The sequence below is a fragment of the Pristiophorus japonicus genome, chromosome 19 (genome assembly GCF_044704955.1).
Source record: "Pristiophorus japonicus isolate sPriJap1 chromosome 19, sPriJap1.hap1, whole genome shotgun sequence".
In the NCBI taxonomy this organism is placed as follows: Eukaryota; Metazoa; Chordata; class Chondrichthyes; family Pristiophoridae; genus Pristiophorus; species Pristiophorus japonicus.
In genome coordinates this window covers 39566569-39635937 of record NC_091995.1, presented here as the reverse complement: position 1 = coordinate 39635937, position 69369 = coordinate 39566569, and positions in this window count along the sequence as shown.

Genomic DNA, 69369 nt, shown 5'->3' with positions numbered 1-69369 from the left:
TTCCCCCGTCTCGCCCTCTCCTTCCCCCGTCTCGCCCTCTCCTTCCCCCGTCTCGCCCTCTCCTTCCCCCGTCTCGCCCTCTCCTTCCCCCGTCTCGCCCTCTCCTTCCCCCGTCTCGCCCTCTCCTTCCCCCGTCTCGCCCTCTCCTTCCCCCGTCTCGCCCTCTCCTTCCCCCGTCTCGCCCTCTCCTTCCCCCGTCTCGCCCTCTCCTTCCCCCGTCTCGCCCTCTCCTTCCCCCGTCTCGCCCTCTCCTTCCCCCGTCTCGCCCTCTCCTTCCCCCGTCTCGCCCTCTCCTTCCCCCGTCTCGCCCTCTCCTTCCCCCGTCTCGCCCTCTCCTTCCCCCGTCTCGCCCTCTCCTTCCCCCGTCTCGCCCTCTCCTTCCCCCGTCTCGCCCTCTCCTTCCCCCGTCTCGCCCTCTCCTTCCCCCGTCTCGCCCTCTCCTTCCCCCGTCTCGCCCTCTCCTTCCCCCGTCTCGCCCTCTCCTTCCCCCGTCTCGCCCTCTCCTTCCCCCGTCTCGCCCTCTCCTTCCCCCGTCTCGCCCTCTCCTTCCCCCGTCTCGCCCTCTCCTTCCCCCGTCTCGCCCTCTCCTTCCCCCGTCTCGCCCTCTCCTTCCCCCGTCTCGCCCTCTCCTTCCCCCGTCTCGCCCTCTCCTTCCCCCGTCTCGCCCTCTCCTTCCCCCGTCTCGCCCTCTCCTTCCCCCGTCTCGCCCTCTCCTTCCCCCGTCTCGCCCTCTCCTTCCCCCGTCTCGCCCTCTCCTTCCCCCGTCTCGCCCTCTCCTTCCCCCGTCTCGCCCTCTCCTTCCCCCGTCTCGCCCTCTCCTTCCCCCGTCTCGCCCTCTCCTTCCCCCGTCTCGCCCTCTCCTTCCCCCGTCTCGCCCTCTCCTTCCCCCGTCTCGCCCTCTCCTTCCCCCGTCTCGCCCTCTCCTTCCCCCGTCTCGCCCTCTCCTTCCCCCGTCTCGCCCTCTCCTTCCCCCGTCTCGCCCTCTCCTTCCCCCGTCTCGCCCTCTCCTTCCCCCGTCTCGCCCTCTCCTTCCCCCGTCTCGCCCTCTCCTTCCCCCGTCTCGCCCTCTCCTTCCCCCGTCTCGCCCTCTCCTTCCCCCGTCTCGCCCTCTCCTTCCCCCGTCTCGCCCTCTCCTTCCCCCGTCTCGCCCTCTCCTTCCCCCGTCTCGCCCTCTCCTTCCCCCGTCTCGCCCTCTCCTTCCCCCGTCTCGCCCTCTCCTTCCCCCGTCTCGCCCTCTCCTTCCCCCGTCTCGCCCTCTCCTTCCCCCGTCTCGCCCTCTCCTTCCCCCGTCTCGCCCTCTCCTTCCCCCGTCTCGCCCTCTCCTTCCCCCGTCTCGCCCTCTCCTTCCCCCGTCTCGCCCTCTCCTTCCCCCGTCTCGCCCTCTCCTTCCCCCGTCTCGCCCTCTCCTTCCCCCGTCTCGCCCTCTCCTTCCCCCGTCTCGCCCTCTCCTTCCCCCGTCTCGCCCTCTCCTTCCCCCGTCTCGCCCTCTCCTTCCCCCGTCTCGCCCTCTCCTTCCCCCGTCTCGCCCTCTCCTTCCCCCGTCTCGCCCTCTCCTTCCCCCGTCTCGCCCTCTCCTTCCCCCGTCTCGCCCTCTCCTTCCCCCGTCTCGCCCTCTCCTTCCCCCGTCTCGCCCTCTCCTTCCCCCGTCTCGCCCTCTCCTTCCCCCGTCTCGCCCTCTCCTTCCCCCGTCTCGCCCTCTCCTTCCCCCGTCTCGCCCTCTCCTTCCCCCGTCTCGCCCTCTCCTTCCCCCGTCTCGCCCTCTCCTTCCCCCGTCTCGCCCTCTCCTTCCCCCGTCTCGCCCTCTCCTTCCCCCGTCTCGCCCTCTCCTTCCCCCGTCTCGCCCTCTCCTTCCCCCGTCTCGCCCTCTCCTTCCCCCGTCTCGCCCTCTCCTTCCCCCGTCTCGCCCTCTCCTTCCCCCGTCTCGCCCTCTCCTTCCCCCGTCTCGCCCTCTCCTTCCCCCGTCTCGCCCTCTCCTTCCCCCGTCTCGCCCTCTCCTTCCCCCCGTCTCGCCCTCTCCTTCCCCCCCGTCTCTCCCTCTCCTTCCCCCCCGTCTCGCCCTCTCCTTCCCCCCCGCCTCTCGCTCTCCTTCCCCCATCTCGCGCTCTCCTTCCCCCATCTCGCCCTCTCCTTCCCCTCCGTCTCGCCCTCTCCTTCCCCTCCGTCTCGCCCTCTCCCTTCCCCACCTCGTCTCGCCCTCTCCCTTCGCCCGCCCCGTCTCGCCCTCTTCCTTCCCCCGCCCCGTCTCGCCCTCTTCCTTCCCCCGCCCCATCTCGCCCTCTCCCTTCCCCCACCACATGCACTCCTACTGACGATTTGCGCCCTCCTTCCTCCGTCTCACGCTCTCCTTCCCCCCAATCTCGCGCTCTTCATTCCCCCGGCTCGTGCTCTCCTTCCCCCCCATCTCGCGCTCTCCTGAACGCCACCCCGTCTGGCGCTGGCCATCCCCCCCATCTCGCGCTCTCCAGAATTACCCCATCTCACACTCTCCTTTCCCCATGTCTCTTGCTCTCCTTCACCCCGTCTCTCGCTCTCCTTCAACCCGTCTCTTGCTCTCCTTCCGGCCCCGTCTCGTGCTCTCCTCCCCCGTCACGTGCTCTCCATCCCTCCGTCCCTCGCTCTCCTTCCCCCCCATCTCGCGCTCTCCTTCCCCCATGTCTCACGCTCTCCTTCCCCCTGTCTCTCGCTCTCCATCCCCCACGTCTCTCGCTCTCCTTCGCCCTGTCTCTCGCTCTCCTTCCACCACGTCCCTCGCTCTTCTTCCCCGACATCTCGCGCTCTCCTTCCCCCCGTCTCATGCTCTCCTTTACCCCCATCTCGAGCTCTCCTTCCCCGACTCGCACACACCTTCCCCGTCTCGTGTTCTCCTTCCCCCTGTCTCTCGCTCTCCTTCCCCCTGTCTCTCGCTCTCCTTCCCCCACGTCTCTCGCTCTCCTTCCCCCTGTCTCTCGCTCTCCTTCCCCCTGTCTCTCGCTCTCCGTCCCCCACGTCTCTCGCTCTCCTTCCCCCTGTCTCTCGCTCTCTGTCCCCCACGTCCCTCGCTCTCCTTCCCCCTGTTTCTCGCTCTCCTTCCCCCACGTCTCTCGCTCTCCTTCCCCCTGTCTCTCACTTTCCCTCCCCCAAGTCTCTCGCTCTCTTTCCCCCTGTCTCTCGCTCTCCTTCCCCGTCTCACGCTCTCCTTCCCCCACGTCTCTCGCTCTCCTTCCGCCCTCCCGTGCTCTCCTTCGCCCCTCATCTTACGCTCTCTATTTCCCCCACGTCTCTTGCTCTCCTTCCCCGTCTCGTGCTCTCCATCCCCCCGTCTCACGCCCTCCTTCCCCCCTCTCGTGCTCTCCATCCCCCCGTCTCGCACTTTCCTTCCCCGTCTCGTGCTCTCCATCCCCCTGTCTCGCGCTCTCCTTCCCCCACGTCTCGCGCTCTCCTTCCCCGGCGTCTCTCACTCTCCTTCCTCCCGTCTCTCGCTCTCCTTCCCCCGTCTCTCGCTCTCCTTCCCCCGTCTCTCGCTCTCCTTCCCCCGTCTCTCGCTCTCCTTCCCCCGTCTCTCGCTCTCCTTCCCCCGTCTCTCGCTCTCCTTCCCCCGTCTCTCGCTCTCCTTCCCCCGTCTCTCGCTCTCCTTCCCCCGTCTCTCGCTCTCCTTCCCCCGTCTCTCGCTCTCCTTGCCCCGTCTCACGCTCTCCTTCCCCGTCTCACGCTCTCCTTCCCCCCCGTCTCACGCTCTCCTTCCCCATCTCGCGCTCTCCTTCCCCCACGTCTCACGCTCTCCTTCCCCGTCTCGTGCTCTCCATCCCCCCGTCTCGCACTCTCCTTCCCCCGTCTCGTGCTATCCATCCCCCTGTCTCTCGCTCTCCTTCCTCCACGTCTCTCGCTCGCCTTCCCCCTGTCTCGCGCTCTCCTTCCCCCACGTCTCGCGCTCTCCTTCCCCCACGTCTCGCGCTCTCCTTCCCCCACGTCTCGCGCTCTCCTTCCCCCACGTCTCGCGCTCTCCTTCCCCGCCGTCTCTCACTCTCCTTCCCCCCGTCTCTCGCTCTCCTTCCCCCCCGTCTCTCGCTCACCTTCCCCCGTCTCTCGCTCTCCTTCCCCCTCATCTCACGCTCTCTTTCCCCCGTCTCACGCTCTCATTCTCCCGCGTCTCATGCTCTCCTTCCCCCCCGTCTCACGCTCTCCTTCCCCCCCGTCTAATGCTCTCCTTCCCCCCCGTCTCACACTCTCCTTCCCCTCCCATCTCACGCTCTCCTTCCCCATCTCACGCTCTTCTTCCCCCCCGTCTCGCCCTCTCCCTTCCCCCGCACCGTCTCGTCCTCTCCCTTCACCCACCCCATCTCGTCCTCTCCCTTTCCCCGCCCCGTCTCGCCCTCTCCCTTCCCCCACCTCGTGCACTCCTACTGACAATTTGCGCCCTCCTTCGTCCGTCTCGCGCTCTCCTTCCGCCGTCTCGTGCTCTCCTTCCCCGTCTCGCGTTCTCCCTCCCCGTCTCGCGCTCTCGTTCCTCTCATCTCGCGCTCTCCTTCCCCCTTCTCGCTATCACATTCCCTATCTTGAGCTCTCCCTCCCCTGTCTCGTGCTTTCCTTCCTCCCATCTCGTGATTCCCTTCCCCCTTCTCGCTGTCACATTCCCCCTTGCCTTGCGCACTCCTTCCCCCGTCTTGCGCTCTGCTTCCCCCGTCTCGCGCTCTCCTTCCCCCGATCGCGCTCTCATTTCCTGTCTCGCGCTCTGCTTCCCTGTCTCATGCTCTCCTTTCACCTCCCTTCTCGTGCTCTCCATTTTGCCCCCCATCTCGCACTCTCCTTCCCCACGTCTCGCGCTCTCCTCACCCCATCTCGCGCTCTCCTGAACCCCCCCGTCTCGTGCGCTCCTCAAACCCCTGACTCGTGCTCTCCTCCCCACCCCCACGTCTCACGCTCTCCTTCCCCCCCATCTCGCGCTCTTCATTCCCCCGGCTCGTGCTCTCCTTCCCTTGCAACTCTCGCTCTCCTTCGCCCGTCTCGCGCTCTCCTTCCCCCCGTCTCGCGCTCTCCTGAACGCCACCCCGTCTGGCGCTGGCCTTCCACCCGATCTCGCGCTCTCCAGAATTCCCCCGTCTCACGCTCTCCTTTCCCCATGTCTCTTGCTCTCCTTCACCCTGTCTCTCGCTCTCCTTCACCCTGTCTCTTGCTCTCCTTCCGCCCCCGTCTCGTGCTCTCCTTCCCCCGTCTCGTGCTCTCCATCCCCCCATCTCTCGCTCTCCTTCCCCCCCATCTCGCGCTCTCCTTCCCCCACGTCCCTTGCTCTCTTTCCCCGACATCTCGCGCTCTCTTTCCCCGACATCTCGCGCTCTCCTTCCCCCCGTCTCATGCTCTCCTTTGCCCCCATCTCGAGCTCTCCTTCCCCGACTCGCACTCTCCTTCCCCATCTCGTGTTCTCCTTCCCCCTGTCTCTTGCTCTACTTCCCCCACGTCTCTCGCTCTCCTTCCCCCTGTCTCTCGCTCTCCTTCCCCCTGTCTCTCACTCTCCGTTCCCCACGTCTCTCGCTCTCCTTCCCCCTGTCTCTCGCTCTCTGTCCCCCACGTCCCTCGCTCTCCTCCCCCCTGTCTCTCGCTCTCCTTCCCCCACGTCTCTCGCTCTCCTTCCCCCTGTCTCTTGCTTTCCCTCCCCCAAGTCTCTCGCTCTCCTTCCCCCCTCCCGTGCTCTCCTTCGCCCCCTCATCTTACGCCCTCATTCCCCCACGTCTCTTGCTCTCCTTCCCCGTCTCGTGCTCTCCATCCCCCCGTCTCACGCCCTCCTTCCCCCCTCTCGTGCTCTCCATCCCCCCGTCTCGCACTTTCCTTCCCCGTCTCGTGCTCTCCATCCCCCACGTCTCTCGTTCTACTTCCCACCGTCTCTCACTCTCCTTCCCCCTGTCTCTCGCTCTCCTTCCCCCGTCTCTCGCTCTCCTTTCCCCGTCTCTCGCTCTCCTTCCCCCTCATCTCACGCTCTCCTTTCCCCGTCTCACGCTCTCCTTCCCCCGCGTCACATGCTCTCCCTCCCCCCCGTCTTTCGCTCTCCCTCCCCCCCCGTTTAATGCTCTCCTTCCCCGCCGTCTCACGCTCTCCTTCCCCCCGTCTCATGCTCTCCTTCCCCATCTCGCGCTCTCCTTCCCCCACGTCTCTTGCTCTCCTTCCCCGTCTCGTGCTCTCCATCCCCCCCGTCTCACGCTCTCCTTCCCCCGTCTCGTGCACTCCACCCCCCCGCCTCGCACTCTCCTTCCCCCGTCTCGTGCTCTCCATCCCCCTGTCTCTCGCTCTCCTTCCTCCACGTCTCTCGCTCGCCTTCCCCCTGTCTCGCGCTCTCCTTACCCCCGTCTCTCGCTCTCCTTCCCCCATCTCTCGCTCTCCTTCCCCCTCATCTCACGCTCTCTTTCCCCCGTCTCACGCTCTCCTTCCCCCGCATCTCACGCTCTCCTTCCCCCCCCCGTCTCACGCTCTCCTTCCCCCCCGTCTCACGCTCTCCTTCCCCCCCGTCTCACGCTCTCCTTCCCCCCGTCTCACGCTCTCCTTCCCCATCTCACGCTCTTCTTCCCCCCCGTCTCGCCCTCTCCCTTCCCCCGCCCCGTCTCGCCCTCTCCCTTCGCCCACTCCATCTCGTCCTCTCCCTTTCCCCGCCCCGTCTCGCCCTCTCCCTTCCCCCACCTCGTGCACTCCTACTGACGATTTGCGCCCTCCTTCGTCCGTCTCGCGCTCTCCTTCCGCCGTCTCGTGCTCTCCTTCCCCGTCTCGCGTTCTCGTTCCCCCGTCTCGCGCTCTCCTTCCCCCGTCTCGTGCACTCCACCCCCCCGCCTCGCACTCTCCTTCCCCCGTCTCGTGCTCTCCATCCCCCTGTCTCTCGCTCTCCTTCCTCCACGTCTCTCGCTCGCCTTCCCCCTGTCTCGCGCTCTCCTTACCCCCGTCTCTCGCTCTCCTTCCCCCTCATCTCACGCTCTCCTTCCCCCCGTCTCACGCTCTCCTTCCCCCCGTCTCACGCTCTCCTTCCCCATCTCACGCTCTTCTTCCCCCCCGTCTCGCCCTCTCCCTTCCCCGCCCCGTCTCGCCCTCTCCCTTCGCCCACTCCATCTCGTCCTCTCCCTTTCCCCGCCCCGTCTCGCCCTCTCCCTTCCCCCACCTCGTGCACTCCTACTGACGATTTGCGCCCTCCTTCGTCCGTCTCGCGCTCTCCTTCCGCCGTCTCGTGCTCTCCTTCCCCGTCTCGCGTTCTCGTTCCCCCGTCTCGCGCTCTCCCTCCCCGTCTCGCGCTCTCATTCCTCCCATCTCGCGCTTTCCTTCCCCCTTCTCGCTATCACATTCCCTATCTCAAGCTCTCCCTCCCCTGTCTCGTGCTTTCCTTCCTCCCATCTCATGATCCCCTTCCCCCTTCTCGCTATCACATTCCCCCTTGCCTCGCGCTCTCTTTCTCCCGTCTTGCGCTCTCCTTCTCCCGTCTCGCGCTCTCCTTCCCCCGATCGCGCTCTCCTTTCCTGTCTCGCGCTCTGCTTCCCTGTCTCATGCTCTCCTTTCACCTCCCTTCTCGTGCTCTCTATTCTGCCCCCCATCTCGCACTCTCCTTCCCCGTCTCGCGCTCTCCTTTCCCCATCTTGCGCTCTCCTCCCCCCTTCTCATGCTCTCCTTCCCCAGTCTGGCGCTCTCCTTCCCCGTCTCGCGCTCTCCTTCCCCCTTCTCGCTATCACATCCCCCGCTCTTCTCGCGCTCTCCTTCCCACCCGTCTCGTCCTCTACTTCCCCCCCCCCATCTCGTGCACTCCATTGCCTCCGTCTCGCGCTGCTTTTACACCTGTCTCACGCTATTCTTCCCCCATCTCGCGCTCTCCTTCCCCCGTCTCGTGCTCTCCTTCCTCCATCTCGCGCTCTCCTTCCACCGCCTCACGCTCACCTTCCCCCGTCTCGCACTCTCCTTCCCCGTCTCGCGCTTTGCTTTCAGCCCCCATCTCGCGTGTTTCTTCCCCCCGCCCCGTCTCGTACTCTCCATTCTGCCCCCCTGTCTCGCGCTCCCCTTCCCCGTCTCGCACTCTCCTTAACCCGCCTCGTGCACTCCGACTGACGATTTGCGCTCTTCTTCGCACCCCCCGTCTCGTGCTCTCCTTCGCCCCCTCATCTCGCGCTCTCCTTCCCCGACTCACGCTCTCCTTCCCTCGTCTCATGCTCTCCTTCCCCCGTCTCACGCTCTTCTTCCCCCGTCTCATGCTCTTCTTCCCCCGTCTCACACTTTCCTTCCCCCCAATCTCGCGCTCTCCTTCCCCACGTCTCGCGCTCTACTCACCCCGTCTCGCGCTTTCCTGAACCCCCCCGTCTCGCGCTCTCCTCAAACCCCCGTCTCGTGCTCTCCTCCCCACCCCCACATCTCACGCTCTCCTTCTCCCCCATCTTGCGCTCTTCATTCTCCCGGCTCGTGCTCTCCTTCCCCCGCAACTCTCGCTCGCCTTCCCCCGTCTCGCGCTCTCCTGAACACCCCCGTCTCGCGCACTCCTGAACACCCCCATCTCGCGCTCTCCTGAACCCACCCGTCCCACGCTCTCCTGAACACCCCCGTCTCGCGCTCTCCAGAACCCCCCGTCTCGCGCTCTCCTTCCCCCCGTCTCACGCTCTCCACCCCCCCCGTTACTCGCTCCCCTTCACCGCTGTCTCTCACTCCCCTTCACCCCGTCCTCTTGCTCTCCTTCACCCCGTGTCTCACTCTCCTTCCGCCCCCCATCTCGCGCTATCCTTCCCCCCGTCTCGCGCTCTCCTGAACGCCACCCTGTCTGGCGCTGGCCTTCCCCCCCGATCTCGCGCTCTCCAGAATTCCCCCGTCTCACGCTCTCCTTTCCCCATGTCTCTTGCTCTCCTTCACCCCGTCTCTTCCTCTCCTTCGCCCCCTCATCTCGCGCTCTCCTTCCCCGACTCGCGCTCTCCTTCCCCCGTCTCGTGCGATCCATCCCCCCATCTCTCGCTCTCCTTTCCCCCCGTCCCGCGCTCTCCTTCGCCCCCATCTCGCGCTCTCCCTTCCCCCACCACATGCACTCCTACTGCCGATTTGCGTCCTTCTTCCTCCGTCTCCAGCTCCCCTATCCCTGTCCCTCGCTCTCCTCCCCCCCCCACGTCTCACGCTCTCCTTCCCCCGCATCTCGCCCACCTCATTCCCCCGGCTCGTGCTCTTCTACCCCCCCAACTCTCGCTCTCCTTCCCCCGTCTCGCGCTCTCCTGAACACCCCCGTCTCGTGCTCTCCTGAACACCCCCATCTCGCGCTCTCCTGAACCCCCTCGTCCCACACTCTCCTGAACCCCCCGTCTCGCGCTCTCCTTCCCCCCGTCTCACGCTCTCCATCCCCCCCCATCACACGCTCCCCTTCACCCCGGCCTCTTGCTCTCCTTCACCCCGTCTCTCGCTCTCCTTCCGCCCCCCGTCTCGCACTCTCCTTCCCCCCGTCTCGCGCTCGCCAGAATTCCCCCATCTCACGCTCTTCTTTCCCCATGTCTCTTGCTCTCCTTCACCCAGTCTCTTGCTATCCTTCCGCCCCCCCATCTCGTGCTCTCCTACGCCCCCTCATCTCGCGCTCTCCTTCCCCGACTCGCGCTCTCCTTCCCCCGTCACGTGCTCTCCATCCCTCAGTCTCTCGCTCTCCTTCCCCCCCATCTCGCGATCTCCTTCCCCGACGTCTCACGCTCCCCTTCCCCCTGTTTCTCGCTCTCCTTCCCCGACGTCTCTCGCTCTCCTTCCCCCCTGTCTCATGCTCTCCTTTGCCCCCATCTCGCGCTCTCCTTCCCCAACTCGCACTCTCCTTCCCCTGTCTCGTGCTCTCCTTCCCCCGTCTCTCGCTCTCCTTCGCCCACGTCTCTCGCTCTCCTTCCACCTGTCTCTCGCTCTGCTTCCCCCACGTCTCTCGCTCTCCTTCCCCCTGTCTCTCGCTCTCCGTCCCCCACGTCTCTCGCTCTCCTTCCCCCTGTCTCTCGCTCTCCTTCCCCCACGTCTCTCGTTCTACTTCCCACTGTCTCTCGCTCTCTGTCCCCCACGTCCCTCGCTCTCCTTCCCCCTGTCTCTCGCTCTCCTTCCCCCACGTCTCTTGCTCTCCTTCCCCCTGTCTCTCGCTCTCCCTCTCCCAAGTCTCTCGCTCTCTTTACCCCTGTCTCTCGCTCTCCTTCCCCGACTCGTGCTCTCCTTCCCCGTTTCGCGCTCTCCTTCCCCCACGTCTCTCGCTCTCCTTCTCCCCTCCAGTGCTCTCCTTCGCCCCCTCATCTCGCGCTCTACTTCCCCCACGTCTCTTGCTCTCCTTCCCCGTCTCGTGCTCTCCATCCCCCCGTCTGACACTCTCCTTCCCCCGTCTCGTGCTCTCCATCCCCCTGTCTCTCGCTCTCCTACCCCCACGTCTCTCGCTCGCCTTCCCCCTGTCTCTCGCTCTCCTTCCCCCAGGTCTCGCACTCTCCTTCCCCCATGTCTCGCGCTCTCCTTCCCCGCCGTCACTCACTCTCCTTCCCCCCCGTCTCTCGCTCTCCTTCCCCCCCGTCTCTCGCTCTCCTTCCCCGTCTCTCGCTCTCCTTCCCCGTCTCTCGCTCTCCTTCCCCCCGTCTCTCGCTCTCCTTTCCTTGTCTCACGCTCTCCTTCCCCCCGTCTCGTGCTATCCTTCCACCCCCCCATCTCACGCTCTCCTTTAGCCTGTCTTGCACTCTCCTTCCCCCCGTCTCACGCTCTCCTTCCCCCCGTCTCGTTCTATTCTTGCACCCCCGCGTCTCGCGCTCTCCTTCCCCACGTCTCGCGCTCTCCTTCCACCCCACCCCCATCTCACGCTCTCCTTCCCCCATCTCACGCTCTCCTTCCCCCATCTCACGCTCTCCTTCCCCCATCTCACGCTCTCCTTCCCCCGTCTCACGCTCTCCTTCCCCCGTCTCACCCTCTCCTTCCCCCCCGTCTCACGCTCTCCTTCCCTCATCTCACGCTCTTCTTCCCCCTGTCTCACGCTCTCCTTCTCCCGCCCCGTCTCGCACTCTCCTTCCCCCTGTCTCGCCCTCTCCCTTCCCCCCCGTATCGCCCTCTCCCTTCCCCCGCTCCGTCTCGCCCTCTGCCTTCGCCCACCCCATCTCGTCCTCTCCCTTCCCCCGCCCCGTCTCGCCCTCTCCCTTCCCCCACCTCGTGCACTCCTACTGACGATTTGCGCCCTCCTACCTCCGTCTCGCGCTCTCCTTCCCCCGTCTCGTGCTCTCCTTCCCCGTCTCGCATTCTCGTTCCCCCGTCTCGCGCTCTCCCTCCCCGTCTCGCGCTCTCATTCCTCCCATCTCGCGCTTTCCTTCCCCCTTCTCGCTATCACATTCCCTATCTCGAGCTCTCCCTCCCCTGTCTCGTGCTTTCCTTCCTCCCATCTCATGATCCCCTTCCACCTTCTCGCTATCACATTCCCCCTTGCCTCGCGCTCTCTTTCTCCCGTCTTGCGCTCTCCTTCTCCCGTCTCGCGCTCTCCTTCCCCCGATCGCGCTCTCCTTTCCTGTCTCGCGCTCTGCTTCCCTGTCTCATGCTCTCCTTTCACCTCCCTTCTCGTGCTCTCCATTCTGCCCCCCATCTCGCACTCTCCTTCCCCCGCCTCGCGCTCTCCTTTCCCCATCTTGCGCTCTCCTCCCCCCATCTCATGCTCTCCTTCCACAGTCTGGCGCTCTCCTTCCCCGTCTCGCGCTCTCCTTCCCCCTTCTCGCTATCACATCCCCCGCTCTTTTCGCGCTCTCCTTCCCACCCGTCTCGTCCTCAACTTCCCCCCCCGATCTCGTGCACTCCATTGCCTCCGTCTCGCGCTGCTTTTACACCTGTCTCACGCTATTCTTCCCCCATCTCGCGCTCTCCCCCCCCCCCCGTCTCGTGCTCTCCTTCCTCCATCTCGCGCTCTCCTTCCACCGCCTCACGCTCACCTTCCCCCGTCTCGCACTCTCCTTCCCCGTCTCGCGCTTTGCTTTCAGCCCCCATCTCGCGCGTTTCTTCCCCCCGCCCCGTCTCGTACTCTCCATTCTGCCCCCCTGTCTCGCGCTCCGCTTCCCCGTCTCGCACTCTCCTTAACCCGCCTCGTGCACTCCTACTGACGATTTGCGTTCTTCTTTGCACCCCCCGTCTCGTGCTCTCCTTCGCCCCCTCATCTCGTGCTCTCCTTCCCCGACTCACGCTCTCCTTCCCTCGTCTCACGCTCTTCTTCCCCCGTCTCATGCTCTTCTTCCCCCGTCTCACACTTTCCTTCCCCCCATGTCTCGCGCTCTCCTTCCCCATGTCTCGCGCTCTCCTCACCCCGTCTCGCGCTTTCCTGAATCCCCCCGTCTCGCGCTCTCCTCAAACCCCCGTCTCGTGCTCTCCTCCCCACCCCCACGTCTCACGCTCTCCTTCTCCCCCATCTCGCGCTCTTCATTCCCCCGGCTCGTGCTCTCCTTCCCCCGCAACTCTCGCTCTCCTTCCCCCGTCTCGCGCTCTCCTGAACACCCCCGTCTCGCGCACTCCACCCCCCCCCGTTACTCGCTCCCCTTCACCGCTGTCTCTCGCTCCCCTTCACCCCGTCCTCTTGCTCTCCTTCACCCCGTGTATCACTCTCCTTCCGCCCCCCATCTCGCGCTATCCTTCCCCCCGTCTCGCGCTCTCCTGAACGCCACCCTGTCTGGCGCTGGCCTTCCCCCCGATCTCGCGCTCTCCAGAATTCCCCCGTCTCACGTTCTCCTTTCCCCATGTATCTTGCTCTCCTTCACCCCGTCTCTCGCTCTCCTTCACCCCGTCTCTTCCTCTCCTTCACCCCCTCATCTTGCGCTCTCCTTCCCCGACTCGCGCTCTCATTCGCCCGTCTCGTGCGATCCATCCCCCCATCTTTCGCTCTCCTTCCCCCCCCGTCCCGTGCTCTCCTTCGCCCCCATCTCGCGCTCTCCCTTCCCCTACCACATGCACTCCTACTGCCGATTTGCGTCCTTCTTCCTCCGTCTCGAGCTCCCCTATCCCCGTCCCTCGCTCTCCTCCCCCCCCCCACGTCTCACGCTCTCCTTCCCCCTCTTCATCTCGCCCTCTTCATTCCCCCGGCTCGTGCTCTCCTACCCCCCCAACTCTCGCTCTCCATGCCCCGTCTCATGCTCTCCGAAACACCCCCGTCTCGTGCTCTCCTGAACACCCCCATCTCGCGCTCTCCTGAACCCCCTCGTCCCACACTCTCCTGAACCCCCCGTCTCGCGCTCTCCTTTACCCCGTCTCACGCTCTCCATCCCCCCCCGTCACACGCTCCCCTTCACCCCGGCCTCTTGCTCTCCTTCACCCCGTCTCTCGCTCTCCTTCCGCCCCCCGTCTCGTGCTCTCCTTCCCCCCCGTCTCGCGCTCACCAGAATTCCCCCATCTCACGCTCTCCTTTCCCCATGTCTCTTGCTCTCCTTCACCCTGTCTCTCGCTCTCCTTCACCCCGTCTCTTGCTCTTCTTCCGCCCCCCATCTCGTGCTCTCCTTCGCCCCCTCATCTCGCGCTCTCCTTCCCCGACTCGCGCTCTCCTTCCCCCGTCACGTGCTCTCCATCCCTCCGTCTGTCGCTCTCCTTCCCCCCCATCTCGCGATCTCCTTCCCCGACGTCTCACGCTCTCCTTCCCCCTGTTTCTCGCTCTCCTTCCCCGACGTCTCTCGCTCTCCTTCCCCCCTTCTCATGCTCTCCTTTGCCCCCATCTCGCGCTCTCCTTCCCCGACTCGCACTCTCCTTCCCCTGTCTCGTGCTCTCCTTCCCCCGTCTCTCGCTCTCCTTCGCCCACGACTCTCGCTCTCCTTCCACCTGTCTCTCGCTCTGCTTCCCCCACGTCTCTCGCTCTCCTTCCCCCTGTCTCTCGCTCTCCGTCCCCCACGTCTCTCGCTCTCCTTCCCCCTGTCTCTCGCTCTCCTTCCCCCACGTCTCTCGTTCTACTTCCCACTGTCTCTCGCTCTCTGTCCCCCATGTCCCTCGCTCTCCTTCCCCCTGGCTCTCGCTCTCCTTCCCCCACGTCTCTTGCTCTCCTGCCCCCTGTCTCTCGCTCTCCCTCTCCCAAGTCTCTCGCTCTCTTTACCCCTGTCTCTCGCTCTCCTTCCCCGTCTCGCGCTCTCCTTCCCCCACGTCTCTCGCTCTCCTTCTCCCCTCCAGTGCTCTCCTTCCACCCCCCCATCTCACGCTCTCCTTTAGCCTGTCTTGCGCTCTCCAACCCCCGTCTCACGCTCTCCTTCCCCCGTCTCGTTCTATCCTTGCACCCCCGCGTCTCGCGCTCTCCTTCCCCACGTCTCGCGCTCTCCTTCCCCCGTCTCACGCTCTCCTTCCCCCATCTCACGCTCTCCTTCCCCCATCTCACGCTCTCCTTCCCCCGTCTCGCCCTCTCCCTTCCCTCCGTATCGCCCTCTCCCTTCCCCCGCTCCGTCTCGCCCTCTCTCTTCGCCCACCCCATCTCGTCCTCTCCCTTCCCCCGCCCCGTCTCGCCCTCTCCCTTCCCCCACCTCGTGCACTCCTACTGACGATTTGCGCCCTCTTACCTCCGTCTCGCGCTCTCCTTCCCCCGTCTCGTGCTCTCCTTCCCCGTCTCGCGTTCTCGTTCCCCCGTCTCGCGCTCTCCCTCCCCGTCTCGCGCTCTCGTTCCTCCCATCTCGCGCTCTCCTTCCCCCTTCTCGCTATCACATTCCCTATCTCGAGCTCTCCCTCCCCTGTCTCGTGCTTTCCTTCCTCCCATCTCATGATCCCCTTCCCCCTTCTCGCTATCACATTCCCCCTTGCCTCGCGCACTCCTTCCCCCGTCTCGCGCTCAACATCCCCCGATCGCGCTCTCCTTTCCTGTCTCGCGCTCTGATTCCCTGTCTCATGCTCTCCTTTCACCTCCCTTCTCGTTCTCTCCATTCTGCCCCCCATCTCGCACTCTCCTTCCCCCGCCCTGCGCTCCCCTTTCCCCATTTTGCGCTCTCGTTCCCCCATCTCGCGCTCTCCTTCCCCAGCCTGGCGCTCTCCTTCCCCGTCTCGCGCTCTCCTTCCCCCTTCTCGCTATCACATCCCCCGCTCTTCTCACGCTCTCCTTCCCACCCGTCTCGTCCTCTACTTCCCCCCCCCATCTCGCGCACTCCATTGCCTCCGTCTCACGCTGCTTTTACACCTGTCTCATGCTATTCTTCCCCCGTCACGTGCTCTTCTTTCCCCCCTTCTTGTGCATTCCTTCCTCCATCTCGCGCTCGCCTTCCTCCATCTCGCGCTCTCCTTCCTTCATCTCGCGCTCTCCTTCCCCCGCCTCTCGCACTCTCCTTCCTCCATCTCGCGCTCTCCTTCCCCCGCCTCACGCTCACCTTCCCCGTCTCGCACTCTCCTTCCCCGTCTCGCCCTTTCCTTTCAGCCCCCAACTCGCGCGTTTCTTCTCCCCGCCCCATCTCGTACTCTCCATTCTGCCCCCCCTCTCTCGCGCTCCCCTTCCCCGTCTCGCACTCTCCTTAACCCGCCTCGTGCACTCGGACTGACGATTTGCGCTCTTATTCGCACCCCCCGTCTCGTGCTCTCCTTCGCCCCCTCATCTCGCGCTCTCCTTCACCGACTCACGCTCTCCTTCCCCCGTCTCATGCTCTCCTTCCCCCATCTCACACGCTCCTTCCCCCCAATCTCGCGCTCTCCTCACCCCGTCTCACGCTCTCCTGAACCCCCCCCCGTCTCGTGCGCTCCTCAAACCCCTGTCTCATGCTCTCCTCCCCACCCCCACGTCTCACGCTCTCCTTCTCCCCCATCTCGCGCTCTTCATTCCCCCGGCTCGTGCTCTCCTTCCCCCGCAACTCTCGCTCTCCTTCCCCCATCTCGCGCTCTCCTGAACACCCCTGTCTCGCGCTCTCCTGAACACCCCCATCTCGCGCTCTCCTGAACCCACCCATCCCACGCTCTCCTGAACACCCCCGTCTTGCGCTCTCCTGAACCCCCCGTCTCGCGCTCTCCTTCCCCCCCATCTCACGCTCTCCATCCCCCCCCGTCACTCGCTCCCCTTCACCGCCGTCTCTCGCTCCCCTTCACCCCGTCCTCTCGCTCTCCTTCACCCCGTCTCTCACTCTTCTTCCGCCCTCCGTCTCGCGCTCTCCTTCCCCCCGTCTCGCGCTCTCCTGAACGCCATCTCGTCTGGCGCTGGCCTTCCACCCGATCTCGCGCTCTCAAGAATTCCCCCGTCTCACGCTCTCCTTTCCCCATGTCTCTTGCTCTCCTTCACCCTGTCTCTCGCTCTCGTTCACCCTGTCTCTTGCTCTCCTTCCGCCCCCGCCTTGTGCTCTCCTTCGCCCCCTCATCTCGCGCTCTCCTTCCCCAACTCGCGCTCTCCTTCCCCCGTGTCGTGCTTTCCTTCCCCCCATCTCTCGCACTCCTTCCCCCCCATGTCGCGCTCTCCTTCCCCCACGTCTCTCGCTCTCCTTCCCCCTGTCTCTCGCTCTCCTTCCCCCATGACTCTCTCTCTCTCCTTCCCCCTGTTTCTCGCTTTCCTTCCCCGACTCGCGCTCTCCTTCCCCCGTCTCACGCTCTCCCTCCCCCCGTCTCACGCTCTCCCTCCCCCCGTCTCACGCTCTCCCTCCCCCCGTCTCACGCTCTCCCTCCCCCCGTCTCACGCTCTCCTTCCCCCCCGTCTCACGCTCTCCTTCCCCCCCGTCTCATGCTCTCCATCCCCCTATCTCACGGTCTCCTTCCCCCGCCTCACCCTCTCCTTCCCCCCGTCTCACGCTCTCCTTCCCCCGTCTCACGCTCTCCTTCCCCCGTCTCGCGCTCTCCATCCCCCCCGTTACTCGCTCCCCTTCACCGCCGTCTCTCGCTCCCCTTCACCCCGTCCTCTTGCTCTCCTTCACCCCGTCTCTCACTCTCCTTCCGCCCTCCGTCTCGCGCTCTCCTTCCCCCTGTCTCTTGCTTTCCTTCCCCGACCCGCGCTCTCCTTCCCCCGTCTCACGCTCTCCCTCCCCCCGTCTCACGCTCTCCCTCCCACCGTCTCACGCTCTCCCTCCCACCGTCTCACGCTCTCCTTCCCCCACCGTCTCAAGCTCTCCTTCCCCCCCGTCTCACGCTCTCCTTCCCCCTATCTCACGGTCTCCTTCCCCCGCCTCACCCTCTCCTACCCCCCCCGTCTCACGCCCTCCTTCCCCCCGTCTCACGCTCTCCTTCTCCCATCTCACGTTCTTCTTCTCCCCCGTCTCACACTCTCCTTCCCCCGCCCCGTCTCGCCCTCTCTCTTCCCCCACCACATGCATTCCTCCTGACGACTTGCGCCCTCCTTCCTCCGTCTCGAGCTCCCCTACCCCCGTCCCACGCTGTCCCCCCCCCGCCACGTCTCACGCTCTCCTTCCCCCGCATCTCGCCCTCTTCATTCCCCCGGCTCGTGCTCTCCTTCCCCCCCAACTCTCGCTCTCCTTCCCCCGTCTCGTGATCTCCTGAACACCCCCGTCTCGCGCTCTCCTGAACACCCCCATCTCGCGCTCTCCTGAACCCCCTCGTCCCACGCTCTCCTGAACACCCCCGTCTTGCGCTCTCCTGAACCCCCCGTCTCGCGATCTCCTTCCCCCCGTCTCACGCTCTCCTTCCCCCTGTCTCTCGCTCTCCTTCCCCCGTCAAGTGCGCTCCATCCCTCCGTCTCTCGCTCTCCTTCCCCCCCCATCTCGCGATCTCCTTCCCCCACGTCTCACGCTCTCCATCCCCCACGTCTCTCGCTCTCCATCCCCCTCATCTCTCGCTCTCCTTCCCCCTGTCTCTCGCTCTCCTTCCCCGACGTCTCTCGCTCTCCTTACCCCCCGCCTCGTGCTCTCCTTTGCCCCCATCTCGCGCTCTCCTTCCCCGACTCGCACTCTCCTTCCCCTGTCTCGTGCTCTCCTTCCCCCTGTCCCTCGCTCTCATTCCCCCACGTCTCTCGCTCTCCTTCCACCTGTCTCTCGCTCTTCTTCCCCCACGTCTCTCGCTCTCCTTCCACCTGTCTCTCGCTCTTCTTCCCCCGCGTCTCTCGCTCTCCTTCCCCCTGTCTCTCTCTCTCTCTCTGTCCCCCACGTCCCTCGCTCTCCTTCCCCCTGTCTCTTGCTCTCCTACCCCCACGTCTCTTGCTCTCCTTCCCCCTGTCTCTTGCTCTCCCTCCCCCAAGTCTCTCGCTCTCTTTCCCCCTGTCTCTCGCTCTCCTTCCCCGACTCGCGCTCTCCTTCCCCGTCTTGCGCTCTCCTTCCCCCACGTCTCTCGCTCTCCTTCCCCCCTCCCGTGCTCTCCTTCGCCCCCTCATCTCGCGCTCTACTTCCCCCATGTCTCTTGCTCTCCTTCCCCGTCTCGTGCTCTCCATCCCCCCGTCTCACGCTCTCCTTCCCCCGTCTCGTGCTCTCCATCCCCCCGTCTCACAATCTCCTTCCCCCGTCTCGTGCTCTCCATCCCCCTGTCTCTCACTCTCCTTCCCCCACGTCTCTCGCTCGCCTTCCCCCTGTCTCTTGCTCTCCTTCCCCCAGGTCTCACACTCTCCTTCCCCCACGTCTCACGCTCTCCTTCCCCGTCGTCACTCACTCTCCTTCCCCCGTCTCTCGCTCTCCTTCCCCCCGTCTCTCGCTCTCCTTCCCCCCGTCTCTCGCTCTCCTTCCCCCCGTCTCTCGCTCTCCTTCCCCCCGTCTCTCGCTCTCCTTCCCCCCCGTCTCTCGCTCTCCTTCCCCCCGTCTCTCGCTCTCCTTCCCCCCGTCTCTCGCTCTCCTTCCCCCCGTCTCTCGCTCTCCTTCCCCCCGTCTCTCGCTCTCCTTCCCCCCGTCTCTCGCTCTCCTTCCCCCCGTCTCTCGCTCTCCTTCCCCCCGTCTCTCGCTCTCCTTCCCCCCGTCTCTCGCTCTCCTTCCCCCCGTCTCTCGCTCTCCTTCCCCCCGTCTCTCGCTCTCCTTCCCCCCGTCTCTCGCTCTCCTTCCCCCCGTCTCGTGCTATCCTTCCACTCCCGCGTCTCGCGCTCTCCTACCAACCCCGTTTCACGCACTCCTACCCCCCCCCATCTCACGCTCTCCTTCAACCCGTCTTGCGCTCTCCTTCCCCCCATCTCACGCTCTCCTTCCCCCGTCTCACGCTCTCCTTCCCCCGTCTCACGCTCTCCTTCCCCCGTCTCACCCTCTCCTTCCCCCCGTCTCACCCTCTCCTTCCCCCCGTCTCACGCTCGCCTTTCCCCGCCCCATTTCGTCCTCTCCCTTCCCCCACCCCATCTCGCCCTCTCCCTTCCCCCACCTCGTGCACTCTTACTGACTATTTGCGCCCTCCTTCCTCCATCTCGCGCTCTCCTTCCTCCGTCTCGTGCTCTCCTTCCCCCATCTCGTGCTCTCCTTCCCCGTCTCGCGCTCTCCTTCCCCCATCTCATGCTCTCCTTCCCCATCTCGCGTTCTCGTTCCCCCGTCTCGCGCTCTCCCTCCCCGTCTCGTGCTTTCCTTCCTCCCATCTCATGATCCCCTTCCCCCTTCTCGCTATCACATTCCCCCTTGCCTCGCGCTCTCCTTCCCCCCGTCTCGCGCTCTCCTGAACGCCACACCGTCTGGCGCTGGACATCCCCCCCATCTCGCGCTCTCCAGAATTACCCCATCTCACAATCTCCTTTCCCTATGTCTCTTGCTCTCCTTCACCCGATCTCTCGCTCTCCTTCAACCCGTCTCTTGCTCTACTTCCGCCCCCCGTCACGTGCTCTCCATCCCTCCGTCTCTCGCTCTCCTTCCCCCCATCTCGCGCTCTCCTTCCCCCGCGTCTCACGCTCTCCTTCCCCCTGTCTCTCGCTCTCCATCCCCCACATCTCTCGCTCTCCTTCCCCCTGTCTCTCGCTCTCCTTCCTCCACGTCTCTCACTCTCCTTCCCCGACGTCTCTCGCTCTCCTTCCCCCCGTCTCATGCTCTCCTTTGCCCCTATCTCGCGCTCTCCTTCCCCGACTCGCACGCTCCTTCCCCCTGTCTCGTGCTCTCCTTCCCCCTGTCTCTCGCTCTCCTTCCCCCACGTCTCTCGCTCTCCTTCCCCCCTGTCTCTCGCTCTCCTTCCCCCTGTCTCTCGCTCTCCTTCCCACTGTCTCTCGCTCTCTGTCCCCCACGTCCCTCGCTCTCCTTCCCCCCGTCTCTCGCTCTCCTTCCCCCGTCTCTCGCTCTCCTTCCCCCGTCTCTCGCTCTCCTTCCCCCGTCTCTCGCTCTCCTTCCCCGTCTCTCGCTCTCCTTCCACCCCCGCGTCTCGCGCTCTCCTTCCCCATGTCTCGCGCTCTCCTTCCACCCCACCCCCATCTCACGCTCTCCTTCCCCCGTCTCACGCTCTCCTTCCCCCGTCTCTCGCTCTCCTTCCCCCGTCTCACGCTCTCCTTCCCCCGTCTCACGCTCTCCTTCCCCCGTCTCACGCTCTCCTTCCCCCGTCTCACGCTCTCCTTCCCCCGTCTCACGCTCTCCTTCCCCCGTCTCACGCTCTCCTTCCCCCGTCTCACGCTCTCCTTCCCCCGTCTCACGCTCTCCTTCCCCCGTCTCACGCTCTCCTTCCCCCGTCTCACGCTCTCCTTCCCCCGTCTCACGCTCTCCTTCCCCCGTCTCACGCTCTCCTTCCCCCGTCTCACGCTCTCCTTCCCCCGTCTCACGCTCTCCTTCCCCCGTCTCACGCTCTCCTTCCCCCGTCTCACGCTCTCCTTCCCCCGTCTCACGCTCTCCTTCCCCCGTCTCACGCTCTCCTTCCCCCGTCTCACGCTCTCCTTCCCCCGTCTCACCCTCTCCTTCCCCCGTCTCACCCTCTCCTTCCCCCGTCTCACGCTCTTCTTCCCCCTGTCTCACGCTCTCCTTCCCCCGCCCCGTCTCGCACTCTCCTTCCCCCTGTCTCGCCCTCTCCCTTCCCCCCGTATCGCCCTCTCCCTTCGCCCACCCCATCTCGTCCTCTCCCTTCCCCCGCCCCGTCTCGCCCTCTCCCTTCCCCCACCTCGTGCACTGCTACTGACGATTTGCGCCCTCCTACCTCCGTCTCGCGCTCTCCTTCCCCCGTCTCATGCTCTCCTTCCCCGTCTCGCGTTCTCGTTCCCCCGTCTCGCGCTCTCCCTCCCCGTCTCGCGCTCTCGTTCCTCCCATCTCGCGCTCTCCTTCCCCCTTCTCGCTATCACATTCCCTATCTCGAGCTCTCCCTCCCCTGTCTCGTGCTTTCCTTCCTCCCATCTCATGATCCCCTTCCCCCTTCTCGCTATCACATTCCCCCTTGCCTCGCGCACTCCTTCCCCCGTCTTGCGCTCTCCTTCCCCCGTCTCGCGCTCTCCATCCCCCGATCGCGCTCTCCTTTCCTGTCTCGCGCTCTGCTTCCCTGTCTCATGCTCTCCTTTCACCTCCCTTCTCGTTCTCTCCATTCTGCCCCCCATCTCGCACTCTCCTTCCCCCGCCTCGCGCTCTCCTTTCCCCATTTTGCGCTCTCCTTCCCCCATCTCGCGCTCTCCTTCCCCAGCCTGGCGCTCTCCTTCCCCGTCTCGCGCTCTCCTTCCCCCTTCTCGCAATCACATCCCCCGCTCTTCTCACGCTCTCCTTCCCACCCGTCTCGTCCTCTACTTCCACCCCCATCTCGCGCACTCCATTGCCTCCGTCTCGCGCTGCTTTTACACCTGTCTCATGCTATTCTTCCCCCGTCACGTGCTCTTCTTTCCCCCCTTCTTGTGCATTCTTTCCCCCCTTCTTGTGCATTCCTTCCCCCATCTCGCGCTCTCCTTCCTCCATCTCGCGCTCTCCTTCCCCCGCCTCGCGCTCACCTTCCCCCGCCTCGCGCTCACCTTCCCCCGTCTCGCACTCTCCTTCCTCCATCTCGCGCTCTCCTTCCTCCATCTCGCGCTCTCCTTCCCCCACCTCACGCTCACCTTCCCCGTCTCGCACTCTCCTTCCCCGTCTCGCGCTTTCCTTTCAGCCCCCAACTCGCGCGTTTCTTCTCCCCGCCCCGTCTCGTACTCTCCTTAACCCGCCTCGTACACTCGGACTGACGATTTGCGCTCTTCTTCGCACCCCCCGTCTCGTGCTCTCCTTCGCCCCCTCATCTCGCGCTCTCCTTCACCGACTCATGCTCTCCTTCCCCCGTCTCATGCTCTCCTTCCCCGTCTCATGCTCTTCTTCCCCCGTCTCATGCTCAGCTTCCCCCATCTCACACTCTCCTTCCCCCCAATCTCGCGCTCTCCTCACCCCGTCTCACGCTCTCCTGAACCCCCCCGTCTCGTGCGCTCCTCAAACCCCCGTCTCGTGCTCTCCTCCCCACCCCCCACGTCTCACGCTCTCCTTCTCCCCCATCTCGCGCTCTTCGTTCCCCCGGCTCGTGCTCTCCTTCCCCCGCAACTCTCGTTCTCCTTCCCCCATCTCGCGCTCTCCTGAACACGCCCGTCTTGCGCTCTCCTGAACCCCCCGTTTCGCGCTCTCCTTCCCCCCATCTCACGCTCTCCATCACCCCCCCGTCACTCGCTCCCCTTCACCGCCGTCTCTCGCTCCCCTTCACCCCGTCCTCTCGCTCTCCTTCACCCCGTCTCTCACTCTCCTTCCGCCCTCCGTCTCGCGCTCTCCTTCCCCCCGTCTCGCGCTCTCCTGAACGCCACCTCGTCTGGCGCTGGCCTTCCACCCGATCTCGCGCTCTCAAGAATTCCCCCGTCTCACGCTCTCCTTTCCCCATGTCTCTTGCTCTCCTTCACCCTGTCTCTCGCTCTCGTTCACCCTGTCTCTTGCTCTCCTTCCGCCCCCCGCCTCGTGCTCTCCTTCGCCCCCTCATCTCGCGCTCTCCTTTCCCAACTCGCGCTCTCCTTCCCCCGTGTCGTGCTCTCCTTCCCCCCATCTCTCGCACTCCTTCCCCCCCATGTCGCGCTCTCCTTCCCCCACGTCTCGCGCTCTCCTTCCCCCTGTCTCTCGCTCTCCATCCCCCCCGTCCCGTGCTCTCCTTCGCACCCATCTCTCGCTTTCCTTCCCCGACCCACGCTCTCCCTCCCCCGTCTCACGCTCTCCCTCTCCCCGTCTCACGCTCTCCTTCCCCCCCTGTCTCACGCTCTCCCTCCCCCTATCTCACGCTCTCCTTCCCCCGTCTCACGCTCTCCTTCCCCCCGTCTCACGCTCTCCATCCCCCCCCGTCACTCGCTCCCCTTCACCGCCGTCTCTCGCTCTCCATCCCCCCGTCTCACGCTCTCCTTCCCCCCCTATCTCACGCTCTCCTTCCCCCTATCTCACGGTCTCCTTCCCCCTATCTCACGGTCTCCTTCCCCCGTCTCACGCTCTCCCTTCCCCCCGTCTCACGCTCTCCTTCCCCCCCGTCTCACGCTCTCCTTCCCCCTATCTCACGGTCTCCTTCCCCCCGTCTCACGCTCTCCATCCCCCCCGTCACTCGCTCCCCTTCACCGCCGTCTCTCGCTCCCCTTCACCCCGTCCTCTTGCTCTCCTTCCCCCCGTCTCACGCTCTCCTTCCCCCATCTCACGCTCTTCTTCTCCCCCATCTCACACTCTCCTTCCCCCGCCCCGTCTCGCCCTCTCCCTTCCCCCACCACATGCATTCCTCCTGACGACTTGCGCCCTCCTTCCTCCGTCTCGAGCTCCCCTACCCCCGTCCCGCGCTGTCCCCCCCCCGCCACGTTTCACGCTCTCCTTCCCCCGCATCTCGCCCTCTTCATTCCCCCGGCTCGTGCTCTCCTTCCCCCCCAACTCTCGCTCTCCTTCCCCCGTCTCGTGATCTCCTGAACACCCCCGTCTCGTGCTCTCCTGAACACCCCCATCTCGCGCTCTCCTGAACCCCCTCGTCCCACGCTCTCCTGAACACCCCCGTCTTGCGCTCTCCTGAACCCCCCGTCTCGCGCTCTCCATCCCCCCCGTCACACGCTCTCCTTCCTCCTGTCTCTCGCTCTCCTTCCCCCGTCACCTGCGCTCCATCCCTCCGTCTCTCGCTCTCCTTCCCCCCCATCTTGCGATCTCCTTCCCCCACGTCTCATGCTCTCCTTCCCCCTGTCTCTCGCTCTCCTTCCCCCTGTCTCTCGCTCTCCTTCCCCCTGTCTCTCGCTCTCCTTCCCCGACGTCTCTCGCTCTCCTTCCCCCCCGTCTCGTGCTCTCCTTTGCCCCCACCTCGCGCTCTCCTTCCCCGACTCGCACTCTCCTTCCTCTGTCTCGTACTCTCCTTCCCCTGTCCCTCGCTCTCATTCCCTCACGTCTCTCGCTCTCCTTCCACCTGCCTCTCGCTCTTCTTCCCCCACGTCTCTCGCTCTCCTTCCACCTGTCTCTCGCTCTTCTTCCCCCGCGTCTCTCGCTCTCTTTCCCCCTGTCTCTCTCTCTCTGTCCCCCACGTCCCTCGCTCTCCTTCCCCCTGTCTCTTGCTCTCCTTCCCCCTGTCTCTCGCTCTCTTTCCCCCAAGTCTCTCGCTCTCTTTCCCCCACGTCTCTCGCTCTCCTTCCCCCACGTCTCTCGCTCTCCTTCCCCGTCTCGCGCTCTCCTTCCCCCGTCTCGCGCTCTCCTTCCCCCGTCTCGCGCTCTCCTTCCCCCATCTCGCGCTCTCCTTCCCCATCTCGCGCTCTCCTTCCCCCGTCTCGTGCTCTCCTTCCCCCCCATCTCGCGCTCTCCTGAACGCCACACCGTCTGGCGCTGGAAATCCCCCCCATCTCGCGCTCTCCAGAATTACCCCATCTCACAATCTCCTTTCCCTATGTCTCTTGCTCTCCTTCACCCGATCTCTCGCTCTCCTTCAACCCGTCTCTTGCTCTACTTCCGCCCCCCGTCTCGTGCTGTCCTTTGCCCACTCATCTCGCGCTCTCCTCCCCCGTCACGTGCTCTCCATCCCTCCGTCTCTCGCTCTCCTTCCCCCCATCTCGCGCTCTCCTTCCCCCACGTCTCTCGCTCTCCTTCCCCCTGTCTCTCGCTCTCCGTCCCCCACGTCTCTCGCTCTCCTTCCCCGACATCTCTCGCTCTCCTTCCCCCCGTCTCATGCTCTCCTTTGCCCCTATCTCGCGCTCTCCTTCCCCGACTCGCACGCTCCTTCCCCTGTCTCGTGCTCTCCTTCCCCCTGTCTCTCGCTCTCCTTCCCCCTGTCTCTCGCTCTCTGTCCCCCCCGTCTCACGCTCTCCTTCCCCCTGTCTCTCGCTCTCCTTCCCCCACGTCTCTCGCTCTCCTTCCCCCTGTCTCTCGCTCTCCCTCCCCCAAGTGTCTCGCTCTCCTTCCCCCTGTCTCGCGCTCTCCTTCCCCGACTCGCGCTCTCCTTCCCCATCTCGCGCTCTCCTTCCTCCACGTCTCTCGCTCTCCGTCCCCCACGTCTCTCGCTCTCCTTCCCCCTGTCTCTCGCTCTCTGTCCCCCCCGTCTCACGCTCTCCTTCCCCCTGTCTCTCGCTCTCCTTCCCCCACGTCTCTCGCTCTCCTTCCCCCTGTCTCTCGCTCTCCCTCCCCCAAGTGTCTCGCTCTCCTTCCCCCTGTCTCGCGCTCTCCTTCCCCGACTCGCGCTCTCCTTCCCCATCTCGCGCTCTCCTTCCTCCACGTCTCTCGCTCTCCATCCCTCCGTCTCTCGCTCTCCTTCCCCCTGTCTCTCGCTCTCTGTCCCCCATGTCCCTCGCTCTCCTTCCCCCTGTCTCTCGCTCTCCTTCCCCCACGTCTCTCGCTCTCCTTCCCCCACGTCTCTCGCTCTCCCTCCCCCAAGTGTCTCGCTCTCCTTCCCCCTGTCTCGCGCTCTCCTTCCCCGACTCGCGCTCTCCTTCCCCATCTCGCGCTCTCCTTCCCCCACGTCTCTCGCTATCCTTCCCCATCTCGTGCTCTCCTTCGCCCCCTCATCTCGCGCTCTCCTTCCCCCACGTCTCTTGCTCTCCATCCCCGTCTCGTGCGCTCCATCCCCCCATCTCACGCTCTCCTTCCCCCGTCTCGCACTCCCCTTCCCCCGTCTCGTGCTCTCCATCCCCCTGTCTCTCGCTCTCCTTCCCCCACGTCTCGCGCTCTCCTTCCCCGCCGTCTCTCACTCTCCTTCCCCCCATCTCTCGCTCTCCGTCCCCCGTCTCTCGCTCTCCGTCCCCCGTCTCTCGCTCTCCTTCCCCCCCGTCTCTCGCTCTCCTTCCCCCCCGTCTCTCGCTCTCCTTCCTCCCGTCTCACGCTCTCCTACCCCCGTGTCTCACGCTCTCCTTCCCCCCCGTCTCGTGCTCTCCATCCCCCTGTCTCTCGCTCTCCTTCCCCCACGTCTCTCGCTCGCCTTCCGCCTGTCTCGCGCTCTCCTTCCCCCACGTCTCGCGCTCTCCTTCCCCGCCGTCTCTCACTCTCCTTCCCCCCATCTCTCGCTCTCCGTCCCCCGTCTCTCGCTCTCCGTCCCCCGTCTCTCGCTCTCCTTCCCCCCCGTCTCTCGCTCTCCTTCCCCCCCGTCTCTCGCTCTCCTTCCTCCCGTCTCACGCTCTCCTTCCCCCCCGTCTCACGCTCTCCTTCCCCCCCGTCTCACGCTCTCCTTCCCCCCCGTCTCACGCTCTCCTTCCCCCCTGTCTCACGCTCTCCTTCCCACATCTCACGCTCTTCTTCCCCCCCATCTCGTCCTCTCCCTTCCCCGCCCCGTCTCGCCCTCTTCCCTTCCCCCACCTCGTGCACTCCTACTGACGATTTGCGCCCTCCTTCGTCCGTCTCGCGCACTCTTTCCGCCGTCTCGTGCTCTCCTTCCCCGTCTCGCGTTCTCGTTCCCCCGTCTCGCGCTCTCCCTCCCCGTCTCGCGCTCTCGTTCCTCCGATCTTGCGCTCTCCTTCCCCCTTCTCGCTATCAAATTCCCTATCTCGAGCTCTCCCTCCCCTGTCTCGTGCTTTCCTTCCTCCCAACTCATGATCCCCTTCCCCCTTCTCGCTATCACATTCCCCCTTGCCTCGCACTCTCCTTCCCCCGTCTTGCGCTCTCCTTCCCCGTCTTGCGCTCTCCTTCCCCGTCTTGCGCTCTCCTTCCCCGTCTCGCGCTCTCCTTCCCCCGATCGCACTCTCCTTTCCTGTCTCGCGCTCTGCTTCCCTGTCTCATGCTCTCCTTTCACCTCCCTTCTCGTGCTCTCCATTCTGCCCCCCATCTCGTGCTCTCCTTCCCCAGTCTGGCACTCTCCTTCCCCGTCTCGCGTTCTCCTTTCCCTTTCTCGCTATCACATCCCCCGCTCTTCTCGCGCTCTCCTTCCCACCCATCTCGTCCTCTACTTCCCCCCCCCCCGTCTCGCGCTCTCCTTCCTCCAACTCGCACTCTCCTTCCTCCATCTTGCGCTCTCCTTCCCGGTCTCGCGCTTTCCTTTCAGCCCCCATCTCGCGCGTTTCTTCCCCCCGCCCCGTCTCGTACTCTCCATTCTGCCCCCCAGTCTCGCGCTCCCCTTCACCGTCTCGCACTCTCCTTAACCCGCCTCGTGCACTCCGACTTACGATTTGCGCTCTTCTTCGCACCCCCCGTCTCGTGCTCTCCTTCGCCCCCTCATCTCGCGCTCTCCTTCCCCGACTCACGCTCTTCTTCCCCCGTCTCATGCTCTTCTTCCCCCGTCTCATGCTCTTCTTCCCCCGTCTCATGCTCTTCTTCCCCCGTCTCACACTCTGCTTCCCCCCAATCTCGCGCTCTCCTTCCCCCCGTTTCGCACTCTCCTTCCCCCCGTTTCGCACTCTCCTTCCCCCCGTTTCGCACTCTCCTTCCCCCCGTTTTGCACTCTACTTCCCCACGTCTCGCGCTCTCCTGAACCCCCCCGTCTCGCGCTCTCCTGAACCCCCCCGTCTCGCGCTCTCTTCCCTACCCCCACGTCTCATGCTCTGCTTCCCCCCCCATCTCGCGCTCTTCATTTCCCCGGCTCGTGCTCTCCTTCCCCCGCAACTCTCGCTTTCCTTCCCCCGTCTCGCGCTCTCCTGAACACCCCCGTCTCGCGCTCTCCTGAACACCCCCGTCTCGCGCACTCCTGAACACCCCCATCTCGCGCTCTCCTGAACACCCCCGTCTCACGCACTCCTGAACACCCCCGTCTCGCGCTCTCCTGAACCCACCCATCCCACACTCTCCAGGACACCCCCGTCTTGCGCTCTCCTGAACCACCCGGCTCGCGCTCTCCTTCCCCCCGTCTCACGCTCTCCATCACCCCCCCGTCACTCACTCCCCTTCACCGCCGTCTTTCGCTCCCCTTCACCCCGTCCTCTTGATCTCCTTCACCCCGTCTCTCACTCTCCTTCCGCCCCCCGTCTCGCGCTCTCCTGAACGCCACCCCGTCTGGCACTGGCCTTCCCCCCGATCTCGCGCTCTCCAGAATTCCCCCGTCTCAAGCTCTCCTTTCCCCATGTCTCTCGCTCTCCTTCACCCCGTCTCTCGCTCTCCTTCACCCCGTCTCTTGCTCTCCTTCCGCCCCCGTCTCGTGCTCTCCTTCACCCCCTCATCTCGCGCTCTCCTTCCCCGACTCGCGCTCTCCTTTCCCCCATCTCTCGCTCTCCTTCCCCCACGTCTCACGCTCTCCTTCCCGCTGTCTCTCGCTCTCCATCCCCCCCGTCCCGTGCTCTCCTTCGCCCCCATCTCGCGCTCTCCTTCCCCGACTCGCACTCCCCTTCCCCTGTCTCGTGCTCGCCTTCCCCCTGTCTCTCGCTCTCCTTCCCCCTGTCTCTCGCTCTCCTTCCCCCACGTCTCTCGCTCTCCTTCCCCCATGTCTCTCGCTCTCCTTTTCCCTGTCTCTCGCTTTCCTTCCCCGACTCGCGCTCTCCTTCCCTCGTCTCACGCTCTCCTTCCCTCCCATCCCACGCTCTCCTTCCCCCCCCCCCCCCGTCTCATGCTCTCCTTCCCCCCCCCCCGTCTCACGCTCTCCTTCCCCCCCCCGTCTCACACTCTCCTTCCCGCCCCGTCTCACGCTCTCCTTCCCCCCCGTCTCACGCTCTCCTTCCCGCATCTCACGCACTTCTTCCCCCGCCCCGTCTCTCGCTCTCCTTCCCCCTGTCTCTCGCTCTCCTTTTCCCTGTCTCTCGCCCTCCTTCCTCCGTCTCGAGCTCCCTTACCCCCGTCCCGCGCTCTCTTCCCCCCCCACGTCTCACGCTCTCCTTCCCCCGCATCTCGCCCTCTTCATTCCCCCGGCTCGTGCTCTCCTTCCCCCCCAACTCTCGCTCTCCTTCCCCCGTCTCGAGCTCTCCTGAACACCCTCGTCTCGTGCTCTCCTGAACCCCCTCGTCCTGCGCTCTCCTGAACCCCCTGTCTCTCGCTCTCCTTCCCCGACTCGCGCTCTCCTTCCCCTGTCACGTGCTCTCCATCCCTCCGTCTCTCGCTCTCCTTCCCCCCATCTCACGCGCTCCTTCCCCCTGTCTCTCGCTCTCCATCCTCCACGTCTCTCGCTCTCCATCCCCCACGTCTCTCGCTCTCCTTCCCCCACGTCTCTCGCTCTCCTTCCCCCTGTCTCTCGCTCTCCTTCCCCGACGTCTCTCACTCTCCTTCCCCCCCTGTCTCGTGCTCTCCTTTGCCCCCATCTCGCGCTCTCCTTCCCCGACTCGCACTCTCCTTCCCCTTTCTCGTGCTCTCCTTCGCCCTGTCTCTCTCTCTCTCCTTCCCCCACCTCTCTCGCTCTCCTTCCACCTGTCTCTCGCTCTCCTTCCCCCACGTCTCTCGCTCTCCTTCCCCCTGTCTCTCGCTCTCCTTCCCCCACGTCGCTCGCTCTCCTTCCCCCTGCCCCTACTCTCTGTCCCCCACGTCCCTCGCTCTCCTTCCCCCTGTCTCTCGCTCTCCTTCCCCCACGTCTCTTGCTCTCCTTCCCCCTGTCTCTCGCTCTCCCTCCCCCAAGTCTCTCGCTCTCTTTCCCCCTGTCTCTCGCTCTCCTTCCCCGACTCGCGCTCTCCTTCCCCGTCTCACGCTCACCTTCCCCCACGTCTCTCGCTCTCCTTCCCTCCTCCCGTGCTCTCCTTCGCCCCCTCATCTCGCGCTCTCCTTCCCCCACGTCTCTTGCTCTCCTTCCCCGTCTCGTGCTCTCCATCTCCCTGTCTCTCGCTCTCCTTCCCTCACTTCTCTCGCTCGCCTTCCCCTGTCTCTCGCTCTTCTTCCTCCTGTCTCGTGCTATCCTTCCACCCCCGCGTCTCGCGCTCTCCTACCAACCCCGTTTCGCGCACTCCTACCCCCCCCATCTCACGCTCTCCTTCCCCGTCTCGTGCTCTCCATCTCCCTGTCTCTCGCTCTCCTTCCCTCACTTCTCTCGCTCGCCTTCCCCTGTCTCTCGCTCTCCTTCCCCCATGTCTCGCACTCTCCTTCCCCCACGTCTCGCGTTCTCCTTCCCCGCCGTCTCTCACTCTCCTTCCACACGTCTCTCGCTCTCCTTCCCCCCGTCTCTCGCTCTCCTTCCCCTGTGACTCGCTCTCCTTCCCCCGTCTGTCGCTCTTCTTCCTCCTGTCTCGTGCTATCCTTCCACCCCCGCGTCTCGCGCTCTCCTACCAACCCCGTTTCGCGCACTCCTACCCCCCCCATCTCACGCTCTCCTTCCCCCTCATCTCACGCTCTCCTTCCCTTCCGTCTCACGCTCTCCTTCCCCCCCGTCTCACGCTCTCCTTCCCCCCCGTCTCACGCTCTCCTTCCCCCCCGTCTCACGCTCTCCTTCCCCCCCCGTCTCACGCTCTCCTTCCCCCCCCGTCTCACGCTCTCCTTCCCCCCCCGTCTCACGCTCTCCTTCCCCCCCCGTCTCACGCTCTCCTTCCCCCCCCGTCTCACGCTCTCCTTCCCCCCCCGTCTCACGCTCTCCTTCCCCCCCCGTCTCACGCTCTCCTTCCCCCCCCGTCTCACGCTCTCCTTCCCCCGCCCCGTCTCGCCCTCTCCTTCCCCCTGTCTCGCCCTCTTCCTTCCCCCCGTCTCGCACTCTCCCTTCCCCCGCCTCATCTCGCCCTCTCCCTTCGCCCGCCCCCTCTCGTCCTCTCCCTTACCCCACCTCGTGCACTCCTACTGACGATTTGGGCCCTCCTTCCTCCGTCTCGTGCTCTCCTTCCCCCATCTCGTGCTCTCCTTCCCCGCCTCGCGCTCTCCTTCACCCATCTCGCACCTCTCCCTCCCCGGCTCGCGCTCTCGTTCCTCCCATCTCGCGCTCTCCTTCCCACTTCTCGCTATCACATTCCCTATCTCGAGCTCTCCCTCCCCTGTCTCGTGCTTTCCTTCCTCCCATCTCATGATCCGATTCCCCCTTCTCGCTATCACATTCCCCCTTGCCTCGCGCTCTCCTTCCAGCGTCTTGCGCTCTCCTTCCCTGTCTTGTGCTCTCCTTCCCCCGATCGCGCTCTCCTTTCCTGTCTCGCGCTCTGCTTCCCTGTCTCATGCTCTCCTTTCACCTCCCTTCTCGTGCTCTCCATTTTGCCCCCCATCTCGCACTCTCCTTCCCCCACCTCACGCTCTCCTTCCCCCCAATCTCGCGCTCTCATTCCCCAGGTTTCGCACTCTCCTTCCCCACGTCTCGCGCTCTCCTCACCCCGTCTCGCGCTCTCCTGAACCCCCCCTTCTCGTGCTCTCCTCAAACCCCCGTCTCGTGCTCTCCCCCCACCCCCACGTCTCACGCTCTCCTTCCCCCGCATCTCACGCTCTCCTTCCCCACCCCCGTCTCGCGCTCTCCTGAACACCCCCGTCTCGCGCTCTCCTGAACACCCCCGTCTCGCGCTCTCCTGAACACCCCCGTCTCGCGCTCTCCTGAACACCCCCGTCTCGCGCTCTCCTGAACCCCCCCATTCCACGCTCTCCTGAACACATCCGTCTTGCGCTCTCCTGAACCCCCCGTCTCGCGCTCTCCTTCCCCCGTCTCACGCTCTCCATCCCCCCCGTCACTCGCTCCCCTTCTCCGCTGTCTCTTGCTCCCCTTCACCCCGTCCTCTTGCTCTCCTTCACCCCGTCTCTCACTCTCCTTCCGCCCCCCGTCTCACGCTCTCCTTCCCTACGTCTCGCACTCTCCTGAACGCCACCCCGTCTGGCGCTGGCTTTCCCCCCACATCTCGCGCTCTCCAGAATTCCCCCATCTCACGCTCTCCTTTCCCCATGTCTCTTGCTCTCCTTCACCCCGTCACTCGCTCTCCTTCACCCTGTCTCTCGCTCTCCTTCCCCCCCATCTCGCGCTCTCCTTCCCCCCCATCTCGCGCTCTCCTTCCCCCACGTCTCGCGCTCTCCTTCCCCCTGTCTCTCGCTCTCCATCCCCCACGTCTCTCGCTCTCCTTCCCCCCCATCTCACGCTCTCCTTCCTCCCCGTCTCACGCTCTCCTTCCCCCCCCCGTCTCACGCTCTCCTTCCCCCATCTCACGCTCTTCTTCCCCACCGTCTCACGCTCTCCTTCCCCCGCCCAGTCTCGCCCTCTCCCTTCCCCCCCGTCTCGCCCTGTCCCTTCCCTTTCCCTGTCTCGCCCTCTCCCTTCGCCCACCCCATCTCGTCCTCTGCCTTCCCCTGCCCCGTCTCGCCCTCTCCCTACCCCCACCTCGTGCACTCCTACTGACGATTTGCGCCCTCCTTCGTCCGTCTCGCGCTCTCCTTCCCCCGTCTCATGCTCTCCTTCGCCGTCTCGCGTTCTCGTTCCCCCGTCTCGCGCTCTCCCTCCCAGTTTCGCGCTCTCATTCCTCCCATCTCGCGCTCTCCTTCCCCCTTCTCGCTATCACATTCCCTATCTCGAGCTCTCCCTCCCCTGTTTCGTGCTTTCCTTCCTCCCATCTCATGATCCCCTTCCCCCTTCTCGCTATCACATTCCCCCTTGCCTCGCGCTCTCCTTCCCCCGTCTCACGCTCTCCTTCGCCCCCTCATCTCGCGCTCTCCATCCCCGACTCACGCTCTCCTTCCCCTGTCTCATGCTCTCCTTCCCCGTCTCACGCTCTTCTTCCCCCGTTGCACGCTCTTCTTTCCCCGTCTCACACTCTCCTTCCCCCCAATCTCGCGCTCTCACTCCCCCCGTTTCGCACTCTCCTTCCCCACGTCTCGCGCTCTCCTCACCCCGTCTCGCGCTCTCCTCAAACCCCCGTCTCGTGCTCTCCTCCCCGTCTCGCGCTCTCCTTCCCCTTTCTCGCTATCACATCCCCTCCTCTTCTCGCGCTCTCATTCCCCCATCTCGTGCTCTCCTTCCCACCCGTCTCGTCCTCTACTTCCCCCCACATCTCGCGCACTCCATCGCCTCCGTCTCACGCTGCTTTTACACCTGTCTCACGCTATTCTTCCCCCGTCACGTGCTCTCCTTCCCACTGACTTGTGCATACCTTCCCCCGTGTCGTGCTCTCCTTCCCCCGTCTCGCGCTCTCCTTCCCCTGCCTTGTCGAAATCTCGACCTCCGAAAAGAATGACTCTGACACTTACAGCTCCGGTAGAAGTTTCTTTAATTTACTTGCTCACAAAGGGTAGGTTACATTCAGTCAAGGGCTAAGTGAACACCTCCGCAATGGTTCAGTTTAACAAGATATTTATACAGTAAAACCCAAGTTATGGCCTCTCCCTGTGTATTGCTCTGTCTCACAGTCAGTGAATACAGATAAAGAGTTAATTACTATATCCTGGTCCTGAAATGGTATCCAGATATTTCCTTTTGTCAGGGTTATCAGTTGGCCAGCCGGCCATTACTCCATGAGTCATAGGTAATGGGCTATCACCTGTCTTGTATTGTATTGTGTCAGGAAAGTTCAATTTCCTGGTCAGTTTATCTGTTTGCATCAAATGGATGAGGTCTCTGCAAGAGATAATGGCCAGAAGATAAGGGTGGGGTGACATGGAACTTCTGTAGTGTAGACAATAGGAAAGCACCATGGGGGGGTACTTGTCTCAGCATGACTTGTCTCCTAGCTGTCTGATGGCCATCAGCCAGGTTTAGCTGTTTATGCAAGCTGACTGCTCAAATGCAAAAAGTTCTGGAAGGGCCAGGACTCTATTTTGATATATATATATTGCAAAGGGCACACAAATACCGTATGGTATCAGCTTAGATAAAAATACATTTCCACATTCCCCCATTTTGTCCTTCACAAGGACAACTTAATCCATTCTGATCTTGTACAGTCTCTCCATTTCCATTTCCACACAAGAGCCCTCAGCAGTTGTTGCTACCGTAACTCTAGCCGTGGTCTCGGTAGGTAACATAGTTTCTCCCACCCTGGCACAGCAACACTTAACGATGACAAATAATAGATACAGGGCGAAGACTATCAGCAGGAATATGATCAAACCCTGTACCACAGATTTCCCCAGGGCTCCCAAAAATCCTGATGCCCAACCCCACAAGGTGATACCGTCCTGGCCAACTGTCTGTTTATACTCTATTACCTTTTTCCTGAAGTTTTCAGCTAGACTACCGATATCTTCTGATTTATCTGGGATATAAGTACAGCATTCTTCACCTATTAATGCGCATGTTCTTCCCTCCTTGGCTAGGAGATAGAAACATAGAAACATAGACAATAGGTGCAGGAGTAGGCCATTCGTCCCCTCCAGCCTGCACCGCCATTCAATGAGTTCATGGCTGAACATTCAACCTCAGTACCCCATTCCTGCTTTCTCGCCATACCCCTTGATTCCCCCTAGTAGTAAGGACCTCATCTAACTCCTTTTTGAATATATTTAATGAATTGGCCTCAACAACTTTCTGTGGTAGAGAATTCCACAGGTTCACCACTCTCTGGGTGAAGAAGTTCCCCCGCATCTCGGTCCTAAATGGCTTACCCCTTATCCTTAGACTGTGACCTCTAAGGCCATACGATTTTGGAAAGCCACTGTTCGAATAGCTACCATTTCGTCATTTATCCCTTCAAAGGCTTGGGAAGTTGCGTTGGCTACTGATTCGACTAAGTTAGCCAGTTCCCGTAACTGCCATTCGGTCGATGCTATTCCATAGGGTGGCACCATTACCTTGAATATTCCATTTAGCCACGTCAAATCCCGTTTAAATCTGTGACTTCCATAGGCCTCCCTTAGAGTCTTTACTGATCTGATAAGGGGTACCACATATCCTAAGTAACAGGACCCTGTCCAGTTGGCTGGTAACCATGGGTAGGCTTTATGGCCACAAATAAAGTAGGTGCAATTATAGGACATCAGCTCCTGGTCCTTTCGCACTGTCCCTACTCGAGTGGTCTCACCTTCCCACCCTTTACCTGGGGCTTTGTTATGGACCGTTGTCCAGCCAACGGTTGCTATCTTTCTCTCAGTGGGATTAGTTGTGGCTTGCCATTTAATCATTTGGGAACACTTGCTGCATCCCATTTCTGGTCCTTTAGTTTCATTACTCACTAGGCATATTATACCTTCGGGATTTTCTATTCTGGGAGTAATGCTTAGGAAGGGAGGCTGATGGTTATTATCATAATTGGGCTGGTACCATCCCTGGAAGGCTGTGAGTTTATACCCTGCCGACCTCCATTCTGTTTGCTCCTTCGTTTCTGGCCCCTTAGTTAGTTTTGTCCTATTTTGCACTGTCAACCATTCTACCATTTCTGATTCGTTAAAGGGGACAGATCTCAGGGGAATACCCCCCCTGGAGTGGACAGGTACATGGGAACATATCCAACAACTTGACAAGTTTCTTTCTTGAGCATACCTATGACTCAGTGCCAGAAATATGTTTACGTGCAATTCCCTTCGGTGGCGGGTCTGTACCCCTGGTGTAATCAATAATGTGAAGTAAAACCCTGTCAAGCCCAGCACCATCAGTCCCCATAGTCCATACAGTTCCTTATTCAGTCTTCCTTTTTCTGTTCCTCTGATTCCTTCGTCCCTTCCTCCTGGTCGGGTGCCCTTTTGCAATGGGATGCGTGGATCCATGTTGGTCTTTCCTTTACCTTGATTGCAGTATTGGTCGCCAGCAAGACCTGATATGGTCCTTCGAATCTTGGCTGTAGACTGCTTTTTCTTTTAAAAATCTTGATGTAAATGAATTCCCCTGGCTCCAGGTTATGACACTTCCCTTCCGCTGGCTTGACTTGGGCTTCCTTTACCTGTGAATGAAAGCTGGAAATACATTTGGTTAGTGCAATACAATAATTCAACATATTTTCCTCCATTTTGTGGATGTCCATCTGTTTTGCAGTAAATGGTGCTGTAAAAGGTAGTCGTTGGGGACGCCCCATAACTATCTCATGCGGTGACAGGCCTGTTGTTCTGTTGGTTGCAGATCGCATTACCATCAAGGCTAAGGGCAGCAGTTCTGTCCATTTCAGTCCAGTGTCATTGCATAGTTTTGCCAGCTTATTTTTAAGCATTCCATTATATCTTTCAACAAGTCCAGCTGATTGTGGATGATAACTGCAATGAAAACGTTGATTAATCTGTAAAGCTTTACACATTTCTCTTATAACAGTTCCCGTGAAATGTGACCCGTTATCACTAGAAAGCTTAGCAGGGATTCCGAAGCGCGGTACAATTTCTTTTAACAAACATTTAGCAACAGTAGTGGCATCGGCCTTTTTACATGGAAAGGCTTCAATCCATCTAGAGAACACATCTGCAATAACTAATACATACTTGAATCCCATACACATAGGTAATTCAATAAAATCCATCTGTAAATGTACAAAAGGCCCGACTGGATTTGGGTGGGAGGCAGATTCTACTTTTTCCGTCTTACCCGGATTCATTGTCTGACAGGTAAAACAATTTTCACAGATTTGTTTTGCAATTGCCGAAATACCTGGTGCATACCAAGTTGCCAAAATATAATCTGCCAATACCCCTTTGCCCGCATGTGTGAATGTATGAACACATCGGGCAATCCATGGAAGTAAGGATCTGGGGGCCACCACGCGGCCGTCGTGGTGAACCCATATTCCTTCTGGATTTTTATAACATTGATCCTTCGTCCAGGTCACCACCTCCTCCGTACTGGCCTGTGTCTGAAAGGCCAGCACATCATTAATAGTGGGTGGCGGGTCTGAGCATTTATTTTTCCTTAGTGGGAACAATGACACCTGCATCCCCCTTTTGACAGAGCTGCTGACTTCGCTGCATTATCAGTTCTGGCGTTCCCAAGTGCTATCTCATTCGACTGGCCTATATGTGCTTGGCATTTGATAATGGCAAGTTTCAAGGGCATTGAATGGCTCGCAGGAGATTTTCCACTTGTTCTGCATTTTTAATAGGGGTTCCTGAAGAAGTCAGGTACCCGCGAATCTTCCAAATTTGTCCATAGTCATGTGATACCCCAAAAGCATACCTGGAGTCAGTGTAGATATTAACTGTGTGTCCTTCAGCCAGAATACAGGCTCGAGTTAACGCAAACAATTCGGCTTGTTGGGCTGAAAATGAGTCTGGAAGAGAGGCTGTTTCGACAACATTAAATTGAGTTACAATTGCATAAGCCGCTCTAGGTTGGCCCCTATCATTTCATAGGGCTGATCCATCAACATAGTACACTAGATCAGGGTTACACATTGGTACATCTGTTAGATTGATACGTGGTTTAGTCACTAATTCGGTTACCATTTCACATGAATGGGGTTTGCCGTCGTCTTCCGTGGGGAGTAGAGTGGCTGGATTTAAGGTAGTGCATCTTTTGATGATTAGGTTCGGATTTGAAAACAGTTCGACTTCGTATTTAGTGGTTCTTGCGGAGGTTAGGTGGCACACTTAGTAAGTAAAATCTCAACAGAGTGTGGGATATACTAAATGGTCTGATGATTTAGAGTTATTGTCTGAGCCTGTTGCATAATAAGATGCTGCCAATGAAGGAAGACATCCTGGTAGTCCGCGTGCCACTGGGTCTACTGAAATATGCTACCGGTCGCTGCCTGTTCCCATGTAACTGAGTCAAAACAGATTGTGCAAAACCCGACTTGTGATGCACAAATAAGTTGAATAGCTTAGTGTAATCTGGTAATCCCAAGGCTGGTGCTGAAGTGAGGGACTGCTTAAGACTCTGGAAAGCATTCCGGGATACTTCATTCAAAATCCTTCAAGCATTGTGAGAATATAGTAGATTCATTCACAGCTCGTAGGTCATGGACAAACCTCCATTTGTGTGGGCTTCTGAACTGGACGAATCTGTGTGTTACACGGACTTCTCATTTATGCTTATAGTGATTCACAGATCACAGAATGTAAAGTACTTGTTTTCTAATCTTATTAAAAGGCTTCCAAACCCAAGATTTTTCCAATACACCCAAAATGTTGATCAAGAAGATCACCTGAAATATCTCAAAATCCCAATTCAACTATTGTACTGCCACTCTTTATCAAAAAAAATCCTCTTACTGAGCTAGAAGCTTTTGTACCAAGATTTTACACCAAGGACAATGAGAGTGTACTCCCCCAGCCTGCACCTCGAGAGACCCACAAAGGCTTTTTTAAAAAAAAAAAGGCACTACAACTTTTAACCACCGGGACCATGTCTCAACAAACCTATCCTTTGTGCATTTCCTAGCTCCGTAACCTCTCATCCGAATAAATCCACACCTGCGCTTCTAACTTAAAATGTCTTAAACTTCCCACATACAGGACAACACTATGAAGGGTTAAAAAACTTCACTTTGTTTGAAAAAGTGGGTGGAGCTAAAACAAACAGGCAGCTCCACAACCTTTCCAAACAGGTTTCCAGACACAAGGAAAAAAGACAGAAGCACTCTCATTCAAAGACAAGACATTCACGCACTCTCATTCAAAGACAAGACATTCATGCACTCTCATTCAAAAACAAGACATTCACAAAAGTCTTCTCTCCATTCAATAAAGCTTTTTTTTTTTGAATCCATAAGTCACTATCAAGTTCTCTTTTTAAAAAAATGTTACATTTGATTTACTTCCTCTGTTAATTTTACATGGGCTTGAAGAATCGGAACCCAGGCCTTTTCTATTACTTTCCTTTTTTTTTCTACCTGGATCTCTGTTTATAAGACACTCCTCGAGACATGTTGTTCTCTCTAAATTAAATGAACCATCGGGTGGAAATGGCCTGTTTTCACCCTTAGTCCACTTTACCGTTTTTGTTTCTTTGGTCAATTGAAGACTGACCACAATTCTGGAGCATGACATAGGCTGGTGTGCCTTTAGTGGTGTTTTAACTTGCTCCGGCACCCATTCTGGATGATTAAGATTTTTCCACAGTTTCTGATCTCACAATCCTTTTGGCCAACCGAGTTCTCTACGCTCACTTCTCCTGGCCGTTACATGGCCTGAAAAGGCTCTTAATTCGGGCTCAGTCTGGGTGTGTGAGATATGTTGGCACGAACCAACCGTAGTTGATCAATCAGTTACTGTTTCTTTTCTTAATCAATCCTTGTGTTTTTTTTTTCCGAATCACAACTTTCCCTAGTGACTCTTCCCGTTTCTCTAATGGCAATGACTCACAAAGGTATTGCACACGACAGTAATACAAGGATAACAAACAATATTCCCGCGAGTACACAAATCATAACCTTACACCTTATCTAAACAAATTCTCAGTCTGCGTTGTACGCTACTACAGACCGAGTCCTTAACTTATCCTAATAAAAACTGATAAAACTTAAGGTTCCGTACCCAAACCCTTTGATCGATTGCGCTTTCTTTTTTTTTCTAGTCTTATCACATAAGAACCCCTTCCGAATTAAAAACAATAAAAATCTTATCACATAAGAACCTGGAACCCTTTTCGATCGACTAGCGCTCCCTTACCTACTGAAACCTTCCCCGGGCTGTTTCGAGATTTTTTTTCAGAACCTGTTCTCTTCTGCTGGCGAGCTGGTTATAAAAAATACCTTTAGCTTTTAAATGCCGAGTCTTGTAGATTGCAGTACATCCCCTGTGGACAACAGATTACATATGCAATTCAACAGTGAAGAAACCTCTTGTGAGCAAAAGGCTCACCTTGTTTGCCCACTGAAGCCTTTCACTGGAGAGGCACTATGCCTGTATCCATTTTACTCACAGGGCAGAGAGTATGCATCTCGGTGGAACCTCCAAGTTATAACTGTCGAAATCTCGACCTCCGAAAAGAATGACTCTGACACTTACAGCTCCGGTAGAAGTTTCTTTAATTTACTTGCTCACAAAGGGTAGCTTACATTCAGTCAAGGGCTAAGTGAACACCTCCGCAATGGTTCAGTTTAACAAGATATTTATACAGTAAAACCCAAGTTATGGCCTCTCCCTGTGTATTGCTCTGTCTCACAGTCAGTGAATACAGATAAAGAGTTAATTACTATATCCTGGTCCTGAAATGGTATCCAGATATTTCCTTTTGTCAGGGTTATCAGTTGGCCAGCCGGCCATTACTCCATGAGTCATAGGTAATGGGCTATCACCTGTCTTGTATTGTATTGTGTCAGGAAAGTTCAATTTCCTGGTCAGTTTATCTGTTTGCATCAAATGGATGAGGTCTCTGCAAGAGATAATGGCCAGAAGATAAGGGTGGGTGACATGGAACTTCTGTAGTGTAGACAATAGGAAAGCACCATGGGGGGGTACTTGTCTCAGCATGACTTGTCTCCTAGCTGTCTGATGGCCATCAGCCATCTCAAACCAGGTTTAGCTGTTTATGCAAGCTGACTGCTCAAATGCAGAAAGTTCTGGAAGGGCCAGGACTCCATTTTGATATATATATATTGCAAAGGGCACACAAATACCGTATGGTATCAGCTTAGATAAAAATACATTTCCACAGCCTCGCGCTCTCCTTCCTCCATCTCGCGCTCACCTTCCCCCGCCTCACGCTCACCTTCCCCTGTCTCGTGCTCTCCTAACCCCGTCTCGCACTCTCCTTCCCCGTCTCGCGTTTTCCTTTCAGCCCCTATCTCGCGCGTTTCTTTCCCCCGCCCGTCTCGTACTCTCCATTCTGCCCCGCCGTCTCGCGCTCCCCTTCCCCGTCTCGCACTTTCCTTAACCCGCCTCGTGCACTCCGACTGACGATTTGCGCTCTTCTTCGCACCCCCCGTCTCACGCTCTCCTTCGCCCCCTCATCTCGCGCTCTCCTTCCCCCGTCTCACGCTCTCCTTCCCCCGTCTCATGCTCTTCTTCCCCCGTCTCATGCTCTTCTTCCCCCGTCTCACACTCTCCTTCCCCCCAATCTCGTGCTCTCCTTCCCCCGTTTCGCACACTCCTTCCCCCACGTCTCGCGCTCTCCTCAAACCCCCGTCTCGTGCTCTCCTCCCCACCCCCACGTCTCACGCTCTCCTTCCCCCCCATCTCGTGCTCTCCTTCCCCCCCAACTCTCGCTCTCCTTCCCCCCTCTCGCGCTCTCCTGAACACTCCCATCTCGCGCTCTCCTGAACCCCCCCGTCCCACGCTCTCCTGAACACCCCCGTCTTGCGCTCTCCTGAACCCCCCGTCTCGCGCTCTCCTTCGCCCCGTCTCACGCTCTCCATCCCCCCCCGTCACACGCTCCCCTTCAACGCTGTCTCTCGCTCCCTTTCACCCTAGCCCCTTGCTCTCTTTCACCCCATCTCTCACTCTCCTTCCGCCCCCCGTCTCGCGCTCTCCTTCCCCCCCATCTCGCGCTCTCCTGAATGCCACCCTGTCTGGCGCTGGCCTTCACCCCCATCTCGCGCTCTCCAGAATCCCCCCGTCTCACGCTCGCTTTTCCCCACGTCTAACGCTCTCCTTCCCCCTGTATCTCGCTCTCCTTCCCCCACGTCTATCGCTCTCCTTCCCCCTGTCCTGTGCTCTCCTTCGCCCCCAACTCGCACTCTTCTTCCCGTGTCTCTCGCTCTCCTTCCCCCTGTCTCTCGCTCTCCTTCCCCCACATCTCTCGCTCTCCTTACTCCTGTCTCTCGCTCTCCTTCCCCCACGTCTCTCGCTCTCCTTCCCCCTGTCTCTCGCTCTCCTTCCCCCATGTCTCTCGCTCTCCTTCCCCCACGTCTCTCGCTCTCCTTCCCCCTGTCTCTCGCTCTCCTTCCCCCTGTCTCTCGCTCTCCTTCCCCCATGTCTCTCACTCTCATTCCCCGACTCGCGCTCTCCTTCCCCATCTCCTGCTCTCCATCCCCCCGTCTCTCGCTCTCCTTCCCCCCCGTCTCTCGCTCTCCTTCCCCCATTACTCACGCTCTCCTTCCACCCGTCTCTCGCTCTCCTTCCCCCCCCCGTCTCTCGCTCTCCTTCCTCCTGTCTCATGCTCTCCTTCCCCCCACGTCTCATGCTATCCTTCCACCCCCGCGTCTTGCACTCTCCTACCCCCCCCATTTCACGCTCTCTTTCAGCCCTTCTTGCGCTCTCCTTCCCCCCCGTCTCACGATCTCCTTCCCCCCCCGTCTCGTGCTATCGCTTGCACCCCCACGTCTCGTGCTCTCCTATCCCCCCCGTCACCGCTGTCCTACCCCCCCGTCTCGCGCTCTCCTTCCCCACGTCTCGCGCTCTCCTTCCAGCCCATCCCCATCTCACGCTCTCCTTCCCCCGTCTCACACTCTCCTCCCCTCGCCCTCCCCACCCCGTCTCACGCGCTCCCACCACTCCATAACTCACTCTCCTTATCCCCCATCTCATGCTCCCCACGTCCAGAATAGCACTCCACCCTACAGTCTCGCATTCATCTTTTCACGCCCCAGGTCTCCTAGCCGACGTGCTCACCTCAGCCAGCCCACTCCCGTCTCCCGCATTCCCTCCCACCGTCTCGCACTCAAACTTCCCCCCGTCTCGCGCTCTCCTTCCCCCCCGTCTCGCGCTCTTCTTCCCCCCATCTCTCGCTCTCCTTTATCCCCATCTTTCGCTCTCCTTCCCCCACGTCTCGCGCTCTCCTTCCCCCCCGTCTCGCGCTCTCCTTCCCCCCCATCTCGTGCTCTCCTTCCCCACCGTCTCTCGCTCTCCTTCCCCACTGTCTCATGCTCTCCTTCACCCACATCTCATGCTCTCCTTCCCCCCCGTCTCGTGCTCTCCTTCCCCCCCCCCGTCTCAAGCTCTCCTTCCCCCCCTGGCTCACGCTCTCCTTCACCCTGTCTCGCACTCTCCTTCCCCATGTCTCGCGCTCTCCTTCCACCCCACCCCCATCTCACGCTCTCCTTCCCCCCGTCTCGCGCTCTCCTTCCCCCTGTCTCGCGCTCTCCTTCCCCCATCTCATGCTCTCCTCCCCTCGCCCCCGCACCCTGTCTCACGCGCTCCCATCACTCCATATCTCACTCTCCTTCTCCCCCATCTCATGCTCCCCACGTCCAGACTCGCACTCCACCCTGCTGTCTCGCATTCATCTTTTCACGCCCCAGGTCTCCTATCCGACATTCTCACCTCAGCCAGCCTACTCCCATCTCCCGCATTTCCTCCCACCGTCTCGCACTCACCCTCCCCCCGTTTCACGCTCTCCTTCCCCCCGTCTCACGCTCTCCTCCCCTCGCCCCCACACCCCGCCTCACGAGCTCCCATCGCTCCATATCTCACTCTCCTTCTCCCCCATCTCATGCTCCCCACGTCGAGACTCGCACTCCACCCTGCTGTCTCGCATTCATCTTTTCATTCCCCAGGTCTCCTATCCGACGTTCTCACCTCAGCCAGCCCACTACCGTCTGCCACATTTCCTTCCACCGTCTCGCACTCACCCTCCCCCCGTCTCGCGCTCTCCCTTCCCCCGGTCTCTCGCTCTCCTTCCCCCCCATCTCTCGCTCTCCTTCCCCCCCGTCTCACGCTCTCCTTCCACCCGTCTCTCGCTCTCCTTCACCCTGTCTCTCACTCTCCTTCTCCCCGTCTTGTGCTCTCCTCCCCCGTCTCTCATTCTCTTTCCCCCCAAGTCTCGCGCTCTCCTTCCCCCCAAGTCTCGCGCTCTCCTTCCCCCCGTTTCGCACTCTCCTTCCCCACGTCTCGCGCTCTCCTTCGCCCCGTCTCACGCTCTCCATCCCCCCCCGTCACACGCTCCCCTTCAACGCTGTCTCTCGCTCCCTTTCACCCTAGCCCCTTGCTCTCTTTCACCCCGTCTCTCACTCTCCTTCCGCCCCCCGTCTCGCGCTCTCCTTCCCCCCCATCTCGCGCTCTCCTGAATGCCACCCTGTCTGGCGCTGGCCTTCACCCCCATCTCGCGCTCTCCAGAATCCCCCCGTCTCACGCTCGCTTTTCCCCACGTCTAACGCTCTCCTTCCCCCTGTATCTCGCTCTCCTTCCCCCACGTCTATCGCTCTCCTTCCCCCTGTCTCTCGCTCTCTTTCCCCCACGTCTCTCGCTCTCATTCCCCCCTGTCCTGTGCTCTCCTTCGCCCCCAACTCGCACTCTTCTTCCCGTGTCTCTCGCTCTCCTTCCCCCTGTCTCTCGCTCTCCTTCCCCCACATCTCTCGCTCTCCTTACTCCTGTCTCTCGCTCTCCTTCCCCCACGTCTCTCGCTCTCCTTCCCCCATGTCTCTCGCTCTCCTTCCCCCACGTCTCTCGCTCTCCTTCCCCCTGTCTCTCGCTCTCTTTCCCCCACGTCTCTCGCTCTCCTTCCCCCCTGTCCTGTGCTCTCCTTCGCCCCCAACTCGCACTCTTCTTCCCGTGTCTCTCGCTCTCCTTCCCCCTGTCTCTCGCTCTCCTTCCCCCACATCTCTCGCTCTCCTTACTCCTGTCTCTCGCTCTCCTTCCCCCACGTCTCTCGCTCTCCTTCCCCCTGTCTCTCGCTCTCCTTCCCCCATGTCTCTCGCTCTCCTTCCCCCACGTCTCTCGCTCTCCTTCCCCCTGTCTCTCGCTCTCCTTCCCCCTGTCTCTCGCTCTCCTTCCCCCATGTCTCTCGCTCTCCTTCCCCCATGTCTCTCACTCTCATTCCCCGACTCGCGCTCTCCTTCCCCGTCTCTCGCTCTCCTTCCCCCCCGTCTCTCGCTCTCCTTCCCCCATTACACACGCTCTCCTTCCACCCGTCTCTCGCTCTCCTTCCCCCCCCGTCTCTCGCTCTCCTTCCTCCTGTCTCATGCTCTCCTTCCCCCCCCGTCTCATGCTATCCTTCCACCCCCGCGTCTTGCACTCTCCTACCCCCCCCATTTCACGCTCTCTTTCAGCCCTTCTTGCGCTCTCCTTCCCCCCCGTCTCACGATCTCCTTCCCCCCCGTCTCGTGCTATCGCTTGCACCCCCACGTCTCGTGCTCTACTATCCCCCCCGTCACCGCTGTCCTAACCCCCCGTCTCGCGCTCTCCTTCCCCACGTCTCGCGCTCTCCTTCCAGCCCATCCCCATCTCACGCTCTCCTTCCCCCGTCTCACACTCTCCTCCCCTCGCCCTCCCCACCCCGTCTCACGCGCTCCCACCACTCCATAACTCACTCTCCTTATCCCCCATCTCATGCTCCCCACGTCCAGAATAGCACTCCACCCTACAGTCTCGCATTCATCTTTTCACGCCCCAGGTCTCCTAGCCGACGTGCTCACCTCAGCCAGCCCACTCCCGTCTCCCGCATTCCCTCCCACCGTCTCGCACTCAAACTTCCCCCCGTCTCGCGCTCTCCTTCCCCCCCGTCTCGCGCTCTTCTTCCCCCCATCTCTCGCTCTCCTTTATCCCCATCTTTCGCTCTCCTTCCCCCACGTCTCGCGCTCTCCTTCCCCCCCCGTCTCGCGCTCTCCTTCCCCCCCATCTCGTGCTCTCCTTCCCCCCCATCTCGTGCTCTCCTTCCCCACCGTCTCTCGCTCTCCTTCCCCACTGTCTCATGCTCTCCTTCACCCACATCTCATGCTCTCCTTCCCCCCCGTCTCGTGCTCTCCTTCCCCCCCCCGTCTCAAGCTCTCCTTCCCCCCCTGGCTCACGCTCTCCTTCACCCTGTCTCGCACTCTCCTTCCCCATGTCTCGCGCTCTCCTTCCACCCCACCCCCATCTCACGCTCTCCTTCCCCCCGTCTCGCGCTCTCCTTCCCCCTGTCTCGCGCTCTCCTTCCCCCATCTCATGCTCTCCTCCCCTCGCCCCCGCACCCTGTCTCACGCGCTCCCATCACTCCATATCTCACTCTCCTTCTCCCCCATCTCATGCTCCCCACGTCCAGACTCGCACTCCACCCTGCTGTCTCGCATTCATCTTTTCACGCCCCAGGTCTCCTATCCGACATTCTCACCTCAGCCAGCCTACTCCCATCTCCCGCATTTCCTCCCACCGTCTCGCACTCACCCTCCCCCCGTTTCACGCTCTCCTTCCCCCCGTCTCACGCTCTCCTCCCCTCGCCCCCACACCCCGCCTCACGAGCTCCCATCGCTCCATATCTCACTCTCCTTCTCCCCCATCTCATGCTCCCCACGTCGAGACTCTCACTCCACCCTGCTGTCTCGCATTCATCTTTTCATTCCCCAGGTCTCCTATCCGACGTTCTCACCTCAGCCAGCCCACTACCGTCTGCCACATTTCCTCCCACCGTCTCGCACTCACCCTCCCCCCGTCTCGCGCTCTCCCTTCCCCCGGTCTCTCGCTCTCCTTCCCCCCCATCTCTCGCTCTCCTTCCCCCCGTCTCACGCTCTCCTTCCACCCGTCTCTCGCTCTCCTTCACCCTGTCTCTCACTCTCCTTCTCCCCGTCTTGTGCTCTCCTCCCCCGTCTCTCATTCTCTTTCCCCCCAAGTCTCGCGCTCTCCTTCCCCCCAAGTCTCGCGCTCTCCTTCCCCCCGTTTCGCACTCTCCTTCCCCACGTCTCGCGCTCTCCTCACCCCGTCTCGCGCTCTCCTGAACCACCCCGTCTCGCGCTCTCCTCAAACCCCCGTCTCGTGCTCTCCTCCCCACCCCCACGTCTCACGCTCTCCTTCCCCCCCATCTCGCGCTCTTCATTCCACCGGCTCGTGCTCTCCTTCCCCCCCAACTCTCGCTCTCCTTCCCCCATCTCGCGCTCTCCTGAACACCCTCGTCTTGCGCTCTCCATCCCCCCCGTCTCACGCTCTCCATCCCCCCCGTCTCTCGCTCCCCTTCACCGCCGTCTCTCGCTCCCCTTCACCCCGGCCTCTTGCTCTCCTTCCCCCCCGTCTCGCGCTCTCCTTCCCCCCCGTCTCGCGCTCTCCTTCCCCCCCATCTCGCGCTCTCCTGAACACCCCCGTCTCGCGCTCTCCTGAACGCCACCCCGTCTGACGCTGGCCTTTCCCCCCCATCTCGTGCTCTCCAGAATTCTCACGCTCGCCTTTCCCCCTGTCTCTCGCTCTCCTTCCCCCACGTCTCTCGCTCTCCTTCCCCCACGTCTCTCGCTCTCCTTCCCCCCTGTCTCTCGCTCTCCTTCCCCCCTGTCTCTCGCTCTCCTTCCCCCTGTCTCTCGCTCTCCTTCCCCCGTCCCGTGCTCTCCTTCGCCCCCATCTCGCGCTCTCCTTCCCCGACTCACACTCTTCTTCCCGTGTCTCGTGATCGCCTTCCCCCTGTCTCTCGCTCTCCTTCCCCCACGTCTCTCGCTCTCCTTTCCCTTGTCTCTCGCTCTCCTTCCCCCACGTCTCTCGCTCTCCTTTCCCCATTACTCGCGCTCTCCTTCGCCCCCGTCTCTCGATCTCCTTCCCCCTGTCTCATGCTCTCCTTCCCCCCCGTCTCATGCTATCCTTCCACCCCCGCGTCTCGCGCTCTCCTACCCCCCGTCTCGCGCTCTCCTACCCCCCCACCTCACGCTCTCCTTCAGCCCGTCTCGCGCTTTCCTTCCCCCCGTCTCACGCTCTCCTTCCCCCCCGTCTCGTGCTATCCCTTGCACCCCCGCGTCTCGCCCTGTCTTATCCCCCGCGTCACCGCTGTCCTACCCCCCCCCGTCTCGCGCTCTCCTTCCCCACGTCTGGCGCTCTCCTTCCAGCCCATCCCCATCTCACGCTCTCCTTCCCCCGTCTCACACTCTCCTCCCCTTGCCCTCCCCACCCCGTCTCACGCGCTCCCACCACTCCATAACTCACTCTCTTTATCCCCCATCTCATGTTCCCCACGTCCAGAATAGCACTCCACCCTACAGTCTCGCATTCATCTTTTCACGCCCCAGGTCTCCTAGCCGACGTGCTTACCTCAGCCAGACCACTACCGTCTCCCGCATTCCCTCCCATCGTCTCGCACTCACACTTCCCCCCGTCTCGCGCTCTCCTTCCCCCCCGTCTCGCGCTCTCCTTCCCCCCCGTCTCGCGCTCTCCTTCCCCCCCGTCTCGCGCTCTCCTTCCCCCCCGTCTCGCGCTCTCCTTCCCCCTGTCTCTTGCTTTCCTTCACCCCCATCTCTTGCTCTCCTTCCCCCACGTCTCGCGCTCTCCTTCCCCCCCCTGTCTCGCACTCTCCTCTCCCGTCTCGCACTCTCCTTCCCCCCCATCTTACGCTCTCCTTCCCCTCCCCCGTCTCGTGCTCTCCTTCCCCCCCATCTCGTGCTCTCCTTCCCCCCCATCTCGTGCTCTCCTTCCCCCCCATCTCGTGCTCTCCTTCCCCCCCATCTCGTGCTCTCCTTCCCCCCCATCTCGTGCTCTCCTTCCCCCCCATCTCGTGCTCTCCTTCCCCCCCCATCTCGTGCTCTCCTTCCCCCCCCCGGCTCACACTCTCCTTCACCCTGTCTCGCACTCTCCTTCCACCCCACCCCCATCTCGCGCTCTCCTTCCCCCCCGTCTCGCGCTCTCCTTCCCCCCGTTTCGCGCTCTCCTTCCCCCGTCTCATGCTCTCCTCCCCTCGCCCCCGCACCCTGTCTCACGCGCTCACACCACTCCATATCTCACTCTCCTTCTCCCCCATCTCATGCTCCCCACGTCCAGACTCGCACTCCACCCTGCTGTCTCGCATTCATCTTTTCACGCCCCAGGTCTCCTATCCGACGTTCTCACCTCAGCCAGCCCACTCCTGTCTCCCGCATTTCCTCCCACCGTCTCGCAATCACCCTCCCCCCGTTTCATGCTCTCCTTCCCCCTGTCTCACGCTCTGCTTGCCCCCCCGTCTCACGCTCTCCTTCCCCCCGTCTCTTACTCTCATTCCCCCCGTCTCTCGCTCTCCTTCCCCCCCCATCTCTCGCTCTCCTTCCCCCCGTCTCACGCTCTCCTTCCCCCCCATCTCACGCTCTCCTTCCACCCGTCTCTCGCTCTCCTACCCCCATCTCTCGCTCTCCTTCACCCCGTCTCTCACTCTCCTTCTCCCCGTCTCGTGCTCTCCTTCCCCCGTCTCTCACTCTCCTTCCCCCATGTCTCTCGCTCTCCTTCCCCCGTCTCTCGCTCTCCTCACCCTGTCTCGCGCTCTCCTGAACCACCCTGTCTCACGCTCTCCTCAAACCCCCGTCTCGTGCTCTCCTTCCCCCCCAACTCTCGCTCTCCTTCCGCCGTCTCGCACTCTCCTGAAAACCCCCGTCTCGCGCTCTCCTGAACACTCCTGTCCCACGCTCTCCTGAACACCCCCGTCTCGCGCTCTCCTGAACACCCCCATCTCGCGCTCTCCTGAACACCCTTGTCTTGCGCTCTCCTGAAACCCACGTCTCACGCTCCCCTTCCCCCGGCCTCTTGCTCTCCTTCACCCCGTCTCTCGCTCTCCTTCCCCCCGTCTCGCGCTCTCCTGAACGCCTCCCCGTCTGGTGCTGGCCATCCCCCCCATCTCGCGCTCTCCAGAATTTCCCCGTCTCACGCTCTCCTTTCCCCATGTCTCTTGCTCTCCTTCACCCCGTCTCTCACTCTCCTTCACCCCGTCTCTTGCTCTCCTTCCGCATCCCCGTCTCGTGCTCTCCTTCGCCACCTCTTCTCGCGCTCTCCTGCCCTGACTCACGCTCTCCATCCCCCCGTCTCGTGCTCTCCATCCCCCCGTCTCTCGCACTCTCCTTCCCCCACGTCTCGCGCTCTGCTTCCCCCTGTCTCTCGCTCTCCTTCCCCCTTTCTCTCGCTCTCCTTCCCCCTTTCTCTCGCTCTCCTTCCCCCACGTCTCTCGCTCTCCTTCCCCCTGTCTCTCGCTCTCCTTCCCCCTGTCTCTCGCTCTCCTTCCCCCACGTCTCTCGCTCTTCTTTCCCCCCGTCTCGTGCTCTCCTTCGCCCCCGTCTCGTGCTCTCCTTCCCCTGTCTCGTGCTCTCCTTCCCCCTGTCTCTCGCTCTCCTTCCCCCACGTTGCTCGCTCTCCCTCCCCCACGTCTCTCGCTCTCCCTCCCCCACGTCTCTCGCTCTCCCTCCCCCACGTCTCTCGCTCTCCCTCCCCCACGTCTCTCGCTCTCCTTCCTCCTGTCTCTCGCTCTCCTTCCCCCATGTCTCTCGCTCTCCTTCCCCCTGTCTCTTGCTCTCCTTCCCCCTGTCTCTTGCTCTCCTTCCCCCTGTCTCTCGCTCTCCTTCCCCCACATCTCTCACTCTCCTTCCCCCTGTCTCGCGCTCTCCTTCCCCCATCTCATGCTCTCCTCCCCTCGCCCCCGCACCCTGTCTCACGCGCTCCCATCACTCCATATCTCACTCTCCTTCTCCCCCATCTCATGCTCCCCACGTCCAGACTCGCACTCCACCCTGCTGTCTCGCATTCATCTTTTCACGCCCCAGGTCTCCTATCCGACATTCTCACCTCAGCCAGCCTACTCCCATCTCCCGCATTTCCTCCCACCGTCTCGCACTCACCCTCCCCCCGTTTCACGCTCTCCTTCCCCCCGTCTCACGCTCTCCTCCCCTCGCCCCCACACCCCGCCTCACGAGCTCCCATCGCTCCATATCTCACTCTCCTTCTCCCCCATCTCATGCTCCCCACGTCGAGACTCGCACTCCACCCTGCTGTCTCGCATTCATCTTTTCATTCCCCAGGTCTCCTATCCGACGTTCTCACCTCAGCCAGCCCACTACCGTCTGCCACATTTCCTCCCACCGTCTCGCACTCACCCTCCCCCCGTCTCGCGCTCTCCCTTCCCCCGGTCTCTCGCTCTCCTTCCCCCCCATCTCTCGCTCTCCTTCCCCCCGTCTCACGCTCTCCTTCCACCCGTCTCTCGCTCTCCTTCACCCTGTCTCTCACTCTCCTTCTCCCCGTCTTGTGCTCTCCTCCCCCGTCTCTCATTCTCTTTCCCCCCAAGTCTCGCGCTCTCCTTCCCCCCCAAGTCTCGCGCTCTCCTTCCCCCCCAAGTCTCGCGCTCTCCTTCCCCCCGTTTCGCACTCTCCTTCCCCACGTCTCGCGCTCTCCTCACCCCGTCTCGCGCTCTCCTGAACCACCCCGTCTCGCGCTCTCCTCAAACCCCCGTCTCGTGCTCTCCTCCCCACCCCCACGTCTCACGCTCTCCTTCCCCCCCATCTCGCGCTCTTCATTCCACCGGCTCGTGCTCTCCTTCCCCCCCAACTCTCGCTCTCCTTCCCCCATCTCGCGCTCTCCTGAACACCCCCGTCTTGCGCTCTCCTGAACCCCCCGTCTCGCGCTCTCCTTCCCCCCGTCTCACGCTCTCCATCCCCCCCGTCACTCGCTCCCCTTCACCGCCGTCTCTCGCTCCCCTTCACCCCGGCCTCTTGCTCTCCTTCCCCCCCGTCTCGCGCTCTCCTTCCCCCCCCGTCTCGCGCTCTCCTTCCCCCCCATCTCGCGCTCTCCTGAACACCCCCGTCTCGCGCTCTCCTGAACGCCACCCCGTCTGACGCTGGCCTTTCCCCCCCATCTCGTGCTCTCCAGAATTCTCACGCTCGCCTTTCCCCACGTCTCTCGCTCTCCTTCCCCCACGTCTCTCGCTCTCCTTCCCCCACGTCTCTCGCTCTCCTTCCCCCTGTCTCTCGCTCTCCTTCCCCCACGTCTCTCGCTCTCCTTCCCCCACGTCTCTCGCTCTCCTTCCCCCCTGTCTCTCGCTCTCCTTCCCCCCTGTCTCTCGCTCTCCTTCCCCCTGTCTCTCGCTCTCTTTCCCCCACGTCTCTCGCTCTCCTTCCCCCGTCCCGTGCTCTCCTTCGCCCCCATCTCGCGCTCTCCTTCCCCGACTCACACTCTTCTTCCCGTGTCTCGTGATCGCCTTCCCCCTGTCTCTCGCTCTCCTTCCCCCACGTCTCTCGCTCTCCTTTCCCTTGTCTCTCGCTCTCCTTCCCCCACGTCTCTCGCTCTCCTTTCCCCATTACTCGCGCTCTCCTTCGCCCCCGTCTCTCGATCTCCTTCCCCCTGTCTCATGCTCTCCTTCCCCCCCGTCTCATGCTATCCTTCCACCCCCGCGTCTCGCGCTCTCCTACCCCCCGTCTCGCGCTCTCCTACCCCCCGTCTCGCGCTCTCCTACCCCCCCACCTCACGCTCTCCTTCAGCCCGTCTCGCGCTTTCCTTCCCCCCGTCTCACGCTCTCCTTCCCCCCCGTCTCGTGCTATCCCTTGCACCCCCGCGTCTCGCCCTGTCTTATCCCCCCCGTCACCGCTGTCCTACCCCCCCCCCGTCTCGCGCTCTCCTTCCCCACGTCTGGCGCTCTCCTTCCAGCCCATCCCCATCTCACGCTCTCCTTCCCCCGTCTCACACTCTCCTCCCCTTGCCCTCCCCACCCCGTCTCACGCGCTCCCACCACTCCATAACTCACTCTCCTTATCCCCCATCTCATGTTCCCCACGTCCAGAATAGCACTCCACCCTACAGTCTCGCATTCATCTTTTCACGCCCCAGGTCTCCTAGCCGACGTGCTTACCTCAGCCAGACCACTACCGTCTCCCGCATTCCCTCCCATCGTCTCGCACTCACACTTCCCCCCGTCTCGCGCTCTCCTTCCCCCCGTCTCGCGCTCTCCTTCCCCCCATCTCGCGCTCTCCTTCCCCCCCGTCTCGCGCTCTCCTTCCCCCTGTCTCTTGCTTTCCTTCACCCCCATCTCTTGCTCTCCTTCCCCCACGTCTCGCGCTCTCCTTCCCCCCTGTCTCGCACTCTCCTCTCCCGTCTCGCACTCTCCTTCCCCCCCATCTTACGCTCTCCTTCCCCTCCCCCGTCTCGTGCTCTCCTTCCCCCCCATCTCGTGCTCTCCTTCCCCCCCATCTCGTGCTCTCCTTCCCCCCCATCTCGTGCTCTCCTTCCCCCCCATCTCGTGCTCTCCTTCCCCCCCATCTCGTGCTCTCCTTCCCCCCCCGGCTCACACTCTCCTTCACCCTGTCTCGCACTCTCCTTCCCCAAGTCTCGCGCTCTCCTTCCACCCCACCCCCATCTCGCGCTCTCCTTCCCCCCGTCTCGCGCTCTCCTTCCCCCCGTTTCGCGCTCTCCTCCCCTCGCCCCCGCACCCTGTCTCACGCGCTCACACCACTCCATATCTCACTCTCCTTCTCCCCCATCTCATGCTCCCCACGTCCAGACTCGCACTCCACCCTGCTGTCTCGCATTCATCTTTTCACGCCCCAGGTCTCCTATCCGACGTTCTCACCTCAGCCAGCCCACTCCCGTCTCCCGCATTTCCTCCCACCGTCTCGCACTCACCCTCCCCCCGTTTCATGCTCTCCTTCCCCCTGTCTCACGCTCTGCTTGCCCCCCCGTCTCACGCTCTCCTTCCCCCCGTCTCTTACTCTCATTCCCCCCGTCTCTCGCTCTTCCTTCCCCCCCCATCTCTCGCTCTCCTTCCCCCCCCATCTCTCGCTCTCCTTCCCCCCGTCTCACGCTCTCCTTCCCCCCATCTCACGCTCTCCTTCCACCCGTCTCTCGCTCTCCTACCCCCATCTCTCGCTCTCCTTCTCCCCGTCTCGTGCTCTCCTTCCCCCGTCTCTCACTCTCCTTCCCCCATGTCTCTCGCTCTCCTTCCCCCGTCTCTCGCTCTCCTCACCCTGTCTCGCGCTCTCCTGAACCACCCTGTCTCACGCTCTCCTCAAACCCCCGTCTCGTGCTCTCCTTCCCCCCCAACTCTCGCTCTCCTTCCGCCGTCTCGCACTCTCCTGAAAACCCCCGTCTCGCGCTCTCCTGAACACCCCCGTCTCGCGCTCTCCTGAACACCCCCGTCTCGCGCTCTCCTGAACACCCCCATCTCGCGCTCTCCTGAACACCCCCATCCCGCGCTCTCCTGAACACCCCCATCTCGCGCTCTCCTGAACCCCCCCCGTCCCACGCTCTCCTGAACACCCTTGTCTTGCGCTCTCCTGAAACCCACGTCTCACGCTCCCCTTCCCCCGGCCTCTTGCTCTCCTTCACCCCGTCTCTCGCTCTCCTTCCCCCCGTCTCGCGCTCTCCTGAACGCCTCCCCGTCTGGTGCTGGCCATCCCCCCCATCTCGCGCTCTCCAGAATTTCCCCGTCTCACGCTCTCCTTTCCCCATGTCTCTTGCTCTCCTTCACCCCGTCTCTCGCTCTCCTTCACCCCGTCTCTTGCTCTCCTTCCGCATCCCCGTCTCGTGCTCTCCTTCGCCACCTCTTCTCGCGCTCTCCTGCCCTGACTCACGCTCTCCATCCCCCCGTCTCGTGCTCTCCATCCCCCCGTCTCTCGCACTCTCCTTCCCCCACGTCTCGCGCTCTGCTTCCCCCTGTCTCTCGCTCTCCTTCCCCCTTTCTCTCGCTCTCCTTCCCCCTTTCTCTCGCTCTCCTTCCCCCTCGTCTCTCGCTCTCCTTCCCCCTGTCTCTCGCTCTCCTTCCCCCACGTCTCTCGCTCTTCTTTCCCCCCGTCTCGTGCTCTCCTTCGCCCCCATCTCACGCTCTCCTTCCCCTGTCTCGTGCTCTCCTTCCCCCTGTCTCTCGCTCTCCTTCCCCCACGTTGCTCGCTCTCCATCCCCCTGTCTCTCGCTCTCCCTCCCCCACGTCTCTCGCTCTCCCTCCCCCACGTCTCTCGCTCTCCCTCCCCCACATCTCTCGCTCTCCTTCCCCCCTGTCTCTCGCTCTCCTTCCCCCTGTCTCTCGCTCTCCTTCCCCCTGTCTCTCGCTCTCCTTCCCCCACGTCTCTCGCTCTCCTTCCTCCTGTCTCTCGCTCTCCTTCCCCCATGTCTCTCGCTCTACTTCCCCCTGTCTCTCGCTCTCCTTCCCCCTGTCTCTCGCTCTCCTTCCCCCTGTCTCTCGCTCTCCTTCCCCCACATCTCTCACTCTCCTTCCCCCTGTCTCTTGCTCTCCTTCCCCCTGTCTCTCGCTCTCCTTCCCCCATGTCTCTCGCTCTCCTTCCCCCTGTCTCTCGCTCTCCTTCCCCCACATCTCTTGCTCTCCTTCCCCCTGTCTCTCGCTCTCCTTCCCCCACGTCTCTCGCTCTCCTTCCCCCACATCTCTCGCTCTCCTTCCCCCTGTCCCTCACTCTCCTTCCCCCACGTCTCTCGCTCTCCTTCCCCGACTTGCGCTCTCCTTCCCCGTCTCGTGCTCTCCATCCCCCCGTCTCGCACTCTCCTTCCCCCGTCTCGTGCTCTCCTTCGCCCCCTCATCTCTCGCTATCCTTGCCCCACATCTCTCGCTCTCCTTCCCCCATCTTTCGCTCTCCTTCACCCACGTCTGTCGCTCTCCTTCCCACTGTCTCTCGCTCTCCTTCCCCCACATCTCGTGCTCTCCTTCCCCCCGTTTCTCGCTCTCCTTCCCCCCGTTTCTCGCTCTCCTTCCCCCCGTCTCTCGCTTCTCCTTCCCCCCGTCTCTCGCTCTCCTTCCCCCATGTCTCTCGCTCTCCTTCCCCCACGTCTCTCGCTCTCCTTCCCCCTGTCTCTCGCTCTCCTTCCCCCACATCTCTTGCTCTCCTTCCCCCTGTCTCTTGCTCTCCTTCCCCCACATCTCTCGCTCTCCTTCCCCCCTGTCTCTCGCTCTCCTTCCCCCACGTCTCTCGCTCTCCTTCCCCCCTGTCTCTCGCTCTCCTTCCCCCACGTCTCTCGCTCTCCTTCCCCCACGTCTCTCGCTCTCCTTCCCCCACATCTCTCGCTCTCCTTCCCCCTGTCCCTCACTCTCCTTCCCCCACGTCTCTCGCTCTCCTTCCCCGACTTGCGCTCTCCTTCCCCGTCTCGTGCTCTCCATCCCCCCGTCTCGCACTCTCCTTCCCCCGTCTCGTGCTCTCCTTCGCCCCCTCATCTCTCGCTATCCTTGCCCCACATCTCTCGCTCTCCTTCCCCCATCTTTCGCTCTCCTTCACCCACGTCTGTCGCTCTCCTTCCCACTGTCTCTCGCTCTCCTTCCCCCACATCTCGTGCTCTCCTTCCCCCCGTTTCTCGCTCTCCTTCCCCCCGTTTCTCGCTCTCCTTCCCCCCGTCTCTCGCTTCTCCTTCCCCCCGTCTCTCGCTCTCCTTCCCCCTGTCTCATGCTCTCCTTCCCCCCCGTCTCATGTTATCATTCCACCCCCGCGTCTCGCGCTCTCCTACCCCCCCGTCTCGCGCTCTCCTACCCCGCCATCTCACGCTTTCCTTCAGCCCGTCGCGCGCTCTCCTTCCCCCCGTCTCGTGCTATCCTTGCACCCCCGTGTCTCGCGCTCCCCTATCCCCCCGTCATGCGCTGTCCTACACCCCCGTCTCGCACTCTCCTTCCCCACGTCTCGCGCCCTCCTTCCACCCCACCCCCATCTCAAGCTCTCCTTCCCCCGTCTCACGCTCTCCTCCCGTCGCCCCCCCACCCCCTCTCACGCGTTCCCACCACTCCATATCTCACTCTCCTTCTCCCCCATCTCATGCTCCCCACGTCCAGACTCGCACTCCACCCTGCTGTCTCGCATTCATCTTTTCATGCCCCAGGTCTCCTATCCGACGGTTTCACCTCAGCCAGCCCACTCCCATCTCCCGCATTCCCTCCCACCGTCTCGCACTCTCCTTCCCCCTGTCTCTCGCTCTCCTTCACCCCCGTCTCTCGCTCTCCTTCCCCCCCCGTCTCTCGCTCTCCTTCCCCCCCCCGTCTCGCACTCTCCTTCTCTCCCGTCTCGCACTCTCCTTCCCCCCCGTCTCTCGCTCTCCTTCCCCCCCGTCTCTCGCTCTCCTTCCCCCCCGTCTCGCGCTCTCCTTCCCCCCCGTCTCGCGCTCTCCTTCCCCCCCGTCTCGCGCTCTCCTTCCCCCCCGTCTCGCGCTCTCCTTCCCCCCCGTCTCGCGCTCTCCTTCCCCCCCGTCTCGCGCTCTCCTTCCCCCCCCGTCTCGCGCTCTCCTTCCCCCCCCGTCTCGCACTCTCCTTCCCCCCCGTCTCGCGCTCTCCCTTCCCCCCGTCTCACGCTCTCCCTTCCCCCCGTCTCACGCTCTCCCTTCCCACCGTCTCACGCTCTCCTTCCCCTCGTCTCTCGCTCTCCTTCCCCCCATTTCTCGCAGTCCTTCCCCCCCTCCGGTCTCGCGCTCTCCTTCCCCGAATCTGGCACTCCCTTTCCCCCCCCCCCCATCTCGTGCTCTCCTTCGCAGCCACGTCTCTCGCTCACCTTTCTCTCGCTCATCTTCCCCTCTCCCCGCCCCCATCATCTCACGCTCTCCTTCCCCCCCCGTCTCCCAATCTCCTTTCCCCCCCGTCTCATGCTCTCCTTCCCCCCATCTCACGCTCTCCTTCCCCCCCCGTCTCCCACTCTCCTTCCCCCCCCCGTCTCGTGCTCTCCTTCCCCCCCCCGTCTCGTGCTCTCCTTCCTCCCCCGTCTCACGCTCTCCTTCCCCCCTGTCTCACGCTCTCCTCCCCCACCCCCGTCTCGTGCTTTCCTTCCCCCCCCCCGTCTCGTACTCTCCTTCCCCCCCCCCGTCTCGCGCTCTCCTTCCCTTCCGTTTTGCGCTCTCCTTCCACTCCGTCTCGCGCTCTCCTTCCCTCCTTCTCGCGCTTTCCTTCCCCCCCTTCTCACGTTCTCCTTCCCCACCCCGCCCCATCTCGCGCTCTCCTTCCCCCTGTCTCTGATTCAGATTTACCAGCAGAGTGACACTGACTGCTGTGTCCTTTAAATAAACTCACCTTGTTGCATGCGGCTCCTTTAATTACACAGATCGGTGATTGGGGTTCCTTTAAATGTGCAGATCGGGTCGAGTGGCTCCTTTTAAATAAGTTGATCGTGCTCTGGGGTGGGGTGGGCTTCTGTAAAAACCCATCAGCTTCTTGGGGTCCTCTAAATTTGCACTTCAGTTTCCGGGAGATATTTAAATACACAGATCGGTGTCCGGATTCAAGGGGGACCTTCAATTACTTACATCGGTTTCCAGATGGTCCTTTAAATACCTAGATGGGGATCCCGGGGAAACCATTAACACTCAGATCAGATTCCAGGGATCCTCTAAATACGTAGATTGGGTTTGGGGTGGTGGTCCTTTAAGTACACATCTGATTCTTGGGGTCATTTATATACAGATCGTGTTCCAGCGGTCATTTCAATACACACTCCGGGGATGGGGGGTTACTCTAAAGTGGTCCCTTTAAGTAGTTAGATCAAGTTCAAAGGGTCCTTTCAATATAAACATGGGGACGGGGCTCCTTGAAATATACAGATCGGGATCCCGGGGGAATTTTACAAAGAAATATCATATAACGAGTTTCCTTTAAATGCATAGAACAGTTTCCATGGCGTCTTTTTATATACAGGTCAGGGTCTGGAAATAAGTTAAATAAACAGATCTGGTTCAAGGTTTTTATTTAAATATCTTGAATGGGTTCCAGGGGGTTTTCCAATTTTAAATGCATCAATCGTGTTCTGAGGGGTAATTTAAATACACGGACCAGTGTCCTAATGTCGATAAATGAGCAGGTCGGTATCGGGGACCTTCCAAAAGGCAGATCCATTTACAGGGCTCCTTTAAATAGATAGATCGGTTCTGGGGCACCCTATAAATATACAGGTCGGATTTGCGAGGGTTATTTAAATATACAAAACCAGTTACGGGAGAGGTGTCTTAAATATACAGATCGGGAACTGGAGGTTCCGTCAAATCCACAGAGAAGTTGATATGATGAACCTGTATAAAACATTGGTATGGCCTCAACTGGAGTGTCATGTATGTAACCAGCATACTATTGTAACTCTTATACAATTGTAACCCTCATGTAACATACTGGAAATACTTACTAGAAATGCACACCTTGACCACAGTGGGTGCACTTGTGGGAGACACTCCTTACCTGGAGATTCAGGTAAATAAGGGGAGGTCCCTCGCATGGCCAGCACTCCTTGGTCCAGGTAATAAAGGTGAAGGTCGCAGAGTGACTGTGTCTGCAGTACGTGCCTCGTGTGATTATGTTTAAGAGTTAAGGTGTCAACACTTGGCGACGGGAAACGTGAATCACTGAACCCAGAGGATGGCCACCGGTAGCTCAGAGGAACGTTACTGTGTGGGTGAAGACTCGGACGATTTTGTAGAGAGACTCCAGCAGACCTTTGTCACGAAGGACTGGCTGGGAGAGGATGTGGCTGACAAGCGGAGGGCGCATTTATTAACGAGTTGTGGGACAAAAACGTATGCGCTGATGAAGGACTGCTCGCACCCCACAACCTGGCTGACAAGACTTTTGAAGAGCTCAGCCAGCTGATCAGCGAACACTTAAAACCGGCGAGCAGCATACACATGGCCCAGCACTGGTTCTGCACACACCAACGTCGGGAAGGGCAAAACATCTCGGACTTCGTGGCAGACTTGCGGCGCTTGGCCAGCCTCTGTAAGTTCTCAGACGCCTGCAGGTGGGAGATGTTGAGGGATTTTTTCATTGAGGGCCGGGATCTTCAGGAAGCTCATAGAGACCAAGGACTTAAATCTAGAAGGGGCAGCATTGATAGCTCAAATGTTCATAGCCGGGGAAGAAGAGACCAAGCTAATTTACGTGAGTAGTCCTGGGTCCAACGTGGCAACGGACCAAGGAATTAACATGATAAACACGGCTCAAGATCTCACAGTCAGGCAAAGGCATTTTGAAACTGTAGCCATCAGACAAAGGTATTTTGTAACTGCCCAAGCTGAAACCGACTCGAAGGTGGGCCCCCGACAGGGACAATGGAGAGGGGAGCGGCAATTCACGCCATCAAGGGGACCATTCACACCCACCATCAGAGTGTTTAGAAACAACCCAGGGAACAATCAGAGAGCAATGCCTGCTAACAGTCCTTTTGTGATCAACGATCTCAGCCAATGCTGGAGATGTGGGGGCAGACATTATGTGAACAGCTGCAAATTTCAGCACATCGTCTTTAGGAATTGTAATGCCAGAGGACATTTGGCTAGGGTTTGCAAACAGCCAGTTGCAAGTTTAATCTCTGAAACAGAGGAATCAGGCGAGGGGCTTGCAGTGCAGGACAATCCCTGGGGTAAAGCCATGGATGCTGAAGTTCAGCGGGTTCATGTGGCTGACGTCCACAGCTCATACACCAAAACGCCACCCATGATGATGAAAGTTTTATTGAATGGCATCCCAGTGCACATGGAACTGGATATGGGAGCTAGCCAGTCCGTCATGAGTGAACAACAATTTGAGAAACTATGGCCACACAGAGCTAGCAGGCCCAAACTGGAACGAATTAATACACAGCTATGGACATACACCCAAGAGATCATTCCAGTGCTAGGCAATGCAAAGTGGTGGTAACACACAATGTGTCACAGAACTGGCTGCCACTCTGGATTGTTCTGGGAAATGGCCCCGCACTTTTGGGAAGGAGCTGGCTAGCTGAGATGAACTGAAAATGAGGGGGTGTGCATGCCATTTCATCTTTGGAGCGAAGCTCATGCTCACAGGTACTACAAAAATTCGGGTCACTGTTTCAACCCGGTGTCGGATCGTTCAAGGGCACAAAAGTAGTTATAAACATCACCCCGGAAGCCAGACCAGTGCAGCACCAAGCCAGAGCGGTGCCGTACGTGATGCATGAGAAAATAGAGAGTGAACTGGACAGACTGCTCAGAGAGGGCATAATTTCACCCATTGAATTCAGTGACTGGGCAAGTCCCATTGTCCCTGTCCTTAAAGCAGATGGCTCAGTTACGATCTGCGGTGAATACAAAGCCACCATCAACCGGGTGTCCCTGCAGGATCAATACCCACTCCCGAGGGCAGAGGACCTTTTTGTCATGTTGGCAGGTGACAAGCTGTTCACTAAATTTGACCTCACTTCGGTCTACATGACTCAGGAACTGGCTGAAGAATCCAAGCTTGTGACCACCATCACGACGCACAAGGGTTTATTCATCTACAACAGGTGTCCTTTTGGCATCCATTCTGTGGCCGCCATCTTTCAGCAAAACATGGAAAGCTTGCTGAAATCCATTCCCGGCACAATCGTATTCCAGGACGACATCCTAATAACGGGTCGAGACACCGAGGAACACCTCCACATCATGGAAGAGGTGCTACGCCGACTGGACCGGGTAGGCCTGCGGCTGAAGAAGGCCAAGTGTGTGTGTTTGGCCCCAGAGGTCGGGTTTTGGGCAGGAGGGTTGCCGCAGACGGGATCCGGCCTACTGAATCCAAAACAGAGGCGATCCGTCATGTGCCCCGTCCTGGCAACACATCGGAGTTGCGATCGTTCCTGGGACTTTTGAACTATTTTGAGAACTTCCTGCCGAACTTAAGCGCATTGTTGGAGCCGTTACACATGCTCCTGCGTAAGGGTTGCGAATGGTTTTGGGGGGACTGTCAAGAACGGGCTTTCAACAGGGCGTGGAACTTGCTTTATTCGAACAAACTGTTAACGTTGTATGACCCCTGTAATAAATTGGTATTAACATGCGAAGCATCATCATACTGGGTTGGGTGTGTGTTGCAGCAGGGTAATGGAGACGGACAACTCCAACCGGTGGCTTATGCCTCCAGGTCGCTCTCCCAGGCAGAGCGTGGGTACGGCATGGTCGAAAAGGAAGCACTCGCTTGCGGTTCTGGTGTGAAAAAAATGGATCAATACCTTTTCGGCAGACCGTTCAAATTAGAAACAGACCACGAGCAGTTAACTTCTCTGTTGTCCGACAGCAAGGCGGTCAATGCAAATGCATCAGCTCGCATACAGCGATGGGCTTTCACGCTGGTTGCATATGACTACACCATACGGCATTGGCCAGTCACCGAATACTGCGCTGGCGTGCTCAGCAGGCTTCCCCTGGCCACCACCGAGGGGGCGGCAGAGCAAAGTGCTGAGATGGTCATGGCCATTGAGGCTTTTGACACCGCAGGCTTCCCAATCACAGCCCGTCAGATCAAACACTGGACCAACAGGGACCCCCTCCTATCCATGATAAAGAAATGTGTCATGACGGGGGATTGGGCGCCCACGCACAGGGCATGCCCCGAGGAGGTCAGACTGTTTCAGAGACGGATGCATGAGCTCTCCATCCAAGCCAACTGCCTGCTTTGGGGCAGCCGAGTGGTCATGCCCCAGAAAGGGAGGGAAGCATTCATTAGGGAACCACAGCGAGCACCCTGGCATTGTGTTAATGAAGGTCATTGCCCGGTCACATGTGTGGTGACCGGGGATTGACTCAAACCTGGAACACTGGGTTTTCTGGTGCACAACGTGTGCCCAGCTGGGCAACGCCGCCAGGGATGCCGTGCTCAACCCGTGGCACTGGCCCACCAAACCTTGGTCATGCATTCACGTGGACTATGCGGGCCCGCTCATGGGAAAAATGTTCTTGATAATTGTCGATGCATACTCGAAATGGATTGAGTGCATCATATATGCGGAGTCAGAGGAAATGTATTAGCATGGAGCGAGAATTGACTGGCTAACATAAAGCAAAGAGTCAGGGTAAATGGGTCCTTATCAGGTTGGAAATCGGAGGTTAGTTGTGTGCCACAGGGATCGGTGCTGGGACCACAACTATTTACAATATACATAGGTGATCTGGAAGAGGGGACAGAGTGTAGTGTAAAAAAATTTGCAGATGACACAAAGATTAGTGGAAAAGCGGGTTGTGTAGAGGACACAGAGAAGCTACAAAGAGATTTACATCGGTTAAGCGAATGGGCTAATGTTTGGCAGATGGAATACAATGACAGAAAATGTGAGGTCATCCACCTTGGGAAAAAAAAACTGTAAAAGGGAATATTATTTGAATGGAGAGAAATTACAACATGCTGCGGTGCAGAGGGACCTGGGGGCCCTTGTGCATGAATCCCAAAAAGTTAGTTTGCAGGTGCAGCAGGTAATCAGAAAGGCGAATGGAATGTTGGCTTTCATTGCGAGAGGGATGGAGTACAAAAGGGAGGTCCAGCTGCAACTGTACAGGGTATTGGTTAGGCCGAACCTGGAGTACTGCGTGCAGTTTTGGTCACCTTACTTAAGGAAGGATATTCTAGCTATGGAGGGGGAACAGAGGTGATTCACTAGGCTGATTCCAGAGATGAGGGGGTTACCTTATGATGATAGATTGAGTAGACTGGGTCTTTACTCGTTGGAGTTCAGAAGGATGAGCAGTGATCTTATAGAAACATTTAAAATAATGAAAGGGATAGACAAGATAGAGGCAGTGAGGTTGTTTCCACTGGTCGGGGAGACCAGAACTAGGGGGCACAGTCTCAAAATACGGGGGAGGCAATTTAAAACCGAGTTGAGAAGGAATTTCTTCTCCCAGAGGCTTGTGAATCTGTGGAATTCTCTGCCCAAGGAAGCAGTTGAGGTAGTTCATTGAATGTATTCAAGTCACAGGTAGATAGATTTTTAACCAATAAGGGAATTTAGGGTTATGGGGAGCGGGCGGGTATGTGGAGCTGAATCGACGGCCAGATCAGCCATGATCTTATTGAATGGCGGAGCAGGCTTGAGGGGCTAGATGGCCTACTCCTGTTCCTAATTCTTATGTTCTTATATTAAACTCGTGCATGACATCCATCACCGTGGAGAGCCTGCGCATGGTTTTCGCGACCCACGGCTTACCGGACATCTGGTCAGCAACAATGGCCCGTGTTTCACCAGCCATGAATTCCAGGAGTTTATGTCGGGTAATGGCACCAAACATGTCCGGATGGCGCCGTTCAAGCCGGCTTCCAATGGCCAGGTGGAACGTGCGGTCCAAGTCATAAAGCAAGGCATGCTGCACATCCAAGGACCCTCTCTGCAGTACCGCCTATCGCGCCTCCTGCTGGCCTGTAGGTCCCAGCTGCATGCTCTCATGGGAGTTGGAGCTCCTCATGAAACCTACGCTCAAACCGTGGCTGTCCCTCATCCACCCTGGCAGACATTGTTGAGGGCAAGCGCCAGTCCCAAACCGATTGCCACGATCGTAACTCAAGGGAGAGGTGTATAGAAATGGATGATCTGGCACTTGTACTTAACCATGCATTGTGACCCAAATGGCTGGAGGGCACCGTAATTGGTAAATAGGGAAACAAGGTCATAGTGGTCAGACTCAATAATGGGCAGGTATGCCGCAAACACTTGGACCACGTAAAGAAAATGTTCGGCATAGACACCGATGAACATGAAGAGCATGAGATGTCAACCACACCACTGCCAGTGGACGAGCAACAAGGACAATCACCAGCATGCACAGTCCCTGCGGCCAGCCCAGACAGGCCGGAATCACCTCAGGTGACAGAGACGCATGCCAAGCTCAGCCACCAGAGCCTCAACTGCGGCACTCCATGAGATAGCGTCGACCACCTGATAGACTTAACCTTTGAGTCATAAAGACGTGAGGGGGGAGGTGATGTCATGTATGTAACCAGCATACTACTATAATCCTTATACAATTGTAACCCTCATGTAACCACTGCATACTGTACATCCTTATTAGAAATGCACACCCTGACCACAGGGGGTGTACTTGTGGGAGACACTCCTTACCTGGAGATTCAGGTATATAAGGGGAGGTCCCTCGCAGTGCCAGCACTTCTTACTCCAGGTAATAAAGGTGAAGGTCACAGATTGACTGTGTCTGCAGTAGGTGCCTCGTGTGATTATGTATAAGAGTTAAGGAGTCAACAGGAGTATTGCGTCCACTTTTGGGCACCGCAGTGTAGGAAGGATGTGAAGACTTTAGAGAGGGTGCAGAAAGGAATTGCGAGAATGATTGCAGGTATGTGGGACAGCGAGTGGTTAGCATCTGGAATGCACTGCCTGAAAGGGTGGTGGTGCCAGATTCAATTGCTGCTTCCAAAAGGGAATTGGACAAGCACCTGAAAGAAAAAAAAATGCCGGGCAATAGGGAAAGGGCAGGGGAGTGGGACGAGCTGAGGCGCTCTTGCAAAGAGCCGGCACGGGCTCGATGGGCCGAATGGCTTCCTTCTGTGCTGTAACCATTCTATGTGGCGTGAGATTCCGTGAGTAAGGGGGACTGAGAGTGAGTGTGTGTGGGGGGGACTGAGAATCAGGGAGTGAGGGGGGACTGAGAGTCAGTGAGTGAAGGGGACTGAGAATCAGTGAGTGAGGGGGGACTGAGAGTCAGTGAGTGAAGGGGGGACTGAGTCAGTGAGTGAGGGGGGACTGAGAGTCAGTGAGTGAGGGGGGGACTGTGAGTGAGTGGGGACTGTGAATGAGGGGGGACTGTGAATGAGGGGGGACTGAGAGTGAGTGAGTGAGGACTAACAGTGAGTGAGGGGGGACTGAGAGAGAGTGAGTGAGAGAAGAATGAGAGTGAGTGAGGGGGAACTGAGAGTCAGTGAGTGAGGGGGGACTGTGAGTGAGGGGGGGACTGCGAGTCAGTGAATGAGGGGGGACTGAGAATCAGTGAGTGAAACTGAGAGTTAGTCAGTGAGAGGGGACTGAGTGTGAGTGAGGAGGGGACTGAGAGTCAGTGACTGAGGAGGAGATTGAGAGTGAGTGAGGGGGAACTGAGAGTTAGTCATTGAGGGGGGGACTGAGAGTGAGTGAGTGAGGAGGGGACGGAGAGTCAGTGAGTGAGAGGGGACTGAAAGTCAGTGACTGAGGGGGGACTGAGAGTCAGTGAGGGGGAACTGAGAGTGAGTGAGTGAAGAGGGGACTGAGAGTCAGTGAGTGAGAGGGGACTGAGTGTCAGTGACTGAGGGGGGACTGAGAGTCAATGAGTAAAGGGGGATTGGGAGCGAGTGAGTGAGAGGGGACTGAGAGTGAGTAAGTGAAGGGGGACTGAGAGACAGTGGGTGAAGGGGGATTGAGAGCGAGTGAGTGAGAGGGGACTGAGAGTGAGTGAGTGAAGGGGGACTGTGAGACAGTGGGTGAACACATTGTTTTGCAGAGCAAAACAATTATTTAACCAGACCCATAAATATGTTCCCTCTGATACAAAAATAACAGATGCTGTTGTGGATCAGAGTGATTTCTCCAACTTTATTCATTCTATCTCATTGGCTGTCACGCGCTTGGAAAATCATGAAGTGGTAAAAGGCGCTTTATAAATGCAAGTATTTCATTCTTTCTTCCTTGTCCTGAGTCAATCCCCAATCCAAACTGACAAGGTCGCTTCACACATTATTGTATGTGTTACAGACAGATAGACAGATAGGTACATAGATGGATAGAGAGACAGAAAGACAAGCAGACAGACAGACAGACAGACAGGAATGGATAGATATGTTACAATGTCACAGAACTATAATGCAGTTAGACAATATACGATGATAGTTAGTAGATAAACTAAGTCGGAGTGAGAGAGAATTAAGATCTGTCGTTTCAATCATTTCACTAACTTAATAATTCGATCAAAGGAACATTTAATCACATTCATCAACTGCCTTCTAAACTTACTCTGCGCTGCTGCATATATAAATGTATTTGTGCAGGAACTCAGACTCTGAAGCATGAGCCCAGTTTCTTGCATGATGGTGAGAGGGTTATCGGAATATGTAAAAATAAACTGAAAGTCTATAAGTTGTACACAGAAGTCATATATAACATTCACCAACCATAACAGGATAAAACTGCCCGAGATGGCGAGCAGTAAAATTATAGATTTTCTCCGACTCTCCATCTCTGGATCTTTGTGGTTCTCAGTATTGCTATTACTCCTCAGTCCCCTCCTGACTCTATTGGCCGATAGAATGTGCCTGATGGTCAGAGCATTGAACAAAAAAATCAACACAAATGGAGCGAATGGGGTTAAAACAATGTCAAACCAGATAAATGCTACCCACAAGGGGGAGGTATAGATGATTGATTTTACAGCACAGAACCACGATTCTTTGTCAATTATTTCCGGATTTTCAACTGTAAAGAACATTGGAATATTCTCTACAAAGTTTAGTGCACACACTGATGCTATGACGAAGGCTGCAGTTTTTTCGGTGCAATATTTGACTCTCAGATTCTGGTAACAAATTGCCACAAATCGATCAAAGGTGAAAGAGACGGTTAACCAGACAGAACAATCATTGACAGCAAAACCCAGGGTCAGAATGAGACTGCAGACAGGAGTGTAGTTCAGGAATGAGTACGTGAAATAAATATTAATAATCTGAAAAAGTATCACATTAATTATGATGAACATTAAATCCGCCGCTGCCATGGCAACCAGGTACCGAGTTATGCATTTGGAGAGGCCGCACTTTCCCCGGGAGAGGATCACAATTGTCATTAAATTCGCTGCAAGATAGAGGAAAATAATGAGCGATTCTCACAACAAATGGATCATCATTGTTTGCAATGAATAATAATATTGCGGGTTGTTCTGACTTTCAATCAAGTCGTTCAGTCAGTATGTGAGTGATAATTCCAGAGCAAAACAATTCTTTACCCAGACACGTTAATATATTCCCTCCAAGACACAAAACATGATGTTGTGGATCAGAGTGATTTCCCGGACTTTCTTCATTCTATATCTGTTTTGTTACGCAGATCGCTTCACACAATGGAATCAATTATTAAGGATGTCATAGCAGCGCATTTGGAAAATGGTGACATGATAGGTCCAAGTCAGCATGGATTTGTGAAAGGGAACTCATGCTTGACAATCTTCTGGAATTTTTTGAGGATTTTTCCAGTACAGTGGACAAGAGTTAACCAGTTGATGTGGTATATTTGGACTTTCAGAAGGCTTTCGACAAGGTCCCACACAAGAGGTTAATGTTCAAAGTTAAAGCACATGGGATTGGGGGTAGTCTGCTGACGTGGATTGAGAACTGGTTGTCAGACAGGAAGCAAAGAGTAGGAGTAAATGGGTACTTTTGAGAATGGCAGGCAGTGACTAGTGGGGTACCGCAAGGTTCTGTGCTGGGGCCCCAGCTGTTTACATTGTACATTAATGATATAGACGAGGGGATTAAATGTAGTATCTCCAAATTTGCGGATGACACTAAGTTGGGAGGCAGCGTGAGCTGCGAGGAGGATGCTATGAGGCTGCAGAGTGACTTGGATAGGTTAGGTGAGTGGGCAAATGCATGGCAGATGAAGTATAATGTGGATAAATGTGAGGTTATCCACTTTGGTGGTAAAAACAGAGAGACAGACTATTATCTGAATGGTGACAGATTAGGAAAAGGGGAGGTGCAACGAGACCTGGGTGTCATGGTACATCAGTCATTGAAGGTTGGCATGCAGGTACAGCAGGCGGTTAAGAAAGCAAATGGCATGTTGGCCTTCATAGCGAGGGGATTTGAGTACAGGGGCAGGGAGATGTTGCTACAGTTGTACAGGGCCTTGGTGAGGCCACACCTGGAGTATTGTGTACAGTTTTGGTCTCCTAACGTGAGGAAGGACATTCTTGCTATTGAGGGAGTGCAGCGAAGATTCACTAGACTGATTCCCGGGATGGTGGGACTGACCTATCAAGAAAGACTGGATCAACCGGGCTTGTGTTCACTGGAGTTCAGAAGAATGAGAGGGGACCTCATAGAAACATTTAAAATTCTGATGGGTTTAAACAGGTTAGATGCAGGAAGAATGTTCCCAATGTTGGGGAAGTCCAGAACCAGGGGTCACAGTCTAAGGATAAGGGGTAAGCCATTTAGGACCGAGATGAGGAGAAACTTCTTCACCCAGAGAGTGGTGAACCTGTGGAATTCTCTACCACAGAAAGTAGTTGAGGCCAATTCACTAAATATATTCAAAAGGGAGTTAGATGAAGTCCTTACTACTCGGGGGATCAAGGGGTATGGCGAGAAAGCAGGAAGGGGGTACTGAAGTGCATGTTCAGCCATGAACTCATTGAATTGCGGTGCAGGTTAGAGGGGCTAAATGGCCTGCTCCTGCACCTATTTTCTATGTTTCTATGTTTCTATATTGTAGTAAATACAGACATTGTAAAGCAACAGCCATTCATCCCCTGAGGCTTTAATCTAAATTACTGCAATGAGAAGGGTCACCACACACAAATATCTAGTGCATTTAGTACAAGTAACCTGTGCGATACATTTTACCGTTCCGTTGTGTGATAATAGGACCCACAATGTGACACTTCACAGAGCGGGTAAGGAAACAGATGGAATTCATTAGAAAGCTGTTGGCCCCCGACATGCCCTGTGAGCAATGATGTTGGTCAGGTGGCACAATGTAAAACTGAATAATTTCACACCGGACTCAGAACCAGTAACAAACAGCTGAAATTAACCACATTTCAGCAATTTGGCACATGGATGACTGGACATACTGAATGTGTGTCCGTAAAATACCAATTCAAATGAATTATTAGCAACTTGCATATTACAATAGAACATACAATATTTTAATCACCCGATTGACAAGTAGATTACTTAGAATGACCAAAAAGTATTGCAATGACACGTCAGCCCATGAAAGGTACATCAGCTTCTTGTAACATGGAGACGGATATTTATAACAGGTCAGTAGTGCCCAGTAACAGGTGTTTAATGGCAGACCCAGTCTCGTCCAAGGAGTGACATTATATACAGAGTAGGGCCGGTTAAATAACTTGTTTTTTGTTGACCTTATCATTAGCAATACAACAATGTAGAGCTGATTATCTAAATCAGTACCTTTGCATCCACCCAGGGATGACCGTCCTGCTCAGGGACATGGCCCGCCAAGTTCCTGCCCCTTTAGTGCTGCCCAGGGATGTGCCAGGGAAGTTGAGCTGAGCATACAGGTGGTATATGAGCAAGACCCTGATGGTAATGAGATGGAGGTGGATTTCCCAGTCACGGTCTCATTGCCCTGGTCTACCTCATGCTCTGTGCCACAAAACAAGGTGGGGGCAGAATGGGGCATTGCGAGCTGCCCTGGACTCCTGCTGAGCCAAGTCT